Here is a 63,809-nt window from a genome sequence, read left to right as displayed (position 1 = left end):
GAAGAGAAACATTAAAGAAAAGGGAACGTCACACTAGCTAGCGGCTTCCACCACATCCTCCTGAATAATAATATAATAATAATAATAATAATAATAATAATAATAATAATAATAATAATAATAATAAATAATAAAAACGATGTGAACAACTTTACGAATGTAATCATTTGTGTAATTGTTTGTCACTCTGAATGATGATGCGTGACAGCCTGCAGCGGCAGGCTACTGAGGCTCTGTAGTCTGAGGATGTAAGACAGAGATAGAGATTAAATATTAATAGCACAAACTGCCTCTCTTGTTTACGCCGTTATCCGTTTGAGCTTTGAGTATCCTATTGTACCCTTTGGACTTTGGATGGTGTGTGTGTCTGTGTGTGTGTGTGTTTGTGTGTGTGTGTGTTTGTGTGTGTGTGTGTGTGTGTTTTTGTGTGTGTGTGTGTGTGTGTTTTTGCGCGTGTAATCGTAGTTGTGTGTATTGGCGGCGGAATCAAAACCAGATCAACAACACATCCCATGATATTTCAATTTTGTTTCACTTTGGAAACTCCTCACTGCCTGGTGCCAATATGCAAATAACAGGCCGGCGGCATGTGGCTTTCCGTTGTCCCAGGCTGTCGCAGCTTTCATTCATTAGGGTTTAGTCCAATGGTTCGGCCTGTGGTCGGTTGAGTGACCACAGGCCGACCTCATATGCTCTTTGACCTGAGGTGTCATCAGGGGACAAACACAGGCGTCGCTTGTAACCACCTTGTATGTACGGGGGGGAAAGGGTAGCAGACTAAACCAGGGATGGATAGATAAGTCTGCTAGCCATACCCTGCTGCAGACAAGGCTGTGATTAGTGTTCCTGAACAGGGGCTGTTCTGGTATGGATGAAACAAGAGGGATTTGCAGCAGGGTTAATCACTGGTTCCCCGAACTGTGGTTTGAACATCCATGCATACCTAACGCCTACAGCTTGTCCACTTGATCCCGAAAAACTGGAAGATGGAAATCCCTTATTGAGGATCGGTATGCAAACCGATAGAGATACATGTACGGGCACAGATGAGTTTATTGATATCATTTGTTACAGCTGCTTAGCTCAAGACGGAAACATGAAAGTGAATAGAATAGAAAACCAAACTGGCAACATAACAATTTATAATAACAAAATACAGCATAAAAAGAACTATTCAAATTATTTATAAAATATGCATCTAAATCAACCGCAGAATGTCCTAAAAAATGCCTGTATACATATATAAAATAAACCCATATTTATAACTGGAGGGAAGTAGAAGTAAGTGACTCTAAAATGTGAATTACAGATATACATCCAGAGAATGTTCCTGTCTCACTCTTTGGATACGGTAACGCTACATATTTTGTGGGTCTGGGGCTTGAGATGGCTGCTCAAAAATGTTTGGGAGCCCCTGAACTCACCCTCACCAGCTACAACAACAGATGTGCTCTCTGTACACCTGCTATGCAAAGCCAGGGTCAGGCGCGGGACAGCTGACGCAGCCCGGTGCACGTAGACACCTGAAATAATAAGCACCTGAACGGCCTCCACTAACAGGAATATACCATTTAGAGAGAGAGAGAGAGAGAGAGAGAGAGAGAGAGAGAGAGAGAGAGAGGGAGAGAGGTAGATAGAAACGGAGAGAGATGGAGAGAGAGATAGATACGAGAGGGATGGATGGAGAGAGGCAAGAGAGAGAGGGACAGAGACAGAGTAAAAGAGAGAGACCGATAGAGAGAGTTAGAGAGAGCGAGGGAGAGATGGAGGGACGCAAGAGAGAGAGAGAGAGAGGGAGAGCTGTAAAAGGGACAGTCGAGGGGGGTAAAGGTAAAATCAAAGTGAAGCGTCATTGCTATCTAATTTTAGCCTAGGGTCGATAGCCCCTAGCTGACTGACGGACGGACAGCCACAGGACCGGGACACACTTTTTGTTTTTGTGTTGTTGGCCTTCACCAGTGCTCGACCCTGACGTCCCTGACTTGAACCCAACCCCTCCTCCATCTCCTCCTCACTTTGCATGAAGTGGTTCTGTTAAATAATTCTACAGAGTTTCTTGAAGACATCTGTCCAGGAAAAGCACAAATTTAAACAAGGTTTCATCTTGTTTCATGAAATTTGGGAGACTTGACCTATGACCTTGATCGGGGCAGCCTAACCCTTTTCTATTTTATTATTTATAATTTTTTATGCGTGTTGACATTTAAGGGAAATCAGCAACAAAAACAAAAACAGTTAAATATGTTTGACTTTACTCGATCAAATTTTTCCCCTTACTGTAGGACTATTCTCGCTCAAATATCTAACGCAAGCTGATGCATGCCAGGGAAGCTGTGACGTCAGTTGTTTACAGTTTTCCAGGTCGCCGCTTTTACAGCGCGCGCGGCCCCATTACATAACCGCCTTGCTGATCTGTGCGAACTCCGTGCACGCTGCCTTGGGAGGAGGAAAACACGGAGCTAGGATGGCTGGTGGGTGCATTGTTGGCCATTACTGACAGAGAGCGTTTACTGGTCCACTGCTGCAGAGGGGCTTACATGCTGACAACTGACTCTCGCGCGCTCATACCCACTTAGTTGGACGCGCGTGCGTGGTTATACATTTACGCCAAGGGAAACGTGCGTTGGTAGAGTAGGTGGCCGGTGACACCTTGATTTTAAAAAGCTCTGAATCAGCTGCTGTGGCACATAGTATGCGGCGGTGTTCGACAACAATGAACCTTCTCCATGACTGATTCGCCAGTCCGTCACCATAGGCCGACTACTCCATCCCCAGCCATGTGAAAAACAACGACGGCTGCAGCACGTCCTTGTGTCGGCGGACCTACGACGTCCCCTGTTGGTGGATGGGTGCAATTGCAGAGTACAAAATAGCCTCTATATATACATATATATATTATTCTTATTCTTATAAAGTTATTGCCTCTTTATCCAGAAAAAAAATGCAGCTTTCCCATTTACTTGTATTACTTTACAGGCCATTTCAATTGGCCTCTCCAATATGGCGGCGACGTTGACGTATCGCAGCAATGGGTCGAATCATAGATTTCCTATGTATGTCTACGGACGTCCCCTAGCGCCCTCTAGCGGAGCACTGGAGGCGGGCCGTCTGCTGCCCGGAACCTTAGTAGTCCGGCTCTTGTTTCTGATGGGAAGGTTTATTGTTGAATGTGTGCGCTCGATGAGTGATTACGAGTAAGTGCCATCGGAGTTAATCTGATATATGTGTTAATAAACTAAACGAAAGGCCTATGCATCAGTGGTTTACGTTAGTTATGAGGGTCGCTGTGTTTGTGTTGGTTTTGTGTTTGAGGAGAATGCTTCCGGGTTCAACAGAACCAAACTAAAACTGTCAGCTGGTTTTACAAAACAACATTAAACTGGACTGCATTGAACAGTTACGTTAGGCAAGTCATTCTTATTTAAATATGATATGAGTTTATATTAATAGTATGCATACACATATTTGACCGAGCACTGAAACATTATTTGAGCGTAGAAAGCATACAGACAATCAAATGGGTCGGTTGATATAGAAAGTTAATCTACATGTAATATAATATGATATCCACTGTGTTTAAGCAAAACAATACAAGCATGATTAGAGTGAACTTTACCTTTAAAAACGTTCGCTGTAACTGTGAGGTGTTAAAAGATAAGTGTTCAACTGATCCAATGGGATTTAACTATGTATTAAACAGAGGAAGAGGTTTCATAAACACGTCGTTGCGGATTGGCTATATCCAGAAATACATGAAATCTAAACGATTTCATTGAGTTATCTATATTACCCAATTATATATATGGTAAAGGTTGTGCTATATCCAATAATGTTGATAAATGATTTATGGTGTTTAAAAATGGGGTGAAAATATCACATCTTTTTGGCTATATCGTCTACTAGACGTAGCTGTATATTTTTGGTGGTTTTTAAAGAGTTTTTTCTACACAGGCCCCTATATATATATATATATATATAGTGTGCCACTCAGTATGTCAATCAATAGTCTGGTAGCTTTATTTGCATTCTGAAAATCCCTCATTTCACGCTCCCCAGGTGATCGCCATGGCGACGACCTCCTCCTCCAGCACCCCCGCGGCCGCCCCGCTCTCTGTGGCTGCCCAGGTGCCCTTCCTCCACCTGTGCACCACCTTGGAGAAGATCCAGAAATGCAAACTGCGCCCGGACAAGTCCAAGTTCCTCCGGGACTTCATGGATTCGTGGCGTAGGTTCCACGACGCCCTCCACAAGGGCCTGCCCACCACGGACTCCTTCTACCCGGCCATGCGCCTCCTGGTTCCCACCTTCGAGCGGGAGCGAGTGGCCTACGGCATCAAGGAGAACATGCTGGCCAAGCTCTTCATCGACGTGCTGGGCCTCCCCAAGAGCGGCCCGGAGGCCGACAAGCTGCTGAACTACCGCGCCCCCACCTCCGCCCAGGGCGAGGCCGGGGACTTCGCCAGCATGGCCTACTTCGTCCTGAAGAAGCGCTGCGCCGCTCAGCAGAGCCTGTCCGTCAAGGAGGTCAACGACTTCCTGGACTCGGTGGCGGCCAACAATGCCAGCAAGCAGAAGGAGCGCGTGCGGGGCAGCCTGCTGCACCTCATCACGCAGAGCTCGGCGCTGGAGCTGAAGTGGCTGATCCGCATGATCCTGAAGGACATGAAGCTGGGCGTCAGCAAGGAGACGGTGCTGCAGGCCTTCCACCCCGACGCCAGCGAGCTGTACAACGTCAGCGCCGACCTGGACAAGGTGTGCCGCACGCTGCACAGCCCCGAGGCGTCGCTCAGCGAGGCGTGCGTGGCCGTCTTCTCGGCTTTCAAGCCCATGCTGGCGACGGTGGCCGACGTGCGGCAGATCGAGCGGCGCATGCGCCACGGCGTGTTCTTCCTCGAGACCAAGCTGGACGGCGAGCGCATGCAGCTGCACAAGGACGGCGACGTGTACAAGTACTTCACGCGCAACGCCTTCGAGTACACGCAGCAGTTCGGCGCCTCGCCGCGGGAGGGCTCGCTGACGCCGCACGTGCACGGGGCGTTCGCGCCGCACGTGGTCAGCTGCATCCTGGACGGCGAGATGATGGCGTACCACCCGACCACGGAGGCCTTCATGCAGAAGGGCAGCAAGTTCGACATCAAGCGGCTGGCGGAGGGCTCGGAGCTGCAGACGTGCTACTGCGTGTTCGACGTGCTGCTGGTGAACGGCCGCAAGCTCAGCAAGGAGACGCTGCGGACGCGGGACGAGGCGCTGCAGACGGTGTTCGAGCCCGTCAAGGGCCGGATCCACCTGGTGGCCAAGGCGGAGGCCCAGACCACGCAGGAGGTGGTCAACGCCCTCAACGACGCCATCGACAAGCGCGAGGAGGGCATCATGGTGAAGGACCCGCAGTCGCAGTACAAGCCCGACAAGCGCGGCGAGGGCTGGCTGAAGCTGAAGCCCGAGTACGTGGACGGCCTGATGGACGAGCTGGACCTGTTGATCGTGGGCGGCTACTGGGGCAAGGGGCGGCGCGGCGGCATGATGTCCCACTTCCTGTGCGCCGTGGCCCAGGCGCCCGCGCCCGGCGAGCAGCCCAGCGTCTTCCACACGCTCTGCCGCATCGGCTCGGGGTACACCATGCAGGAGCTGTACGAGCTGGGCCTCAAGCTGGCCAAGCACTGGAAGGTGAGGGGGCGGGGCTGGGAATCGGTAAGGTGCCTCGCGATGTGATCCCATTTATGTTGTGCGGTTAAACATGTGGGTTTAACGCTGAGGTTTGGGTTGTACAGCATGATCGTCGTCGGCTGTTTTTTATTATTATTATTTTGTGAACAGGGCCCAATAGAACAGAACATATTTGGTGTGAATTTACTATTCGGTGAATACACTATAGCGCCCTCTGTAGGCTTGCATGATTCATTTGCTCCCACTTAGATTCCGTTGCCCTACCTGGCTTGAGAAAAAACGCATATTTGAGTGAACCCAACAACCTGATAAAGTATCGCGGAGACAAAAAAAGCGCCAGATGTTTAACGCTAACACTGTCCTTCCCCGTCGCTGCCTGAAGGTGTACCGCAAGAACGACCCGCCCGCCTCCATCCTGTGCGGCACGGAGCGTCCCGAGGTCTACATCGAGCCGCGCCACTCGGTCATCGTGCAGGTGAAGGCGGCGGAGATCGTGGGCAGCGACATGTACAAGACCAACTGCACGCTGCGCTTCCCCCGCATCGAGAGGATCCGCGACGACAAGGAGTGGCACCAGTGCATGACGCTGTCGGAGCTGGACCGCTTCCGCCACCGCGCCTCGGGGAAGCTGGCGTCGCGGCACCTGCAGCTGGACGGGGACGGCGGGGACGGCGGCGTCGACGGGCAGCCGGACAACAAGAAGAAGAGGAAGGCGGCGGCGGCGGCGGCGGCGGCCAAGCCCCGCAGGGTGGGGGCGCTCGTCGACCACTTCAGGCCCCAGGACCTGTCGGCGGTCACCAAGGAGACGGATATGTTCGAGGAGGTGGAGTTCTGCGTGCTGAACGGCAGCGAGGAGGACCCCAAGGCCGAGCTGGAGAAGGGCGTGGCCAGGTGAAGCCTTTCACTTTGCACTACCTGTCATTTCGTGGAACCGTGTGAATGATCTAGAGCGTCTTATTATGTAAAGTGATCATATCATAGAGGAAAATAGGTAGTACCAAATCATTCTGGAGAACACCCATGCACGATGTCATGGGTGTTTTTGTCATAGCAACTAGGTGGCAGTAGCTCAGGAGGTAGAGCGGGTTGGCTGGTAACCTGAAGGTTGCTGGTTCGAGTGACGAGGTGTCCTTATGCAAGGCACCTAACCCTTACTGCTCCCGACGAGCTGGCTGTCGCCTTGCATGGCTGTCTCCACCGTGAATGTGTGCGTGAATGGTGAATGTGAGGCAATATTGTAAAGCGATTTGGGTGGCCAATGGTTAGAAAAGCGCTATATAAATGCAGTCCATTTACATTTATAGCCGACCTCTTTCCACCTCCTATTGAACTACTCTCACAAGCGGGTTTCGTTTCACATTTGATACTATTTAGCCTGAAAAGCTTGTAGAAAGAGAGCGGATTACTTTCAGATTGGTCTTGTTTAAAATATTCAGCATTGGGCTAAATGTCTCACTCGTAGTTTGCTGAAAATAATGAACAACTCTCATATCAGAAATATTTGACGGTGACGTACAGCATTTGCTGTAGTGCATGTGGAATTTTATTAACCCTTTTTATTAAACTATGGCAACAGAACTGAGAGTGTCCACCTGGATGCATGATGGACGCTTCAGCCTACCAGTTGCTACAGTCCACTGGTTAGGCTGGTAGACTGATCCATCCAGCATACGTCAGGGTGGACATGCCCACTTGTGATGTCACTAAATCACAGGACATGGGCAGATATTCAAGCAGCTTGTAACGGCTAATCACATGCACACCTGGTGTTCAAACCGGAGACCCTTTAAGTGAAATGTGTACCCTTAAAGGTGAGATATTATACCACCAGGTGTGAGTGTGATTAGCTTTTACAAGACGTTTTGAAAATCTGCCACTTCTGACATCACAAGTGGGCGTGTCCAACTAGATGTGTGCTGGATAGATCAGTCCACCAGCCTACCCAGTGGGCTGTAGCGAACGTGTCTCATCTATCCGTCATATCACATCTATACATCAAAGTGGACACGCCCCCACTTGTGATGACAGAAGAGGCGGATTTTCAAACGGCTTGTAACGGCTGATCACACTCACACCTGGGGTTGTAATACGTCACCTTTAACCCTAACCTCTCATAACAACCCCCCCGCCCTGTTTCCTGGTGGTATAATACGTCACCTTTAACCCTAACCTCTCATAATGCCCCCCCCGCCCTGCTTCCAGGTGCGCCGGTGTGGTGGTGCAGAACCCGGGCCCCGACACCTACTGCGTGATCGCCGGCGTGGAGAACATGCGCGTGCGCAACCTGACGCTGGCCGACACCCACGACGTGGTGCGCGCCGCCTGGCTCCGCGCCTGCCTGGACGGCGGGCGCGTGGTGCCGTGGCAACCGCGGCACATGATCCACATGACGCCGGCCACGCGCGAACACTTCGCCAAGGAGTACGACGCGCACGGCGACAGCTACTTCGCCGACACGGACGAGCGGCAGCTGCGCGAGGTGTTCGCCCGCATCGGCGAGGGGGCGGAGCCCGTGGACCCAGGGCAGGTGGAGGAGCGCTACGGGTGGACGGACCTCCCCTCTAGCCTGTTCCGCCAGTGCCGGGTGTATGTGGACCGTCACGCCGACCTGGGACGGCCCGACCCAACGGCGGCGGCGGCGGTGACGGCGGCGGGCTTCTCGACGCTCTGCCTGGAGACCAGGGAGCTTGAGCTGCGTTACCACGGCGCCACGGTGGTGGGCGAGCTGGAGGAGGGCGTGTCCCATGTGGTGGTCGCCGAGGAGACCAGGCTGCTGGACCTCCGGACGCTGAGGCGGCTGTTCAAGAAGAAGTTTAAGATCGTGAGGGAGGCGTGGGTGAGGGAGTCGGTGGAGGCGGGCTTCCTGAAGGACGACGGGGAGTATCTGGTGTGATGGATGGGTCGTCGTCAGGGCGACACACTGGAAGAGGATGTCTTTGAGGACTGTTTTATAATGCTTGATGGATTGGGATTTTGCTAGGTAGCACTTAGCCATATGTTTATCTGTGTTGGTCTTGCACTTTGTGAGAATCAGCCTCACAAGTTTCTTCTGCTTGGACGGCTGACAGTATACAAGTTGAAGCTTGTAGGAAGGTCTTAAGAAATGAGATGAAAGTTGCAGTGCAGTCGAAGCGCTCGTTCACCGAATGAAAAAAACAATGTTTTCTGTTTTAAGGATAGCTTTTATATATCATCCATCATTAATGTCTTATCTTCGATTTCAAGTGCTTCTTTAAATGTGGCCATTGGGGATGTGGGTGTCCGTTGATAGTATTTAGAGTTGTTACTTCACCTTGACTTGTGTATTACCTCTTTGAAGGAGATGAATAGACACCAAACTAATGCCCAAAGCATGGAATTCACTGTCGAGGAAGGAAGGATTATTTTATTCAGCCCTTTTTATATAATAAGTCCTTTTAGTCAGCTGTAACAGGTTAGATGGCCATACACAACATGAATCATGTGTGAGTCAGACACAAATCACACCACGGTCTTCTATTGGTATCATATTTAATGTCTTGATTTTCTTGGTTTTAATGATATAAACGAATAAATGTAATTTTAAATATGATGAAAAATATTTTTCACATTCTTTTGGTGAAGTACCTCTTCCAAGTTGTTGTTTTTGCAAAATGTAATGCTGTTGAGGACAGTGAGTTACATTAAATGCTAAATAATTATTTACATGCAGGACTTGCATAGGGATTTGTTTAGATCCAATATTCAATGCTCAACAACATTGAATCTCTTTAACTTTCACGTTGGATTCGTGAGGGTGGACTTCAACACCAAACCTGAATGAGATGTCAAAAAGGGAGAGGGTTATAAGAAGACGACTTCAGGAAGAGGAGGAGGAAGGCTACAGGACAACATGGACTCCGGGCTCTCCCGGAGAATGTCACAGGTGTGTCTTGGGAGCCACAGAATGTGTTGGGCCTGTCATTATCCCGGCCCCGGGGGCCTGTATTCGGCGTCCTGGGCATTGTTTTGGGTAAATGTCACATGAATACATTGCGTAAGGGGAGAGGCCCAACAAGTTCCTTCCTCGTTTGTAATCTGGACGTAGTTGATGGTGTGGATATGGAGGCGAATGCAGGGTACGTCGCGTTTGTTGTGCCTTGTTTAGTTATCGTTTTGATTGCATTGATCACTTTGAGATTCGTTCACGTTTTGTAGATTTAAAGATGCTGTAGGTGAAATTGAAGAGCTGTTTTTTAGTGTTATTTGTTAGAAATAGCATAGCGATCCATCAGCTATTAATGAGTGGAATTCTCTGTGAGAATATTTGTTTATATTTGACTGCACTTGCCTCTGGATGAGACCATATGCTCGCGGATCATCTCTGACCTGTCGGGGCATCTCTTCCCTGATTGGTTCGGGCAATCCATCTGGCCTGTCACTCATAAATGTGTGAAATGCAACACTTCTCATTGGCGGAGAAGGGAAGGAGGGGACGTTTGGTTGTTTGTTTAGCGTCAAAATCTCCTGCTCTTTTATATTCTCTCTCTTTCCTACTACTCTCTAATCATATCTACAGCATATTTTAAAGAGATTAATTGACAGATGAGATTCATTGAATACAAAAAATAATAAACCAGAAACCCGTTGTGGGACAAGACTCTGAAATAAATCAAAGTGTATTGGAACATAGCCCTCGGCCTCCAGGGAGCGCTGCTGTAATCAGCCCTGTGGGGGCTGCCTGGAGGGACTTCCGGTGCTACAGCACAACACTACAGCTCTAAAACAGCCTCTGGAGCCTCTAGCCAAAATTAATTAGCTCCCCGCTGAGACAGAGGCTCTACTGTAGGCCCACGTAATGGAAGCCAATGAAGCCATTGTTCTGAGGCGGATTAGCGCACTTTAAACACAGTGTAGACAATGTACCCGAAAGATATCATCCCCTCACCTTTTTCGACTTTCCCCCTCCTGAAGTTAGCAATTGTTTATTCTAATGGTTCCCGCATTCAAACTCATGGTCCATATTTGTTGTTGTTTTGTTGAGGGGCAGAACAGGGTTGTATTCAAATAATCATCACACTTTATCAAAAAAAGAAATTGATGTAGGGCTATACTACTTTAATAAATTAAGCCAATAATCAATGTGTTACAATCAATTTACATAAACTAAGTGACCAGTTATTGCTGTTGCTTTTTACCGCGTTTCGTTATGTGTTGAACCAATGTTTCAACCCAGGCAATGCACGCCCAGAAGCGAGCGTGAGTAAAAAGGAAAAGTGCTGACCTTGCAAAAACGACCTCTAGGCTGCATGGGCGCCGAGCGGCTCTCGCGCAAGGAGAGCAGATTCAGCACCCCGGAGAGCTCCTCACACCGCCGGCTCCAGGCCCGCCGGGGGACGGCGTCTGAACCCTCAGTGGGACACGGAGACAAATGAAACAAGGGGCACAACACATGGTGGGGCAGGAAACACACACACACACACACACACACCAAAACAGTCTAGTATATATATATTTGTATTATTTACGTAGTGTACCCTATTTTGTATTTTTAGAATTCCGCAAACGATTTGGCGAACAAATTGGCCTGTTGTCTCATGTTACAACCCCAGATAAAACACGTTGTCATCCACCCCGCGTGCTTTGGAAACCTCGTGTGCTCGTGCGTGTGTGTGCGCATGTGTTTGTGAGTCTGTGTGTGTGTGTATGTAAGAGAGAGAGCGCGCACGCACGCACATGCGCGCGCTCGTGATCGTGTGCACGAGGATTCGAGAGAGAGGAGTGGGTGGCACAATGTAATCGGCCAAAGATAATCAGAAGCGGGCTGATACCTCCAGTCAATACGTCAATAAATAAGATAAACCTGTAAAGCTGAAAGCGGAGATTTGCAGCGCGCGCGCGTGTGTGTCAGTGTCAGCCTATTCGGCCGCGCATGGCTCACGTGCCGAGCGCGAGCGCATGCTCTCCGGATGCGTCAGGGATGGCGGGGCCGCGGCGCTGAAGATGTCTCGCGCGACGCAGCTCCTGCAAACATCGTCTCGGGGGCGAACATGGCGGCGAGCGACTTGACAACGGAGCGAAATGACGGTGTGGTGGAATGAAAAAGACAAGGTCCTAGGCCACTGAGCCACGCCAGGGAGCTAATTTCACCATGTCGAGCCAGGATATGAGCCCTTGTCCCTTCGCGGCGGGAGCCCGGGAAAATGTAAACGCGCGCGAGGTTTTATAAAGCGGCTTCGAAGGCTACGCAGAGGAAGTCGCGCGGCGAGGAGCACACGGTACAGGCGAGAGGAGGCGCCAAAGGGGCGAGACATGTTGCTAAAGAATAGCATCTTCACCGGAGAGCCGTGGAGAACGCGGCCCGTGGTCGCAGCGTCTGATTCCTCCGCCGGCGCGTCCGTTTAATGGGAATTACCGATAGTGCACGCGGAGGTAAGCCAGGACAACCGACCAGCCGGTGTTATTTAAGAGGAGAAAAACACAAAAGTGAACCCACGTCAATGACTGTTGTGGCAGAGGATCCCCCACGGTGGAGTCGGCCGGCGAAGCGCGTTCCCAAAATATGACCAGGGGTGCTTGGACGTGTTGGCAGCAAGACGACGGCTTCCAAATCTGGCTCGAGCCCCGCGAAAACGAAAAGCCATTCACCGACTCCGAGAGGGCGCAGAGATGGCGACTGTCCTTGGCGTCCCTCCTGTTCCTCACCATCCTGCTCTCCGATCACCTGTGGTTCTGCGCCGAGGCCAAACTGACCAGGACCCGCGATAAGTTTTCCGCCAACAAGGAAACGGGGGCCTACCCGTCCGGCCGCCCCGCGCCCCCCCGACCCCGCTCCGCACACAGCAGCCTCAGAGGAAGCGAAGACACTATTTTTATAGGAAATTCTACCAAACATTTGTTGCGACTCGAAACTTGCCCACAGGACAGTTTCTCCAAAGACTGCGTGACTTTCGGGGACGCCGACCATTTGTGCAAGGGTCTCTCGGAGGCCGACGGCGGCTCGTCGCCTGTAAATATGAGTGATTTGTATCTCTCCTTTTGTAACTCCTACTCGCTACTGGATTTGTTTTACGGGTCGACGAGTGCGGACCAGCTGAACTGCAGCCCGGACGCGCTGAGCGATGGCGACCTGACGCGGTGCAGCCTGTGCATCCAGGCGTACCAGCGCTACGACCAGCACGCCCAGGAGAAGTACGAGGACTTTGAGCTCATGACTCAGAAGTACGAGACGGACGCGTACTCGGTGAGGACGTGCATGGAACAGTGCAAGGTAGGCGAAACAAAAACAAACCCCTCCACCCAAACACCCCACAAAAACCCAACAACACAGGAATCCTCTACCCATCTGTTGATTTGGGCCAGATAGATGCAGCTACGGTCCTCACCCTCCTCCTCCTCCTCCTCCTCCTCCTCCTCCTCCTCCTTCTCCTCCTCCTCCCGCGGTCACCATGGAGACGGTATGACAGATTCAAGGAGACTCGGTTCTAGGCAAGGCCTCCGTGTTCATTCATTTCCAAATTATGTGTGCTTCGAGGCCCGCACCGGGCTCGCGTGGAAATACTGCAGGAGTACACGAGCGGCCGGCCGGTCGCCTCCTCCGTTCTGCACGGGCAGAGACGGGGGGGGCTTCCGCTGTTCAAAACCACATTCAATAGCTCTATATTTATTGGCTCTTTGTGCTTGTAGTCTTTGACATTGAAGGCTCACTCGCGGTCTTTAGTCCCTATTAGCTAATCGATAACCTATTGATCACCTAGATGTGTGGATCGGGATTATAATATGCCCCCATTAAACCAGAGGGGGTCGACCGACGTTTAAATGTGATGGTGTTAGCCCCCGGCCGAGGCAGTAGCCCCACGGCTTCATACTATCGTTTGCGAGCAACTTCCGAGCAGCGCTCCCACGTCATCCTGCCCGCGAGTGTTGAACGCGCGCCGCTGCCGCTGTCGCTGTCGCATACGCGCCAGGTGTTGATCGTCGCGAGCCTACTCCACGTCGAGTGCCGTTCATTAGGTTGAAGTGGTGGGTTCCCCCTGCCTAATGGGGCGGAAACGGTGTGTTTGCTTTTTCCTCGCTAGAGCACTACTTCCGCGGCAAGATGTTTACTAGGTCCATTAGGAAGCCATTTACAGTAGCCTAGCTAGGCCTGTGTATCCCAGTCTCCCCCCCAAGCCCCAAACCCCGTCTCATTTGACAAAAATACTCCACATCTGAAAGTGTGTTTGACTTTTCCCGCGTATGGCGGGGCTACGTGTGTTTCTAAGGGATTCTGAACGTCCGATTTTCTTCAGGGACAGTTCGGTTTCCCGAAGGAAGGGCGGCTCGTGCACGGGGCGCGCGTCGAGCGGCGCTACCCGGCGCTCCATTCACAGAAGCCTCGGCCAATCCCAGATGGTCTCCATTCACCAATCGCTGGCAAAGACGAGCCGATAGGTGTTAAAACATGATGCTAACCAGGCCATCTGTCGGATCATACATGATCGCTGCCGTTAAGAAGGGCTCGGAGACGTGCTGGGGGGGGGTTGATGCCACATTCTTATTGCTTGGTTTTAGAGGTCATAAACCGACTGCAGGAGCACTGCCTCGCGTGCTGCTGGTGTTATTCTGGATGTCCTGATGTTACTGCCAAAGGCCGAGCTCTTTGAGGCGAGATACACACATGTAGGCCCGACTTGTAACAACGCTCACCGTACCCACGTTATCGTTAACATAAGCAAGTACTACTCAGCATCGATACTACCCTATCGACTGCTTATCGATATGGGACTTCAACGGCACCCTTATCCGTTATTTTATAATACGAACAATTAAAATCAAGACAAACTGCTGCTACTTTCTTCTTCAGCAGCAGCAGCTAACAATATTTTGAATTGATATATAGTATAGACCTTCATATTGGGAAAATTGAATTGTATAACAAGGAAATTTTCATAAATATTATCAACAATGTACAGCCGGGGAGATGACAGTAGCATAGTGCAAAACGAATGGGGAAGCATGCAGTGGTGCTGCAAGAAGCCATAAAGTGTTAGGTTAGCAGTTATTCTGAAGGAAGATCAGTGTGTCTGCCCTTTTGTGGCGATCGGTCGTCCAGAATAGCGTGTGTAGTATGTGTTTTTTACTATGCAAGCTCTTGAATAGCGCTAGTAGCCTATAATAGCACGGTGCGATTTCAATGAAACTTTGCACAATGTAAAAACCCCAGCTGTAGTTCCGTGATCATTAAAAGCCTCCCCATACGTTCAAAGCTGTGTGTCCTAACTTGAACTTAAGTGGGTAGTGTTTGCAATGAGACCACACACGCCAGCGCTGCACACATGTGATCTATACCCTCGAGCCCTGCTCAAAACCTCTATCCATTACCAGCCATTATCTTAAACACAGAACAAGACCTGAGCCCCAATCCTCCGACGTGGGATAGCCTACGCATCTTATGGCTGTGTTTACTCTACTATCGTTAATGTTACTGCTCGTTACCCCTGGTACTAATTACTGGTCTGCTCCTTTATGCGCCAGGGCACCAGTAGTAGACTTTTCTTCGCTAGTGTAGTCTGCTACCCTGCGTACCAGTGCCGTCGTTAGCATAATGAGGTTCTCTGTGAAAAGGGTCTGGTTGTCCTAAAGGGACAGCCAGAGGCCTCAGACTGCACCAGCATGTGACCAGACAACATACTGGGAGGGTGAGGAGATGCTTGCCACATTTTAGCTGTGGCCTGCCTCTGGTCTTGGCGTCAGTGAGTCTAACTTCCCCTCCCAGTGACCCCTTCACTGTCCCTCCACCCCTCACAGGGCAGGCCCTCTGCTGGAAGGGGCAGGTTAAGGAGACTAAGTGGGACTCACCCCCCGTCTTGATCCCTCGTCTGGTTTATGGATGCCTGGAGAGAGAGACTCTGCAATGTTTGTGTGTACTCTGCACATAGTCGTCAGTGGGGTTGTACTGGGAGGACAGTGAATCTCTGTGTCCCTGGAGAGCGATGGATGTATACCTGGGATGGTCACAGTGCAGTTGAGGAAACCAAAGGCAAACCCCAACCATGCTGTGGTCCCCACGTATTGCACGGAACCAGGTTTGTTGGAGAAACACTGACATGTAACACTCAGTAGCAGGCAGGTGGAGCTGACCTCGTGCCCTGACGCAATTTCAGTTACATCTGTTTAGACATTTACTATTACATTTAGGGCATTTAGCAGATGCTAAATATCCAAAGCGACTTACAATAAGTGCATATATATCGCTCGTCGTTAAAGTAAGGATGTTCATAGAACAAGTGCCAAGCACTTACAATCGCTAGGTTAACCAAATCACGTATACAAGAAAGATAACTAGGATAAGATGCTAACACGATGCTAAGAAAAAAAAATAGTGCCGGTCTACACACGAGAGAGAGAGGGTGGGACCTTCAGTTATGCAGGTTTAGTGAAGAGAAATAGAGGGCGGGACTTTCACTCACATGGGTGTAGTGGAGAGAGAAGAGGCGGAACCTTCATCTACATGGGTGTAGTGGAGAGAAGGGGCGGGACCTTCATGTACATGGGTGAGTGTAGAGAGTGGGCGGGACCTTCATTTACATCGGTGTAGTGGAGAGAGAGAGGGCGGGACTTAGAGTTACATGGGTGTAGTGGAGAGAAGGGGCGGGACCTTCAGTTACATGGGTGTAGTGGAGAGAGGGGGGGCGGGACCTTCAGTTACATGGTTGTAGTGGAGAGAGAGAGGGGGCGGGACCTTCAGTTACATGGGTGTAGTGGAGAGAGGGGGCGGGACCTTCAGTTACATCGGTCTAGAGGAGAGAGAGAGGGCGGGATTTACTGTTACATGGGTTTAGTAGAGAGAGAGCAGGGGCGGGACATTAAGTAACATGGGTTTAGTAGAGAGAGAGAGTGGGCGGGACTTCCAATGGAACGATATGCCTTTCTGTTTCATGTTACTGTTACATGTCTTTGTTGTTCTTCTTAAAACCATGTTAGTATCCTTCTGGCTACGAGGACATTTAACTGGCGTACAGAGCTCATAGGAAGTAAGAGACAGGATAGGAAGATAGGCCCTGATAACGCTACAACCCCTGACCCTCTCCCTGCCCGCATCAGGTCCTGTGTGTCCTCTCTGTACAAACCCCTGACTGAGTCAGATCTTTGGCTCATCCCGCTCAGAGCTCAGAGCGGACCCAACAAGGGTCCGATTTTCAAAAGGAGAACGCCGTTGTTCGTCATTTGTTGGCGGGGTTAATCCCCTGTCCTCCCGAGGTGAGACATCACAGATGCCAGACAGAGAGTGGTAGGTGGTCGTCTTTTTGAAACTCTGCTTTGATCCCCCCCCCCGAAAGATCAAAAGCACCTCTCTCTCGCCCTCTCTCTCTCAGCCACGGAGCCAACCGTCTGTACGATTATATGGGCCAAACCTGATCCTTATCGGGAGAGAACTGCTCTCTGTGCCGTAAAAACAGACTGCCCATGTGCGAAATGTCTGTGGGAAAATAACTTCATACGAGGCTCGTCGTGGTTTGCGTCTGCTTGAAGGCTCAGTGGGATATTTTTGCATGTAGCTACTAGGGACATTGCATGTTGTACTCTGGTTGATGTGGTCATGCTAACCAAGCTCACGGCTAGCTAGCTTGGCTGCCCTAACAAAGATAGAGAAAGTATTTCATTACCATTTTGTCTGACTTAATACAATTATAGAGTAATCCTATCTGAACACAATACAGAATCCAACAAACTGAAGCAAAAAACATTTATTTGAAATATTTGGACATTAATATTTAAAATTGAGCAAAGGCCAACATTAAGGTATTTGCTTTATAAATTGCCCACTCGATACAATAAATACAAACATTAATAGTACAAAAGAAGTAGCACTTTTAAACATCCTTTTATTTATTAGTAGCTAATAGCTTGCCAAAAATGTTTGAGACAAATCTCAAAACCCCCTAAAAGCAACTTGCAAGCACAGTTACCGTTAGCAACCGTACCAAAAATGAAGACATTTGATCATAATCCATACCTTAATAATAAACCACTCCAGGGTGCCCAAAGTATCTCTCTTGGATTGACCTTCGTGTCCACATAGTGCCTCGTCCTGTCAGCACTTTTAAATAAGCTGCAGTTACCCCCACCCCCCGTGCAGCAATATCAATAAACACAGTCACACTTTACTATTTATCATTGCTACATAATGCAACCTTAAGGAGTCGGAGCCTTTAGAGATAAATGACTATTCAATGTGTGTGTGTGTGTGTGTGTGTGTGTGTGTGTGTGTGTGTGTGTGTGTGTGCGTGTGTGTATTTGTGTGTGTGTGTGTCCATGTGTGTGTGTGTCTTGGATATTAAAAGACCACAACAACATCATCAGCTACCAAATAGTGCTAGTAGTAGCGCAAGCTAGCAGACCGTTGAGCTGCTTCATTGAATCATAGTTTAGTTTAATCCCTTAAGGTACTTTAAAATGTTTTTTATATTATTATGTGGTAACTAATCAAATTTCTTTTGCATCCAATCAGCTTCATGTTGTACACGTAGAGTAGTTCTACTTAGGAAAATGATCACTGAATATGTCATATTTGGTTTGCATACATATGCAATCAATCCACCGCTATGCATTTCTAGTCCTTGCAGTGCTACCATTAATGAGCAGGCTAGCTGCTGTGTGAGCCTGAGAAGAGTGTTGGTTTAAATCGATGCTGACATATCTGAACATTGTTGAGAAGTGTGAACGAGATTTCCAAGGATTGTTAGCATATACCCCTGCCTGCTTGCGTTCTAATATAGTCTCTTGTGTCCATGTATATATATATATATATAGGCCTACTGTATGTATATATATATATATATATATATATATATATATATATATATATATATATATATATATATAAATAATATACACTATATCCCTTTGTCTACTTGCAAAGCTTTTAGACAGGAATTCTTTAATGGGAAATCTACATCTTTAAAGGCTAACTTGGATACATCATCATCCGTTGGTGTACGCACACTTAGCACAAGCCTCCCATGCTAGCCTACGCTAACCCTACCCTAGCGTGGCTGTGTGCGCATGCTAAATAGTAGGGCTGGGTATCTTGGCCAGTTCCCTAAATCGATTCGATTTCGATTCATAAGGTTCGATTCAATCTGCTCTTGAATAATGAAAATGGCTCAACTGTGTTACAAAACACAAATGTACTTTATTTTTTCTCTTCATCTTAAACAACAGGTTTTAAGTGCAAACTCGTAAATTGGACAGTTTAAACTTGAGCTGTAAACAAAACCGTCTCAAGTCTCACAAGTGCAATTCTGGAATTAGAAAGGATTTGCAAGTGAAAGTGTACTTGAACAAAAAAAAAAAGAAATTCGATCTCATGCCCTACGAATCGATATTGCAAAATTTAAATGAAATCGATCCAAAATCAAATAAATCAATCTTTTTACCCAGCCCAACTAACTAGCATGAAACGCTAGGCCCACCCCATCCCACAGCCGCCCACGTTGAACACGCTGAGCTCACGTGTGATTGAACGAGGTGAGCTTGACCTTCCCCCTCACCCCTCCTCCTCTTTGAATGGACAGCCCCCCAACCCCACCCCACCAATCCTCCTGGGCACCTGAACAGCATGCTAATGACGTAGGAAGTACTTGGGAAGGAAACAGCCAAGGAAGGGCGACCTATAGAGCTTACATACCCTGCTAGCACCATGAAGCAGCCAAACCAGCACGCCTGCCTTCTGTACCCACCAGTGTTAGCTAGAGCTAAGCCTCCTGCCTCAGTGTGACCGTAGGCAACACCCCTTCCCTCCACACCCCTCCACAGCCTCCTGCCTCAGTGTGACCGTAGGCCCCTCCCCTCCACAGCCTCCTGCCTCAGTGTGACCGTAGGCCCCTCCCTTCCACAGCCTCCTGCCTCAGTGTGACCGTAGGCCCCTCCCCTCCACAGCCTCCTGCCTCAGTGTGACCGTAGGCCCCTCCCTTCCACAGCCTCCTGCCTCAGTGTGACCGTAGGCCCCTCCCTTCCACAGCCTCCTGCCACAGTGTGACCGTAGGCCCCTCCCTTCCACAGCCTCCTGCCTCAGTGTGACCGTAGGCCCCTCCCCTCCCCACCCCTCCCCCCTCAGTGGGAGAGTAGGCTTCTCCCCTCCCCTCCCCCCTCAGTGGGACAGTAGGCCCCTCCCCTCCCCCCTCAGTGGGACAGTAGGCCCCTCCCCTCCACCCTCAGTGGGACAGTAGGCCCCTCCCCTCCCCTCCTCCCCCTCCCTGAGCAGGTGCTGCTCCAGGGCAAAGTGGTTGATTCCCGCTGCCTGCCAGTTTCAACCCACGCTGCACCGCTCTTACCGCACCTCAATCAGAACACGGCTGTCCTCCCTGAGTCTCTGATCTTCTCTATTTTGTTTTTGACCAAACCAGTGACGGTCTGGCAGCCTCTCTGTAACCGGCGTCTCACCTCCTAGAAAAAAGGAGTCCTCCCTCCCTCCCTCCCTCCCTCCCTCCTGCCCCTCGCGCCTGAGCACTCATTTGAATAATAATTATCCCCATCGTGACATACCTCCTCCGTATGCCACCCGTGGCGTCGGCGGTGCGTGCCAACGGGGGTCAAAGGTCACCGTGAGAGAAGGCCTGGCGTAATCTTCCACGCGCTGCCATTAGGATGATTGAGGATGATGTGAAGGTTCACTTGCCGTGGATGTATTGACGGTGTGGGGCAACAGCGTCCACCGTCCTAAAGGACATGTTTACCATCGTTTCAGCTCCGACCGCACGGCAGAGGAAAGGTGGCAGAAAGGGCTCTCGATGTGTCAGTGCGCACCGCATCCTGCAGCTAACTGTACTTATTAAGTTGTACTGGTAATAGAGGGGATAAACTGCAACGCGCTGTTCTGTGTTTAGATAATGATGTTAAGTCCTAATCACCAGTGCCGAAGCACATTATTTGCTGATAATGGCACAGCCCAAAGTTTTTTCTGCTTATACTCCAGTTACCATCAATGATTACTTATTAGTACTTTCATCTGTAATAGTATTATTCGTTTTGATCAATTTAATCAGCAAAAACATTTCATATTCTGAAGCGCTTTCAGCATGTTTTTTTTTGCGAACATGTTAATGTTGGATGTGTAGTGCATTGATTTGGAACTGTTATAAGGCAGAGATGGTTTCTCCGTATGGAAAATGAATGCAAACCCTTGGGACGGTATGAGAATCCGGTATTCAACTATTCTGTGGTACACAATTGTCAAGTACATTTCATAAACAGAATGGCATGGGTCTGCAATGAAAATGAATCACTCTATGGATTTCCACTTTCACGTATTACACTTTTATCCAAAGGAAGTCTATAGCACTGCAGGCCTAGTGATTTGAACCAAGAACCTTTGTGCTGGGAGTCAACCCGATAAGAAAATCATAATAACCCTCACCATTGGACTAAACTACTTCGACCACCCCAACTTGTGATGTCAGAAAGGGTTCAGTTTCTAAATGGATTTGTAACGGCCAATAAACACAGAACCTGGTGGTGAAGTAGGGAGCCTATAATACACCAGGGCCTTTGTATTTTAAAACCCAATCGCTTTTTGATCATTTGTAGCCTGACCAGGTAGCACAAATAGTTTTTCACACACAAAACATATTTTCCGGCAGAGGGGAAGACAATATTTTGTCCATTTCACACATACACACACATTAAATACTATTACTGGTGACATCATCCGTTATTACCGTACATTATGCAGGGAGGTTCATTGTCTGCTGTGTGATAAACCAGCAATAAGGTAACCGCATAATTATTTATTATTATTATTTTGGTCAACAGTGCGATTACATTACAGCTTAAGTTATGCCATTGAATTGCCTTTAATAGTCTCTCTTTTTAAAGATTTTATGGTAATATTTGAGGATTATATATTTATACATGATTGAACAATATAATATTAGCGGCGACAGCATAGAGTAGGCAGTGTGACTCTGCAGGGTGTAGCCATGTAATGTTATGTCATTTCTGGATCCCTATTAAGGACATGCAAAATTAACATCCATTCTATTTCGGTTCCGTTGAAAGCCATAGAAAAAAGTGACAACTAAATGACTGAAGAACAGAGAAGCCACCGATCCTGTTTCGTTTGAATAGAACCCCGCAGACTAAAGTGGTGGTTCATAATAATAATCCCTCAGGTCATCGCTCGTCAAAAGACAAGAGAGATCCTGGAACTCAAAAGGAAGTTCTGAAAGTGTGAATCAGTACAGTGGGTATGAATGCAGCGTTTGCATGCTCAAAGTGACTGTACAGCGGCCCACTGTATCGGATTGTACGGTAAATAAACATTGGATATGATGAATGCCCGTTCAAGCCACACTAATGGGTGGGGAGGCTTTAGCTACTCGATGCTAAGAGCTAGCTTGGCTGTTCTTCACTCGTCTGCCAAAGGGCCTGCTGATGTCAGTCTCTATCGAAACGTTTGACAGCGCAGTATTATTCCCTGGTGGTTTTGTGTTTCCTGATTGGCTGTCGACCACACTGTATTACCAGTTATATATGTATACAGTATATATATAGGAGGGTACTGCAGGACTACTATGAATGCCGTTTTCCGGGCAGACCAGTCGAATGCCTCTGTCCTTTGTGTTTGAAGAATAAAGTGTTGCTTCCCTGATAAAAATGTAAGCAGATGGACGGGGGGCTTTACAAGATTTGCCGCGTGCTGAAGTCTTTGTCACGAGAGTCGTATCCGCGATTCGATTTGGTCAAAGTGCAGTGTACCGGATCTCAGCGGTTCGGTGCGGATGGGTCCACGCGTCGTCCGGGCGATAGCCAATCACCGGGGACGTTGGCCACCACAACAAACAGCGGCTCATGGCAGTGGGGGGGTCACACCACTGAGGTTGATCAGACCCCCACCCCGGTCCCAAGCGATATGAATACATGAATACATGAACACATGCACACGTGAATACATGAAGGATTGAGTCATTGCTGTGGAAGAGGAGGGGCCAGAGGAGGCTTTGGCTGGCTGCTAAATATCAACACGGTTAACGATTAGCGGTTGGCGCTTCAACTCTAAGCCTAATCCTGAGCCCCTCATTTATTTGAAATCCATTTATCCCAGTTGATTTTTAACCCCCGGCTAATAATGTCATTCACGGCGCCGTTGAACGACCTGCTCCGCGAGTGCCGAGCGATAGCCCGGGGTCGTCAGGCCAAGGGGGCCCCCTGCCCTCCTCAACCTTGGGAGGAGTGAGGTGAGATGTTCCCCCAGACCCCCTGCCGGCTGCTGCCTCTTCTGCAGAGCCCTGGGCTGTGATTCGCTGCTACAGGCGGAGCCCTGCAGTGTGATTCGCTGCTCCAGGGCCTCTTCTGCAGAGCCCTGGGCTGTGATTCGCTGCTACAGGCGGAGCCCTGCAGTGTGATTCGCTGCTCCAGGGCCTCTTCTGCAGAGCCTTGCGTTGTGATTCACTGATACAGGGCCTCTTCTGCAGAGCTCTGCTTTGTGATTCGCTGATACAGGGCCTCTTCTGCAGAGCTCTGCTTTGTGATTCGCCGATACAGGGCCTCTTCTGCAGAGCTCTGCTTTGTGATTCACTGCTCCAGGGCCTCTTCTGCAGAGCTCTGCTTTGTGATTCGCCGATACAGGGCCTCTTCTGCAGAGCTCTGCGTTGTGATTCGCCGATACAGGGCCTCTTCTGCAGAGCCCTGGGCTGTGATTCGTCAGCAGCCAGTGCGTAACCTCCGTGCTCTCTAAATGCTGACGCTTTCCGAGTAGAGAGTGAATGTATATGTGTGTTGGTGTGTGTCTGTGTGTGTCTTTGTGCATCTGTGTGTGACTGTGTGTGTCTGTGTTTGACTGTGTGTGTCTGTGTGCGTCTGTGTTTGACTGTGTGTGTCTGTGTGCGTCTGTGTGTGTCTGTGTGTGTCTGTGTGTGTCTGTGTGTATGTGCATGCACATGATAATGTTCTCTGCTCTCGCTGTAGCAGGCACTAGCAGAGACGGGTGGCAATACAGCCCATGAACCCATTTTTACCAAGGTGTTATTCTGATTATATTATGATTTATGTCTTTTTTTTTTAAGGTAAAGGCCACCCTATTCCTCCTTTCACAGACAACATAACACGTATATAATTGAACTGTAAATACCTCACATGCACATGAACGTTTTCATGAGCTTGTTTTCTGCAGCAGTTTAAATATCTCTCTCTCTCTCTCGCTATATATATATATATATATATATATATATATACATACACACACACACATTCAGCAACAAAAAGATACACGCATACGAAAACAATAAAATGTTTTTGTATGCCGAGGTACATGACCCGTGAAGATGACATCATCATTGTTTGCCTTAAAGGTTGCCGCGACGCTAACTTGTTTACTCGCACAACACAGCACAACACAGTGCCTATAAGGCTCCCTGACGAGGCCACTTCCCTCTGTAATCCCAGTCCGGACCCAGGTTGCCAGCACCTGGGAGTCCTCCATTAGTGGGGTGAACCTATTCCTGGCCCTATGAGGACATGTCTGGGACCGGGGAGAGAGAGAGAGAGAGCAAGAGAGAGCGAGGTAGGGAGGGAGCGAGCGAGAGAGGGAGAGAGAGAGATGATGACTAAGATGAACGAGAATAGATCTTTATTTTTAAGGTGTTAAAACATGAATTGGTAAAAGAAGAAAGGAAAGGGCACGTTGTAGTTGCCAAGGGAGCCCTCCTTGCGCTCCATGTACAAATAAGGCAGAGAATAGCCCAGGTGAGCTAATGGCTCTAATAGGAGGGCTGCTGCTGCTTCTTCTTCTACGCAATAATGATGTAGGGATGTGTGTTGTGACTGTCCAATCCCTGTCTGGGATGTTTAACTGCAATCCTCTCCTTCTTTTAGTTTATCGTATACATTATGTGTGTATGTGTGTTAGGGCTGCTCGATTATGGAAAGAATCATAATCATGATTATTTTGCTCAATATTGAAATTTAGCGTTTGATTATTCAAACGATTCTTTTTGAGTTTCAAAACATGATGTATTTATTTAGTATGTCTGTCCCAATAAACACTTTGTAGCTGAGAACTTTGAGACACAGAACACAGGACACAGTCAGTCATCACCGTTCTTACCACTGTTCCTGCTCCTTACTGTTCAGGATATAAATGTCAACATCGAATATATCACACACATTCAAGTATGGTTTGCAATGCAACCCAACCTGGTGAACACGTCGGAGCCTGACTTCCCCGTTGACCCGACCCCTCAACACACTGGCCCACTGCACATCTCTGAACTATTACCCTCCCAACACCTTCCCCCTCTTTTGAAGTGGTGCGCGAGGCGTCCACGACAGAGCGAGGTCAAGGTCCAACCGATTCGGATGGGGGGGAGGGAAGACGCGAAGCCTTGCTTCATTTCATGGCAGGCCATGCAAAAATAGAGCCGTCTTCGGATCCTGCCCCGTGAGGGAGGTCCGGAGTCCTTCAGGGGTGACAGTTATGCATGGAGCTGTCTGCTCCGGTGCACGTTGGGGGTGGAGTGGTTTTTCAAATAGCTCTTGTTGACGGCCATATTGAACAGTTTCCCGTCAGCATTGTATCTGTTCTGCATTTACTAGTAGTATGCTGCTACTTGTGGTATGCTGTCTTTTTTTGGAAGGAACACCCCTACTTATAGCCGTACAACACTAGCAGCACTCTCGGTTCATATAATGGTTATAATTATTATAACCAGTCAACCCCCTGAGATGTAGGCATTACCAATCCAATATAATAATACATAAACCCTTGAATAGCAATACCCACATAGGTACCCACAGATACTCTGTGAATACCTAATGATGATAATGACATTGTAGTATTACAGTTACATATATTTTTCCAGTTATGGCGGTCATTACAGATATTATATTCCCAGATTCTGGACAAAAATTAATACACCACCTTTATCACACACAGCGGAGCGATGTCATCTGTTATTTGTAGTAAAACACAGGCTGGAACGCTTTTGGAGGCAGTGTTTTGTTTCAGGGATTAATGGGCGTAGTCGAGTGTCTGGTGGCGTGTTTAATTCCCAGCCAGAAGGTTCTGGGTTCAATCCCCGTCCTCCCACAGTAAGATGGCTTTCCTAGACGCCTGCTACCTTGGACACACACAGCCACCCCCTCTGTGTGTGTTCGCCCCGACTCACTTTGGGCGTAGGAAACATTTAATGGCGTTTAAAAAAACGTCTTCAAGGTATTCAGGGAAGTTGTTGTGTTTGGTTGTTTTTGCTGTGGAGCCACATCTGTCTCATCCTGTCCTTGTGGAAACAGCTGTGTGTGTGCGTGAGTGTGTGTGTTTGTGTGTGTGTGTGTGTGTGTGTGTGTGTGTGTGTGTGTGTGTGTGTGTGTGTGTGTGTGTGTGTGTGTGTGTGTGTGTGTGTGTGTGTGTGTGTGCGTTTGTGCATGCCTGTGTGCGCGTGTGTGTGCCACACGGACCGCGTTTCAAACGTTGTCATTTTTTTCCCTATGGGGAGAGTTTAAAGGAGGAGAAAAAGAAACGATATAGACGATAAAATCCCTTGATAATGTAACTGAGGACATAAAGAAGCAAGTCAGCGAACAGCCAGTCAAAAGCCAGCCAACACCAAGTCAACAGTCAGTCAGCCAATAGCCAACCTACAGTCAGCCAACAGCCAGTCAACAGTCAGCCAATAGTCAGCCAACAGCCAGTCAACAGTCAGCTAACAGTCAGCCAACAGCCAGCCAACAGCCAGTCAACAGTCAGCTAACAGTCAGCCAACAGCCAGCCAACAGTCAGCCAACAGCCAGCCTACAGTCAGCCAACAGCCAGTCAACAGTCAGCTAACAGTCAGCCAACAGCCAGCCTACAGTCAGCCTACAGTCAGCCAACAGCCAGTCAACAATCAGCTAACAGTCAGCCAACAGCCAGCCTACAGTCAGCCAACAGCCAGTCAACAGTCAGCCAACAGCCAGCCTACAGTCAGCCAACAGCCAGTCAACAGTCAGCCATAAGTCAGCCAACAGCCAGCTAACAGTACGCCAGCCTACAGTCAGCTAACAGTCAGCCAACAGCCAGCTAACAGTCAGCCAGCAGCCAGTGTGCAGAGCGTTGTGTCCCCAGCCCTGCGCAGGCTGCCGGTATTGTTTGAAGTGGCCTAAGTGTCATGGTGATGGAGGTTTTTCTTGGTTTCCAGTGATCACACATTATGCTGATCAAATCAGACTGCAGGTCTGCTTCCTGGCTAACTCAATCTGCTCTCATGCCGTCCCCTCACCTCGCGGGCGCGCCTGCACGTGCACTGACACACACACAGGCCTGTTTGCGTGCACACACATGTTCCTCCATTTCCACTAGGATTAATCAAGTATCTATTTCACACACACATGCACACACATGCATAAATACAGTCACATTCACACCCACACACTGTATATGTGCACGCACAACACCGGACACATGCAGATGAACGACGCATGAAGAGACAAACACACTGACACACACACGCACTCACACCAATATGCACCGACGAAGAGAGAGAGAGGGAGAGAGAGAGATAGAGAGAGAGAGGGAGAGAGAGCGATGGAGAGAGCAAGGGAGAGAGAGAGAGAGATGGAGAGAGAGCGCGAAGGAGCGAGAGAGCGAGAGAGAGAGCGATGGAGAGCGAGCAAGGGAGAGAGAGAGAGAGATGGAGAGAGAGCGCGAAGGAGCGAGAGAGAGAGCAAGGGAGAGAGAGAGAAAGAGAGGCGAGGGGTAGAGAGAGAGAGAGAAAAGTAGCCTACCCATTGAGCTCTAATGAAAAGCAGAAAAAGCTGTTACCTTGGCAACTGCCAAGCACACACGCGAACACACACAGATCTTCAGGCGGACCCAGATTTCCTGTCTGGGCTGACTGGGATTGTCTCCGGTTCCCCTCTGAAGGCCGAGGCTTCCCTCACCGATTACCTCACCCCTGGCAACACTTTTATTACAAATCACTGCCAATCAAACAGCACTCCATGTATTTGTCCACATCACTCACTCACACACACACACACACACACACACACACACATGAACAGACTAGGCCACACACACACACACATACACACACAGGTTAGGCCACACACACAAACAGGTTAGGCCACATACACACACACACACACACACACAGGCTAGGCCACACACACACACACACACACACACACACAAACACACACACAGGCTAGGCTAGGCCACACACACAAACAGGTTAGGCCACATACACACACACACACACACAGGCTAGGCCACACACACACACACACACACACACACACACACACAAACACACACACAGGCTAGGCTAGGCCACACACACACACACACTGGCGCTGAAAGTCTCAGCCTGAACATATCAGTTGGTTGTAAGGCATAGTGGTTCTGTCGTTTCCTTGATATAATGCGAGCACGCCACGTGCCATATCGCGATAAACAAAATGGTGGAATTGTTTTTTAGGTCAATATTAATGCTATTTACAGCAAGCTCTCCTTTTTTGTTGTGGTTGAAGATGGCAATCATTTCTTGGTTTGGTAAAGCATCGGGGCAAAGCATGTTAGGAGGGCTGTGATTGGATCATCGAGGGTTTGATTGGATAGTGGGTCCCTACTGCCAGCTGCTCATTTAGATAAACCTCCATGATGTGTTGTTATTGTATGGACAGTACGTCACTCGCGATAGCTGCTGCACTCGCAAAAGCTCTACTGTGGAAGGAGAAGTGTTGCTTTGTTTCAGTTATACTGATATCACCTGATCGAAATGTGATTTTAAAAACCATTCCACAATATAAACTGTTTGGCTGTGAGCTCCTTGCCCCTACCTACGTACGTACACGTTGCATTGCTGTCTCCTCATGTGGATCTCATTTAAGGCTTGGTTATGGTTCCATGTTGACGCAACTGCAAGGGACCCATTACGTCCTTGCGACCCTCTTTGCGTCCAACGCAAGGGCCTGACGTGTTCCCCCCAAAAAGTGTAACCTTGCGTCGAGGCGACGCAGCAGCAAGGGCTGTGATTGGTCCGCTACCGTAAGCCCGACGTAAACCAGACGCAGAACCAAGACAGGTTCACGACCGCGTCGAAGCGTCTGCTCGGCCATTGTGTTGCGTCTACGTGGAACCATAGCGAAGCCTTTAGACACTATCGGCCGCTCAGTGGACGCTTCTACGCAAAGCCAGTTACAGGCACGAACGTGTCGTCATAGGGCATGTGCTCAGTATGTGGGCGTCGAACGCGGTACTGGGAGGCTCTAGGCTGGGAGTCGGGACGCTTTAACCACGATACTGCCGCACTGTCCTGTCCCCCGAGGGAGCTGCTAGCGTGTTAGCTGGAAGAGCCGGTCGAACGTGCATCCACGGGTGATGGATGGTGCGGCTGGATCCAGTACGACAGTGTTTCGACCTCAGCGCTCACCTTGTTCCTTGGTCCCTGAGCTCCACGCCCACAGCCGCACTCTCCCTGTTCCGGGGGGGGAGGGGCCTTTGAACAACACCAAAAACGACAATAAGCAGTTTCAGCTGAGATGCAACATGTAGATTGCGATACAAAATGCAGATCATTAATAGAAATGCGACTTTGCCTTGCCCACGGCCAACACACACACAGAGGGGTTGCACTGATGATTATGATTATGAATAAGGCTTTACCGCTACACAATAAGCTATGGTGCCACACAGTAAGTAGCAGTAACCCCTCCTGAAGTATGTTGTCGTCGTTCTGCATCAAAGTGCACCTGGGGAGCGCGGATCAGCACGACCCAGCTGCACCTAGGACTCAAACTATGAAGTGTGTCTGTGTGGGTTTCTGCATAGTCGTGCACAACTTAAAGTCAGTTTGACTGCACAGCTAAACATCTGGAGGCAGCCAGCCGGCCCAGAGAGAGGAAGCCAAAATGGACCCGGGCCAATTACAGGACACTACTGTAGCAATGCAGAATTGTCGTGTAAACGTGTCGAAGGATAACCCTGCTCCGGTTGATTAAACGGTCGTAACTGCTTCTACTGGCCACACTGAAACATCCGTTACCAGCATCGTCTGTCAAAATGACTTCCTTGAACCGATTCTGCCAAAGGGCAGTTAGTGTGAGCGCGCCTGCCACGAATGTAAACAAAGGCTCCTTTCAATCGGGGCCTCTCTTCCCTGATTGGCTCGGGGAATCCCTCCAGTCCGTCAATCACAGGTGTGTGAACGCAACGCCTCTCAATGGTGGAGAAACGTAAGGAGGGAGGGAGGGGACGTTTCTTTGGGTTGTTTCGTTTCAAAAGTCGAGCTCTCTTTACAACGCTCGTAGCCTCACCTACAGAAGCTCCCGCCACAGACTCTTCCATCCCCGCCGTGGGCCTTGGACCCCCCCGCCCCCCCGTCCGTTGAGTCACGCAGTTCAGGCTGAAGGTTGTCTATTAACGGTGGACCGCGGGCGTTTGGGGCAGGAACGCAGGAGGCTTCCACTGGGAATCAAACACCTTAATCACTACACTATTACGCCCCCTCAAACTTCAGTTACAGCTATTTGCGCTTCAGTGAGCTTTAGTGCCTTTTTCGCAGTGCTGCAGTACGCTTTAATCCTACGACCTGGGATGTCGGCAGTGCGGCCAGGGATTGGTCGGAGTTTCATTTGTCAGACTCCTTCGTTTTTTTTTTTGGTCTTCGGTATATAAGTGGTGAGTTTGAGTTTGGGCTCGCTCTCAAGTGCGTCGTGTTTGTTGTTTTGGTCAGCTTCCTAGATCGGAAGCGGGATAGCTCTGTTCGTCGTCCGCGGCAACATGCTACCTGATCTTTCTCAGCTTCCCCCCCCCCCCCCCCCCCAGTCTTGTTCAGGTCGATGGTGTTCTTCCTTTCTGTGGCCTCCACGCCTCATCAATCTTTAAACTGAGGGGGGTTTCTGGGGATCAGTCGGGGTTCCATGGAGAAACAATGAGGGTTTTTCCAGATAGTTGATTCCCCTCTGGAACACGGGCGTTTCAGAAAACAAATACACTTTCAGCCTGCGGCTCAACCGAATGAAACAAGAATAAATGTAGCTTATTTTTTTTCTCATTTTTTGTAAACTTACTAAATAATTCTAACAGTAAGCTTGAAACCTTGATATGCAGTATTTTTGAGTCCTACTATAGCTTCTCACAAGCAATATGAGTGGGTCTGTTCTTTGCCCGCAAATTCTCATATGAGGGCCTTAAACTTGCAGTCTGCAAGTTTTCATATAAGCAGCTTCTAGAGGCTTGAGTTGTAGCTACCGCTATAGCTATATCTTTCTCTAGAGGCTTGGGTTGTAGCTATCGGCATAGCTGTACCATTTTCTAGAGGCTTGTGTTGTAGCTACCGCTATAGCTGTATCGTTTTCTAGAGGCTTGTGTTGTAGCTACCGCTATAGCTGTATCATTTTCTAGAGGCTTGAGTTGTAGCTACCGCTATAGCTGTATCCTGATATTTTCTTAATGGAGTTAATAGCTGCATTTGAAAAGTTACATAGTGCAGGACAGGTTTAAGAGAACAGACAGCGATTAGAAGCTCCGTAATCTGGCCTTTTATCACTGCCGGGGGTAACCTGTCTATCCCAGTTTGAAATCGACCTACCTACCACAGATATATTTACAGTATATATATATATATATATATATAATTATAATGAATGCGTTTAAGAAATTGCAATGGGAGGTTAGTTAAACTACGTCGATCTGCGGGACAGGGACAAATGATGTGTGAATGTTTGACATAAAGTATCAGTGGACTGGTGGTGTGTGCGCGTGTGTGTCTGTGTGTGAGGACCAAGTGAGCCCTTTAAAGAGCATCTGTCAATAACAGGATTAGAAAATAATATTTTATTTTCTCTGAAATAGAACTCTTTAGGAACTCCTATCCTGCAACCTGTTCTCTCCTCCCCTCTCCTCATCTCTCTCCTCATCGCTCTCCTCTTTCCTTCCCTCTCCTCATCTCTCCTTCCCCCTCCTCATCTCATCTCTCCTAATCTCTCCTTCTCTCTCCTCATCTCTCCTCTCCTTCTCTCTCCTCATCTCTCCTCTCCTTCCCTCTCCTCATCTCTCCTTCCCCCTCCTCATCTCATCTCTCCTAATCTCTCCTTCTCTCTCCTCATCTCTCCTCTCCTTCCCTCTCCTCATCTCTCCTTCCCCCTCCTCATCTCATCTCTCCTCTCCTAATCTCTCCTTCTCTCTCCTCATCTCTCCTCTCCTTCCCTCTCCTCATCTCTCCTCTCCTTCTCTCTCCTCATCTCTCCCTCCTTCCCTCTCCTCATCTCTCCTTCCCTCTCCTCATCTCTCCTTCCCTCTCCACATCTCTCCTTCCCCCTGCTCATCTCTCCTCTCCTCACCTCTCCCCCCTCACCCCACCTCTTACCCCTCTCTCCCACCCACCCCTCACCCCTAACCCCTCTCTACCCCCCTTGGTTCTCTCCCCCGTTCTCACCCCACCACCCTCACCCCTTCTCTTCCCTCTCCCCCTCCCAGGTGGCCTACAAGCCCTGGCTGTGTGCCCAGTACTTCCCCACCACGCAGGGCTCGTGTGCCCGTCGGGTCCCCTGCCACCAGTACTGCCTGGAGGTGCAGCAGAGCTGTCCCTTCATCCTGCCCGACAACGATGACCTCATCCACGGGGGCAGTCCCAGCTTCATCTGCACAGGTTGCACACGCTCACCCACTCGCACACGCACGCACACGCACACGCACACGCCCACAAACATGCACACAAACAAAACCACACAGCATATAGCCAATTATTAGCAAAGCAATATTCGCCCAGGCTGCTGCTAACTACGACTGCTACTTATTGCTAGTGTGTGTTTTTACAGTATGACCACTGTTACCCCTGCTGCTATAATGCTAATGCTACTGCTACCAAGCCCTACTAATACTACTACTGCTACTAGGACTAATTGTACTGCGTATACTAGGCCCTACAAATATTACTACTACTACTAGGCCCTACTAATATTACTAGTCCTACTAGGCCCTACTAATATTAATAATACTACTGCTACTATGCCCTGTTAATACTACTCCTACTGCTACGAGTACTACTGCTACTAGGCCCTACTGCTGCTAGGCCCTGTTAGTACTGCTACTACTACTACTGCTACGAGTACTACTGCTACTAGGCCATACTACTACTGCTACGAGCCTCTGTTCATACTACTAGTACTGCTATAAGTACTACTATTACTAGGCGCTACGACTACTACTACTAATACTACTGCTAAAAGTTCTAAAAGTACTGTTACTGCTCTAGGCCTACTCACTCTACTACTGTTACTGCTCTAGGCCTACTCACTCTACTACTGTTACTGCTCTAGGCCTACTCACTCTACTACTGTTACTGCTCTAGGCCTACTCTCTCTACTACTGTTACTGCTCTAGGCCTACTCACTCTACTACTGTTACTGCTCTAGGCCTACTCACTCTACTACTGTTACTGCTCTAGGCCTACTCACGCTACTACTGTTACTGCTCTAGGCCTACTAACACTACTACTGTTACTGCTCTAGGCCTACTCACTCTACTACTGTTACTGCTCTAGGCCTACTCACTCTACTACTGTTACTGCTCTAGGCCTACTCACTCTACTGCTGTTACTGCTCTAGGCCTACTCACTCTACTACTGTTACTGCTCTAGGCCTACTCACACTACTACTGTTACTGTTACTGTTACTCGTGCAACTGCTTCTCACGATGATCACTAGGAATTGAAATTGGTCGGAAGCCGATCTGTCTTCATTTAAAATTTTAAATGTGCAACATGATAACAAGTATGCAACACAATAGCCATTGCAACATAGGAACTAATATTTTATTTAGAAATTATGCTAATTCATGCAAATGTAGAGTGCAGTAGCGGAAGTCCTGACAAGCAGCGGAAGTACAACAAATATTAACAATATTGGTGCCTGACGTTACAGCTAGAGATATACGAAGAATGAGGCTAGACTTCTCACTACTGTGTGCTTTTAAAATGTATTATTATCATTATTTGAACGCAAATATATGGCTTGGAAATAGTGCTGAAATGCTATGATGTATCGCTAATATTTTTCATAGTGATTTTTCCCTCACTTTGCCCTGTCATTATTCGATTTCTTCCCGGTATGTTCCTATCTTTACATCCTGACGACATCTAGTGGTCAGTTTGGGGAACAGGTGAGAGTAGGCAGAAATACATTGTCAAAACTAATCGAAATGTGATTCCCCACATACCGAAAGGCACAGAGCAATCTGAGTTCATCCACATTACAATTCCATAACTATAGAAGAAAATTAACAAAGGATACAGAGAGGAGTACATTCACCGTATAGTGTGTTGAAAAAATTTAAAACACTGCAAAACAGAACTGATTATATTCTCTCTATTCTTAATCAAATAATTTCTTAAGTTAACTTGAGAAATGTGACCTAACCAAAAGTGTCATCAAATCAAGTTATTTTGTCCTTGTTTGTCTTCCTGATATTGATGTGAACAGGGTTGATGCTTCACTGTCAGGACAGACCTGCCACATCACCTCTGAAACCTCACAGATGAAGATTTTCCGATGTGATAATCGAGGAGATTTTACACAATATCGATGTTACACCTCCCAATAAGAGCTTTATTGGCTGAAATGTTATTGTGAAGATATGGAGAATTTGTACACAATATCATTGTTGCAATATGCTACATCTCATAATAGGAGAAAAGCTTATATTTTAGTCATGTCAAAATTCAATGAGATGCGGAAACCTGGGTATCATCCAGAAGATGTCGACAACTTCATTTTAATATTATCCAAAAGAGATAAGCGTCCATGTCTAATTAATATCCTAAAATTGACTTCCTTCCTGACCTTTTTTGACAAATCTGCGGACAGAGATCTGTTAAGAAAATAATCTTACATTCACCATTCCATATCTAGACCAACAACAAACATTGTTGGAATAATTTGTAACCTTCAGATAGGAATGTCCCAATGTTCTGGACAATGAACTAGCCAGGCCACGTTTGTGATTTTGCTGTCCCCTGGTGGTCAAAACCTCCTGGACCCTTAGGTCTCGAATGCACGCCACTTCATCTAGTGAGGGCAGGGAGTATTTTAACCTCCGCGCCTCTGAGCCCCACCAACAGATCAATAACAGCAATCATTTGGCACCACATGAACCACAGGCTTGGGTAAACTAACATTTACGGAGCCAAAACCCCCAGACAAAATATACTCCATAAATGCACCAAGTACAGTTTTCCAAGACTTCTTCTAAGGCTTGCGATCCGGCCAGGTACTATTGCATTCTGGGTAGCCAGAGATCACCCCCCCCCCCCCCCCCCCCACACACCAGCCCAACACACACCAAACTCAAGTACAACGTCATTTCTACGTCTCCAACTTGATTCAATTATTTTTTGTATATGATCAGGAGCGCAATGGGTGCCATAATTGACATACATACATACAAAACATTCAGTGTGTATGTAGAAGTGACAGTCCACCTCTCAGGTCTCCTTACCTCCCCCCTCTGCGTGTGTTTTGCCACCCCCCCGGCAGGACTCCTGGGCGAACGTCCGTCGACGCCGGAGCGCGACGCCGAGTGCTGCGACGTCCGGTGGGACGCGCAGACGGACCGGCCGTCGGGCGGGACCCTAAAAAAAAGGACTGTCCCCTGCCAGCCGCCTCCCGGCGCCACCGCCGGCGCCACCAGCGCCGGCGCCGGCGACAGACTCTGCCACGGGCGCCAGCTGAAGATCTGCCTGCTGGCGCTGGTCCTTCTCCACACGGCCATCGCCATGTCCGTCTCCGACTGCACCTCCTGGGGCGCTTGGTCGGCCGCCGCGCCCGAAGAGACGGCCCCCAGCGAGGAGTGACCGGTGGAGGGGGGAGGAAGGGTGAATCAGATGAAAAGACTTGGGTGTGTCTCATGATGTCGTTTCACCGGGGAGCCACTCCCCTTTATGGCGTACCACGTTGTGTGTGTGTGTGTGTGGGGAGGGGGGGGGGTTGGCCCACGATGGACCCGATGGGTGTGGGAGGGACTCCCCCCTCCCCCACCCCCCACCCTCCTAAGGGGGTTCTCCCCCCCCAAAGGGCACCCAGGAGTATCCGCCCCCGGTAAAAGAAACTCTGGCCCTTGCTACTTTGGGGAGGGAGAAACAAAAAAACAAACAAACCTGCTCATAGTTTCTATTCTGCCTGAACGTTTTTTCTATCACATGTTGTTACTCATTCCCCACCTCCTCCTCCTCCCTCCTCCTCCTCCTCCTCCCTGAGTATCCTCCCTCTCCTCCCTCCATTGTTGTGTTGTTTAGTAATGTTCCTTAGGGGTGCGTATGGAAAAAGGAGTCGGAAACTTCAGCAAGTGAGGTCTTCTTCTCACACAAAGCGAAGACAGCGGCGAAGCCCACACTCAACTCAATACTCATGGACTGTTGGATGCCATTTTGGTTCTTATTCTCACTCTTATGATTTGATGATTGTCAAGGTGCCAGAACAGGTTGATGTGAGGTGGTGTGCTCCTGCTTCCTCGTCCACCGCGCCACGTGTGAGTCCTTTGCCGTGTCGTTTATTCCTTGAGGGCCGAGCCACAAATGACCCATGACCCCCACAAGGTCCGATGTCCCGCCCCACAGAGAAAACAAAAGAGTATTTGATTCTTCTCCAACTTAATCTCGAGCTTGTGGTTTTTTTCTGTCAACATCCAGAACCCCACCCCGCCCTGATTTCAGCCCCCCCAAAAAACACATTCCAAGTGCTCAGAAACGAGTGAGTCTTGTAGGTGGGAAGAATGAAAAGTCGGGAGTAGGAACTTCTGGAAGGACAAGTGTAGTCAGAACAGCCAGACAACCTCTCTCTCTCTGAGAAAGGTCAAAGGTTGGACCCGACTAGAAATGGCCTTCAATAGAACAGCGCAAAAAAATGGGTTTAGCCTATATGTGTGTGTGTTTTGTTTTGGGTTTTGCCTGTGTGTGGATTGGGCCCCGACCCAGTACCAGAATAAGGGGTTAGTTACCACCAACCCCCCAACTTCACCGCCTCCTTCATGTCACGTCCAGGAGCTGAGACGGCCAGCGTTGCCCAGGGTTACACCAATGGTAGGGTTACACCTGTCGGAGTAGTCCCAACAGTCGCCATGACACCTGGAGGCGTAAGGTCTTCAAGTGCCTCTGCGCTGGTGAAAGCCAGTGAGACGAACACATCGATACATACACACACAAACACAATGGCTCTTGCTGTGCTATGCTGTCACTAATTTCGGCCGATTTTTACAGCCGACCGCAAAGCATCACAAGAAAACGATACTGCAGCCTTGGCCCACATGACCCGTGACACGTTTTGTTACCCTTGGTTACGTTCTAAACACATTCCTGTTGTACGGAAGGTACTCGCCAGAGTTTTAGCTCGATGCGTCCCAGAATAGGAAAAAGGGCTGTGTCAGCATTCACTCATCAGTTAGTTAGCTATTTTGTTAGTTAGTCGGTTAGCTTATTGGTTAGCCATAGTTAGTAAGATATAGTTAGATAGGTAGGTAGGTAGGTAGGTAGGTAGGGAGTTAGTCAGTTAGGTAGTGATAAAAATACGTTTTCAAGGGCTGATCCATCCATCTTTGATTACCGTTCTGCATGACTTGCTGCTGATATTGCACAGTGAAGTGCGCATGGGTCACGCGGTGAAATCATAAAAAAAAAACACAAATGCCCCCCGATACCTCGGCTCACACCTAGGACCAGACGCAGACACTGGGTTCAAAGTCGGCTTCCGATCGGTCAGCTCAAACTGAAATCTGAAATTGGGACAAATGTTAAACAAAATAAACCAAACTGTCATAATCTCCAGACTGAATGCACATGGAATGTACCAAGACTAATGTAACAGATTATCCATCAACTCATGTTTGTTTTGGCTTCTGCCCCTGAAGTGTGGGCACATCGGCATGTGCTAACCCTTTGAACCTTAGCCCATGGGAAAGCTAAAACACTTACAGCAAAACGCTTGATCTAGAATACCATCTCACAAATGTTCCTTAAACACAAAATACAACTGGACTTCAAGGTTTTGTTCTTAATGTCCACAATGTTTTTCATTTCTTTTACTTACTTTACTAAACAACCCCCCCCCCCACGTGGAGTGTTGTCTCTTGTTTTATAATTGTTTTAAGTTTTCGTCGTCTTCTTTTATTCCGTAGCATTGGCTCACCCCGATCATTGATTGACCCCCCCTCTCCCAACCCCATTAACCCCATCACCCCCCACCCCACCCCACCTGACCCCCGAAGACAGCAGTGGATGTATGTAGCCACCACCCAAAGGAGTGCTCTAAAAAAAGTAAACCATACAAACCCCACTCCAAAAAATGTATTCAACCAACACACACACACACACAGGTAAATTTGCATGTGAACCTGCGTATCGCGTATGTTTGCAATCGAAGCCCCTCAGATCTATGCAGATGACCCCCCCCCCCCCCCGCCAACAACAACATACCACCTATCCCCACTCCAATAACGGCAGAACTGCACTCATCTGTTGTAAATATGTCCGGCACAAATTCGTGGCTTTCTTTCTTAAAACACCCCCTAACTTCCCGCCCAAACGACACTCAGAATTCACGTGGGAAACCTGTGATGTCTGTTGTTTACCACCACTAACATATGGTTACTTTGATCGATTATTTATTTGATACTTTTTATTGTCATTTTCCCTTTTCTTTTGTCATTTAATTTTTTTCTTTCTGGGGGAAACTTGTTTTGCTGCATTTTTGGTTGTGTCTAAAGCCGTGGTGTGAGTTGATGAGTAGGGTTCAGTTGGATGTTAAACGACGAGAAGAACACGTCTTAAAAAATATATATATATATTAAAAAACAAAGCTTGAAATGAGAAAAGGGTTCAAACATAGAGAAAAAATATATATGATAAAGTTGTCATTTTGTCATAATAGAGATGCTTTAGTTTGCTATTTTTTTTTCTTTTTTTATACAAAAAGACTTGGATGAAGTTATTTATAAAAATGCGTCCCACAACCCATGATCCTTTTTGGACGTAAAACAAATACACATTTATTAACATTTTGTTCAAAAGAAAATAAATATAAATTATGTTAAACATGATTTGTGTTCTTTTTTTCTGTGTCAGTCACATGATTTGATCACGGGTTAAAGTATGTATTTTGTATCGACAGCTAGGAATACTATATCGATGTACATAAAGTTTATGTCATGTGTTTAAAGTACAGCGGTAGCAACCTTTTCGTTAGATGGCCGCTAGAGGGAGGTGTAGCACCATAATAAAATATCCCAATAAGGAAAAACCGCTTTATCGTTAAAGTAACTCCCTCCCTCCCCGGGTTTCTCCGCTGAAGTGGTGCGTTGATTGACAGGAAACATGGATTCCCCGAACCAACCAGGGCTACGCTGATCGTGTATAGCAAGTACGGTAGACACTTAGTTACACAGGAGGTGGCCGTACAGAGAATTCTCCCTGGTTTGTGGTCTGGATGGGATGTGTAAACCTATCCTTGCTTGAAGATACTCTTCCTCTGTGGAATAATGATACCATTTGTGTTGTCTGTTGAACCCTTTCACAACAGTGTCTCCTCACCAAAGTAATGGCTGTACCAAACTAGCATTGCAGGAGCATTCACCTGCATGTTTTGTGTAACACGTTTCTTCTCTCTGACTGCAGGTGAGCTACTGCAGCTGTCAAGCCAAGGACCTGGGAGTTAGGTGGGCAGTGTACAAGAAAACATTCCTATTAACACAGCTGATCCTAACATATCTCTTAACACATCTAATAATAATAATAATGGATCAGTTTTTTATAGTGCTTTTCAAAGTACTCAGACGCTTTACAAATAAGAAAGGAATACATACACAGTACAGACAATCAAACAAAAGGACTCTTCTGACCCTAACATCACAGCTGACCTTAACATTCCTCTTTACACAGCTGACACTAACATGTCTATTAACACAGCTGACACTAACATGTCTATTAACACAGCTGACACTAATATGTCTATTATCACAGCTGACCCTAACATGTCTCTTAACCCAGCTGACCCAACATGTCTTATCACAGCTGACCCTACAATGTCCATTATCACAGCTGACCCTTACATGCCCACTATCACAGCAGACCATAACATGTCTATTATCCCAGCTGACCCTAATATATCTCTTAACCCAGCTGACCCTAACATGTCTATTATCACAGCTGACCCTAACATGTCTATTAACCCAGCTGACCCTAACATGTCTATTATCACAGCTGACCCTAACATGTCTCTTAACCCAGCTGGCCTTAACATGTCTATTAACACAGCTGACCCTAACATGTCCATTATCACAGCTGACTATAACATGTCCATTATCACAGCCGACCATAACATGTCCATTATCACAGCTGACCCTAACATGTCTCTTAACCCAGCTGACTCTAACATGTCCATTATCACAGCTGACCCTAACATGCCTATTATCACAGCTGACCCTAACACAAGAAGGCAAGCCTTGGCCTACACCCAGCTTCCTCAAAATGAAAAAAAGGTTGTCATTAACTTCATCGTTATAGAGCTCAACAGAAATCACTGTCTTTTCGGGCAGCTCAGGTTCCAGAAGTGAATCTCTCATTCATCTCATCCATTCAGTCCATTTCTGAATGCAACGTCATAAACCTGCATGTAATTTGCACGTGGTTTCCTTGTTATTATTGTAAATAGGCATGCCTTACGGAGTACTAAATATGGGCGCAGGAAACAATAACAAACAGACCATATCAACCAAAAGGTACAGAAACAAGTTTTATATATCGTCTCATAGCTAATAAAGCACAGTGAAACAGCAGCATTTGGGGAGTAGAGTTAAGTTAGATATCCCATTTTGGCCAAATTATGATTTAGGCAACTATGCTATGAGGCTTACAGTTATGGATTATTCTTTCCATAATGATATACCATAATCTGAGGACGTACATTTTATTTGAAGGCGCATTTCTCTGCACTCAAGGACACGTACAAAGGTACAAAAAGTCATATGAAAGATAAGAAAGAGAAAAGGCACAGCTGAGTGCTCTGTGCCCCATGGTGGTGAGATGGTCAGAGTGGACAGACAGATGTTTGGAGGAAGAGGATCTGAGGGAGCGGGATGGAAGTGTTTAAAGGGAAGGACGAGGTCGGACAGATTGGGGGGGCGAGGTTGTGGATGGCCTTGAGTGTTAACCGGACTTTGAATTGGATACGGAACTGAACCGGGAGCTGTTGGAGGACAGGGCTGACGTGGTGGATGGAGGGGGTTCGTGTTATGATGCGGGCAGCTGAAATGGGGTATGTCCCATCTTCTCTGCAATTTGGTCCTTCATTTGTCTGTCACTGTGACCTGTCCTTCACAACTGCATGGTAATTTAAGTAACACAAACTTCCTACAGCAGTGGGGCACTTTTCATTGATTGTTGGCATGAGCTGGTGAATAGCAAAGGCTGCGTCAATGGCGTTAGCCCAACAGAAGAGTGAGAAGGCTAGCTAGCTCCACTCGATTCAGTTGGGTCCATGACAACCAAACAATATAAAAACAGCAAGCTATATAAATACACTAAAAAAAAATCACAAACATCCCAAAATACTTAACAACAACAACAACATAACAAATGCCAATTCCCTCAAACTGTGTGGCAAACAGGAAATGATAGTCCACTTTCAGCGTCGACCGTGTGTCGCAGCATACAGCCATGTGTCTGATCTTGGTTGGAAAATTGACAGATGATCCGGTGAGTGCTTGTTGAGAGCAACATGGAGTGGTCTGCAGTCCCATCAACGTGTTCCAGGTGTTGGACATTCAGAGGCGGCCTAGTAGATGCGTAGACGGCAACAATGTAGAAGCCACTTTGGGTGACTACTTATATTTTTTAATTTGAATTATTCAATGTTTTCATCTCCAAATCCTCAGCAACTGTGAAAGAAACAAAAACGCATGCAATTAACACTCAAAGCCATAGTACTTTTTAAAGTTGTTAGTTTATTTCCAAATTTGGATCTTTTTCTAGTTTGTTTCAGCTCGCCGTTGTAGTAGACGTGTTTTTCAGTTACGGTACGACCCGGGAGGATGAATGAGGTATGATAGTAAAACTATTTATTAAAGAAGGCAATCGAGTCTTGCGATAAAAAATACGCAATCCAGGGTGGTCTCAAGAAACCTCGAGATAAAGGAAATTCTATAGAATTGATGTATTGGTGGCCTGGGAAAGAAGTCACGTTTTATCTCACAGTTTAACGTCATGGTGTTGTTTTGATTACTCTGTATGAGCAAAAACTAGTCAGAATAGTCGCTAATACTGTGTCAGGTGCAATGAGGTTATAATGTGAGCTTTAACATGGACTAATTAGTTAATAGATTAATTGACATCAATGTGTAAGTTGATTGTTCTTAATATTACGGAGGGGCTTTCTCGTGATTCTCAGTTGAGTTTAGACAGCTATTTGGAACATATATATATATATATATATATATATATATACAGTGGGGCAAAAAAGTATTTAGTCAGCCACCAATTGTGCAAGTTCTCCCACTTAAAAAGACGAGAGAGGCCTGTAATTTTCATCATAGGTAAACCTCAGCTATGAGAGACAAAATGAAAAAAAAAAAATCCAGAAAATCACATTGTCTGATTTTTTAAGAATTTATTTGCAAATTATGGTGGAAAATAAGTATTTGGTCACCTACAAACCAGCAAGATTTCTGGCTGTCACAGACCTGTAACTTCTTCTTTAAGAGGCTCCTCTGTCCTCCACTCGTTACCTGTATTAATGGCACCTGTTTGAACTCCTTATCAGTATAAAAGACACCTGTCCACAACCTCAAACAGTCACACTCCAAACTCCAATATGGCCAAGACCAAAGAGCTGTCAAAGGACACCAGAAACAAAATTGTAGACCTGCACCACGCTGGGAAGTCTGAATCTGCGATAGGTAAGCAGCTTGGTGTGAAGAAATCAACTGTGGGAGCAATTATTAGGAAATGGAATACATACAAGACCACTGATAATCTCCCTCGATCTGGGGCTCCACGCAAGATCTCACCCTGTGGGGTCAAAATGATCACAAGAACGGTGAACAAAAATCCCAGAACCACACGGGGGGACCTAGTGAATGACCTCCAGAGAGCTGGGACCAAAGTAACAAAGGCTACCATCACTAACACACTACGCCGCCAGGGACTCAAATCCTGCAGTGCCAGACGTGTCCCCCTGCTAAAGCCAGTGCATGTCCGGGCCCGTTTGGAGTTTGCTAGAGAGCATTTGGATGATCCAGAACAGGATTGGGAGAATGTCATATGGTAAGATGAAACCAAAATAGAACTTTTTGGTAAAAACTCAACTCGTCGTGTTTGGAGGAGAAAGAATGCTGAGTTGCATCATGGACCAGGACGTCTGATCCGTGTGACCGAAAGAATGAATGGGGCCATGTATCGTGAGATTTTGAGTGAAAACCTCCTTCCATCAGCAAGGGCACTGAAGATGAAACGTGGCTGGGTCTTTCAGCATGACAATAACCCCAAACACACCGCCCGGGCAACGAAGGAGTGGCTTCGTAAGAAGCATTTCAAGGTCCTGGAGTGGCCTAGCCAGTCTCCAGATCTCAACCCCATAGAAAATCTTTGGAGGGAGTTGAAAGTCTGTGTTGCCCAGCGAAGGCCCAAAAAAATCACTGCTCTAGAGGAGATCTGCATGGAGGAATGGGCCAGCAGCAGTGTGTGAAAACCTTACAGAAAACGTTTGACCTCTGTCATTGCCAACAAAGGGCATGTAACAAAGTATTGAGATGACCTTTTGTTATTGACCAAATACTTATTTTCCACCATAATTTGCAAATAAATTCTTTAAAAATCAGACAATGTGATTTTCTAGATTTTTTTTAATTCATTTTGTCTCATAGCTGAGGTATTCCTATGATGAAAATTACAGGCCTCATCTTTTTAAGTGGGAGAACTTGCATAATTGGTGGCTGACTAAATACTTTTTTGCCCCACTGTATGTATATGTATATATATATATATATATATATATATATCTCATCTTTAGTGGATTATTGATGATATGGCAAAGGCATGGGTATGCATAGAAAATATATATATTTTAAAATAAATGAAGTACACCGAAAGCTACACTTTCCTGAGTGGGCTAGAGAAGCTGGTTTCGTATTGGTAATACAGATCACACGATTTCCGTTATTCGCTATGATATCGTTAATTGAATGTTGACTATTAAACTAACTTTGGCCTGGTCACCTCCGCTATGCTATACGCTATGCAATGAAAGTACACATTTTAAGTGAAAATATTACATTTTGGCAACAGTAAAATAATAATATAACAATATGTCGATTTTGTCTACAGTTTACAATCCTCTTTCAAGCATTTCGTTTTTTTTTCTTGGTAACTATGGTGACTGACCTGGGACTCCATTGGCTGGTTGGCCTTGATCAGCTGGTTGGCCTGGCTCAGCTGGTTGGCCTTGATCAGCTGGTTGGCCTGGATCAGCTGGTTGGCCTGGATCGGCTGGTTGGCCTGGATCGGCTGGTTGGCCTTGAACAGCTGGTTGGACAAGATCGGCTGATTAGTATTACTTGTTGAATTTGTTTAATGACCTTATTTATGTATGGACGGCCCATTTGGGTCGTGGGTGGCTTCTGTGCCAGCTACCAATAGGTCCACTCAGCCCTCGGCCTGGGTTGAGTGGCTAGAGTTTAATTGTGCCCCTTGCCATGGTAACAATTGTTTTTGGCCCGCCTCAGTATGCAAGCTAGCGCTACATGGTTTGTCATGGGCTTTTTTCAATACTATAGCAAGATGGATAGCAAGATACATGCTCTATTACGTAGAGAAAAATAATTTAAACAGTAGTTTAGTTGTTCTTGATTGTTTCTAATGACATGAGGCAGGAAACTCTTGCGTTCTGGAAACAAACATGGAAGAGCAAGAATAAGTTAATAAAATCTTTAGTGGATTACAGTTGCGATGGCAAAGGCTAAGGCACGCATAGCAAAATATATATATTTTTAATTAAATTAACTTAGGCACTTTTTCCCTCATTGAAATTCCTGAGCGGGCTAGTAAATCTGGTTTCGTATTGGGAATACGCATCACACGATTTCATTATTCTCTATCATATCGTCAATTGAATGTAGAATATTAAACTAATTTTAGCCTGGTCACCTCCGCTATGCCCTCTTTAATGAAAGAATACATTCAAATTGAAAAGTATTACACAGTAGAATGATATTTCAACAATATGTACCTTTTGTCTACAGCTTAAAATCAGTCATCTTTCAAGCATTTCACTTAATCATTGGTGTATAAATATTAACTATTGTGACTGACCTGCGTCTTCTTCGGCTGGATTTTCTGGATCATCTGGTGGGACTGGTTGACGGTTACCATCTGAGGAGAAACAACGGAACAAGAAGTCTTTATTTTACCCTGAAAGGGAAAAGAATGTACACCCTCACCGATATCTGACACATACAGCTGTCATAGAATGCCCCGTGTGGATGTTGAAAACCTCCACTTAAAAGGGATAATCTGACCTAGAACCAAAGGGTTAAACAGAGGCCCTTGGATGAACTGTATATCGCCAATGGGCGACTTTTTTTAACTAAAGGGATTCAGCCAGCATGTGTAGTTTAACATCAGTCTGATGCTGTACAGTTGGGGGTGCTCTATATCATATACATATTCTAAAGATATATATTTGGCCAAAAGAATACTCACGTATGCATTTCTTAGGACATTCGTACTGGAGGATTAACATAGAAAGTCGATTGCTCGGACCTGGATCAGGAATAAAGGCTAGGTCAACATTGGGGACACTAGGATTCCAGTTTGTGAAACCTGTCGTGTTCAAATATTCTAAGCCTATCCATTGAACAGCCATGCCGTCCCTCCATGTAGTTATTCTATTTTTGCTTTGTTTTCACCATATGTGTGTGTATATATATATATATATATATATATATATATATATATATATATATATATATATATATATATATATATATATATATATATTGAGACCTAGAGCTAGAGAGTGAGAGTAAAACGAGCAAAAAGGTGACTGAATGGATACTTACGGAACTTCACCAGAGCAATGACAGCAATTACAGCACCAATCAATAATATGAAAATACATGTTCCAAAAATAGCCCCACCAGTTAAACCTGCAAAGATAGAAAATGAAAATACACATAAAAGGTACCACCATGGCATCAACATGCTAACACACACAATGCTAATAATTTGTCTCAACCTGAGTGGTTTGGAACAACACACACATGGATAATTTCACTTGTTCCAGCCAACTGTCACAACTGACCGACCCAACCGGCAAACGAAAACGGATAATTAAAATCAAGACGAGGTTGGCGTTCATAATAGGGATGGGCAACGATAGTCGAATAGTCGAATAGTCAGAGTCACGTAGAATATCGAATAATGAATGTGACTATCGTTATTTATTACACGGCTCTTCTCAATGCTGTTGAACGCTCCGTTCACTTGCATGGGCCTTCACAACTTCCGGTGGTGAATAACCTTTTGATAATTCACCTTTGCTAAGCATATAATCAGTCCCTCCAGGATTTCGCGGGCCTTTTTTGAGATTGTTGCGGCCTAAAATGCCTGATGTTGCGTGAGCTTTTCCAAAAAGTTGCGATGAAGTTGGGGTGTTTTTTAGGTTTTGTTATTACTTACATACTGAAAAAAAGTTATTACTGAAAAAAAACAATCAAAGGGGACATATCATACCACCAGGTGTGAGTGTGATTAGCCATTACGAGCAGGTTTGAAAATGTGCAGCATTGTGACATCACAGGTGGGCATGTCCATCTAGATGTGTGCTGGATAGATAAGTCTACCAGCCTACCCAGTAGACTAGCAAACACTGCTCATCTATCCGTCACACATCTAGGTGGACACGCCCACCTGTGATGTCACAATGCTGCACATTTTGAAAACGGCTTGTAATGGCTAATCACACTCACACCTGGTGGTATGATATGTCCCCTTTAATTAAAAGAACAAAAACACTGAGAAATGGTCCTATGAATAATTGATTCTTGATTCTTTCCGCGCTGGCAATTGACTTGGATACAACAGCCTGTGTCATAGTGATCTGCCTCGTCGTCTGACGTCCTGCCCGCAGTTCTGCAGTTCTGTAGTTATGTTTCGCGGTGGCAAAATGCTTATCAATGGAAGATTTATGCTTATGTTACACCACAATGTTGCATGCAGTGCAAAATAATTTTCCCCCGCTTTCATGTAGAATACCAAGATACTGCTTTTCGCGATCTTTCGCAGTTATTTTGGTCGGCAAGTGGGAAACGTTGGACGCGCACATGCTGCATGAATAGAGGTGGTTCGGTCGCGAACTGATTCGTTCGAACGAACGAATCGTTAGAACGAACGATCCGAACTGGTTCTTCTCTCTCGTTCGCGTCGTTCGCGTCGGTCGTCTCGTTCGCGTCGGTCGTCTCGTTCGCGTCGTTCGTGACTCAGAATTGACTCCTCCCAGACCCACGACTCGCAGACAGTTCGTTCAGGAAGACGAGGGACCTAGGCGACTCACAGCACACACTGTTGCTTGCACTGCACCAGGAGCAGGTTATAGTTATAACTAGGCTTTACTTAGTTAGCTTCAACGATACATGAAGTAAACATACTTGGAACGTCCATGTAGGCCTACGCAGCAGCACTATGCGCAGGTGATGCCGCATGATATGCCGCAAGGCATATCATTATTAACTAACGCATTATCTCTGAGGTGAAGTAAAGCCTCAGGTGGTCCGTTACATTTTCTTGTCAAGTAGCCTGGTGTTTACATTTTAGGGTTAGGGTTTCACATTGTTCCTTTATCTCGGGTATTTTTTTAATATATAAAATTAACGATATTGACTCAACTTTCAGGATAAAGTGATTCGATTCGCCATTCGATTCACCGGAAACTCGACTGAACCAGTTCAGTCGAGTTTCCGGTAGCACTGAGTCTGACTGACTCAGCTGAGAACCATGCAATGGGTGCATTGCATGATGCGATTCACCGCTACCGGAAACGGAAACTGGACTGAACCGGAAACTGGGCTGAACGAACGAACGAACGATTCGCGAACGACTCATCTTGGCGAACTGACTGACGCGAACTGGTTCACGTAAACGAATCATTGAATCCACCTCTATGCATGAATGCTTGAATCGCTTGAACGTAGTAAACACGGAAGTAAGGCGGAAGGTAGTTTGTCGACGTCAGTTCAAGACGACGCCACTGATTGGTCAAATTTGCGGGAAAGTTGCAGTGGTTGGTTAAAATTGCGACACCGCCCTGAATTCGCGGCGATTGGTTGATGTTCCGTTGGAGTTGCAAATCGCAACATCGCGAAATCCTGGAGGGTCTGTATAATGACCGCTGTCATGGAAAGTGGATTATTTCTTTCCTATCGTATCACTCCGCAAGTAGTCGGGTAACTTATCAACCCCAGCGTCCTCGGTTGCTAAGCGACGTCAACGTCTTTGGCAGACTATTTCTCTGCTGATCAACACTACGAATGCTGGTAACAAATAAATTGTAAAAAGACACCGTGAAGTTATTTTTTTGTTTTGGCAAGTAGCCGTGTAATAAGCGGGATAATGTATAGAACGTTGCGATCTGTTTTCGGCGCATGTAGGCCTATCTGCCTAAGCCCACGTTGAAATTATTTTGATGTTGAATGTTGATAGCGCAGTTGTTGAAATAAACAGATTGATTTCAGATAAATCATAAAAGCCTCTCCCTGTGTCATTGTGTGTGCGTGTATCCGAAGTGCGTGTGTGCGTGCATGCGTGTGTGCGTGCATGCGTGTGTGCGTGCGTGGGGGGTTCTTGATTGACCCTGGGGTCGGCATGATGCTGGGCTCTCTGGTGACAGCGGCAGAAAGGAAAACATCCAACAAACTGCTGGCTATTCAGGATAATGTCCGCCATCCTCTGCACAATGTCATCAGCACCCAGAGGAGCTCGTTAAGCGACAGGATGCTCCTCCTCAAATGCAACACCAACAGACTGAAAGACTCCTTTGTCCCCCGAGAAATTAAACTGTACAACACCTCACTGGGAGGTCGGGGGAAGAGAACCAGGCCTGACCAACCACCCACTACATATCACAAACAACTCGGCTGTTTGATACACTGTTCTTGCACTGTTTAAGCACTCCCGCATGTGAATATTGGCTTGTATACTAATCTTCTTGTAAATTATTTCCCTGCGTATATATTTTTTATATTTTTAGCATTTTGTACTTTTGCACATTTATACTTGTTGTTTTTTACCCTTATTCTATTTGTAGATACTGTTTGCTGCTGCTGGGAGTGCTATCTATCAATCAATCTATTTATCTTATTTGTTGCAAAAGTCAAGTTGTGCATATTCCACACTTTGACACGTGTCTGTGTGGATTTATTTTGCAATTCTACGTTTCAAAATACAAATTGAGAGTAAACTTTCAACTTCCCAAATCCTATTCTATAAGTTAAAGCCTTTTGCAACCCAATTAGCTTAATATGACCCTTCAGTGTTGACATACCTGTTGGTACTGGTTTATATAATGGATTGTCCATGGGGATGCTGTCTTCGCCGGTCCTCACACGGGTCTTCAGCCTGCAGAAGAACTTCTCAGGGGTGTCAGAACTGCTGATATTCTTCAGCTCGTCACCCTCGGTCCACTCTCCTTCGCCTTTCTTCCATTCGTAGGACACCGGTCCCAGATCCTGGGTGTCCGCGGTACACTTCAGAGAACAATTAAACTCACACACCAGCGGCTGGGTCTTTATACTGGGTGTCGGAGGGGGCCCTGGTCAGGTGAAAAGAACACAAGATGAGGTTTTCCCTTTGCTGTGTATCTACAGACCCCCCCCCCGCCCCCTTTTTTTCCGCCAGTGCAGAAATCTGTCTTTCTGTCTGCAGTCTAGACCCCTGTCACTTTTAATATATTTGCCTATGCGTAAATGCAAACCGATGGTAAAGGTTTGGTTACATTTCATCCAAATATCCCAGCAATGCCATGCAATCCAGTCGTAAGATATGGGCCCATTTGTTTTATTGTCCTAGTGCCCCAGGCCATTCGTTTAGCCAATTTCTTTAGGCTTTTACATTTTTTATCTTGACCATTTTTGATCTCTCAGGGGTGAGGACACTAGAGTTGACCATTTACCAATGAGTTTGTGGTATTTGCTCATTCAAATTAGATTATTTGGGCTCAGGTCAATATATGGACCACACACACACACACACACACACACACACACACTTACTGATGACTTTAACCTCATAAGTGTCGACTGGTCCAGCATTCGTCTCCGCGGAGAACTGTCCACCATCATTTAAGGTCAAACTATTGATGTCCAACTGCAGGGTTTTTGGATTCAACGTTGTGCGTTTTTTGAATGTCCCATAGTATTCCAGAATGTCGGAAACCCAATCCACCACCAAGTCGGAGCCGTGTTTCCACCTGATGCTTTCGATTAGTTTTGGAACAGTGGAAACGTTTGGCTTCAAGGTGATCGTTGTACCCAATTCAAAATATTTAGTTGCTGCTCCTTGGGGTAAAAAGAAAAAAGATTGAACTGTTATGCAATTTGCCATTAAAGTCTCTTTCTCTTTCATAGCTTTTAATTTTTCAAAGTGTTTCTGATGAGATTAAACGCTTCAAAGACTTCTTGACAGAATCTCAGACTTTTGTGAAACCATCCAGATACAAAGATGGGCCGAGCTGTCTGCAGAGGGGTCACATTGGTGAGTTAGCCACCATTTATTTCAAGCAGATAAGACTTATATTTTCATGAAAGGAGTGGAGTGAAGTACAAGGTTGCCGTTATGCGAATATCCTCCTGGTTGCTTCTTTTTTAACAGTAAGTAAGTAAATGTCCCATCCATTTTGATTAGGAGCAAACATTGATTAGGAGCAAAAAAGGCGAAGGTACAAGACTGTACAATATTTGTGCGATGAAACACCGTTTCACAATGGTATCGGGGTAAGTATACATTGGATGGTTCCGACATTATGGATAATCAATGCAGAATACGAACGGGATTTTCAGTTCCTGACTGTACAGTGTCGTAAGCAGGCTATAACAACGGTGCTTTACAGCGCCAGTCATTATACTCAACTCTCTCTATATCGTAACATTAACACTTAAACCTCGAACAATCTATACGATCACAGCCATACCGACATTAGATGGTGGCGTACATGTTTGAGTATGAAATCATAATCAGACGACGTGTGTGCGGAGAAAGGCGCGGTTCAGTGTGACATAAAACTACAACTTACCAGACAGGACTCTCAGGACGGCCGACAGCCAGAAGAACAGGGTACTGGAGAACCTCATGTTAACCAGGAGCAACACATTAAACACTTGAATAATACTAAACCATTATCAAGGTCAACCGATAGCATAAAGTTACCCCCGACTTTTTTGTCTTGTCATTTCCTTGATAAGCGAGAAGGCATCAGGTTGCAGTGTTGCCAACTCTCGCGAGACAAATAAGCAACTCTCACATTAAAAAAAAAGCCCAAAAGAAGCCCAATGCCTAAAAAGGCGCCCAAAGCCGCTGTAACCTGTCACAGTCTTAACAGCATAGCCTATTTGTATAATGAGTGAAATAATTACTTTTCCAAAGCCAAAACTTACTTTATTTTTCAAGTTTTACAAAAGAGAAATCTAAACATCATTGTACAAGACACACATTTGTGTGTGGAGAGAGAGAGATCCTCCTGTACTACTCAGAATCCAATATCCGTTAATCTTGATGAGAATGGTTTAGCATTCCTTCTATGCTTTTCTGTGCTAGCATGCTGCTTAAGGTCTGCATGGTGTGCTCGAATTTCTGCCTTACAGAACCTGCAAAGAGCCTTACTGTTATCCCCTGTAACGGGACGAATCCAATCCTTGAGCTCTCTCTCCCTCTCCCAGTCAGGATTGTATTTTTTTCCATACTTCGACCACTTTGTGGGCATTACGCCAATTCTCACTATGAACCACTATCGCTAAAACAAACTCCGTAACTTGCATGCAATGCCAGCCAGCTTGACTTTGTTTGTTGAGATTTACCCGCGTCACGTTAGGTATCATGCACGAGCGAGTTTGCGTGCGCAGTAACGCGCGAATGAGAACTGAATAGATGGATGGATGGATGGATAGATAGATAGATAGATAGATAGATACTTTATTGATCCCCAAGGGATTCAATCCTAATCTAATAAATATGCCTACTGTTCACCAGCCTACAAAAATGTGAAGCACCGAGTCGCGTATTATTTTTGGCTTTAAGCAACCAAGTTTCTAAAAATAAGCCCAAAATACCGCAACCCGCGACTCCACATTTTTCCAAGCGGCTTCTTGTAAATACAAGCCCAAAGTCGCGTATTATTAGCGGACTTGGCAACTATGTCAGGTTGATAGGCACGGAAGTAATAGGCTTCTTGCACAAGCACTTCCTGGTTCGTCGTAATACAGCTTCACAACTTCCGGTTCCAAGACGGCGACGTTCTGCACCCGGAGTTTACAAGAGCTGCCGACAATAAACATCCCTGATCTACATCGATTATGTAGGGAAACGAAAACTCTGACCAGCAAATTGGAGAAGGGGTTTAGGCTGTATGCTGCGACCTATGTTCACAGCTACGAAGGTAAGAAAACTACTTCCAACAGACGCTAGCTACTGTCAAAGGCTGGTCTGTCAGTTAACTGTCTTTCTAACGTGTATTACGATGCAGAAACAGCAAATTCTCACAAGATTTCTTAACCAGTGTTTTATATCAGCCTTGATGTTTTTGCCTTGTGTGTTGAGTAATATAAGTTTAATTTATAGCCACGGTTTTGCGTACATAAAAGTAAACTGTAGTAACATGTTATATATGTGATGATGCGAGTCACCCAGTACAATTGAAGCTTAATGTTTGTATGTGTTATTTCATTCGGTGTCCAATAAAGACAAGCTGACAGGGCAGGTCAGCGTGAGAGCCTTGTGCTACAGGTCGATGAGGAAGAGCGAGGCACCACACAGTTTGAGTGTAGGCAGGAAGCTATGTTCATCCCTGTTCAGTGGTGTTTGTTCGGTTAAGCAGCAGCTAAGTGTAGCCCTCAAGGGCCACCAACTTGAATGTTTTTCATGTCTCCCTTTTTTTCCCCAAACACAATTTAATTTAGTCAAGGTAATGAGTACAAGACTACAAGTTTTCAATATTCAAGATATTTATTGTCGTTTGCAAGGCAGAAGTACAGGTACATTAAAATAATTGTGTGATTCTTGGAGTCCGCTTTAAAAAACCCCACATATAACAGTAAGCATTCAGGATGGTAGGCTTTTTCTAGCACAGTTCAAGTACTTACCTTCATAAGAACCAAGTTGTTTTTTACCCCCATGATGCTGAGGTTATATTTCTAATGATTTACCTTTTTCTCTTACATCAAGCTTTGTGATTCATCCCCAGTGATGCTAAGTCACCACCGCTGCTCCTGTGTGGCTGGCACTGTTCTGTGCAACAATTTAGTAGCATTATTGTTTCAGACAGCACACTATTTGTCATTGAAGCTTCCTGTCGTGCCCCCTGTGCATAGCTGTACGGAGTCAGAGCAGCAATGGCACAAGCCGCGAACAATGGTAAGTTAAACTAAAGTTTAATTACATTTTTTTAATAGTCTCTTTTGATTTAAAGTGGCCCCTCCATTGAACATTTATTTTCTCTTAGGGAGTAAAGCCTGGACCAGTAAATACCGTGGTATTTACCAAACCTGTCCCAAATCGGATGGTCCAGACTGGAGTTAGGGGCATGGTTGGACCATTGCCAGATCCCTGCCTACTTCGCGTGTTTCTACAATGAACATGGGACCTGGCAAGCCCATGGTAGAAACAGCCTTTGGGTTAGTGCAGAAGGGTAGCCTGTTGTCATATCAGCAGCCTCCTGTTAAATCCCGCTTTATCACACCCCACCACAATACACCACCAACACCCCGTCTGCCTCTGGAAGGTTATGACATCTTACCATCCCAATGTCCATTTGTGTGCTCAGAAGAAGAGCTGCTAAACCTGCAAAGTCTGTCTGTCACCATGGCAATTGCCCACAAAATTGAGGAGGCTACACGTGAGCAAAGCTCCTGCTCTGAGTGGCACCTGCTCCGCCGACCCAGAGTGACCACCTCTAGGTTTCGTGAGGTGTGCCACGTCAGAGGCCAGCGCTCTGCAGAGGCATTAGCAGAGCGTATAATTAAGGGAACACGGCAGACAGCAGACATGAGGAGAGGTGCTGAGATGGAGCCTGCAGTAGCAGCTGAGTACAGTAAGCTGATGAACGTCAACTACTCACCCTGCGGTCTTTCCATTCACCCGTCTACCCCCTGGCTTGCTTCCTCCCTGGATGGAATTGTTTTTGACCCCAACGAATACCCCCAATTTGGCCTTGTTGAATTTAAATGCCCCAATGTCAACTACTTTGTGGACTGCAAATATTTGAAAATGGATGGTGGTTCGCCACAACTTAAGAAGAGCCACTCTTATTATTGGCAAGTCCAAGGCCAGCTGCTCATAACTGGTATGCAGTGGTGCGACTTTGTTGTGGAACACATTAGGAACGTTGGAGAACACATGCACGAACGCGCTGATGATTTATGATATAAGATATAGTTCATAAGCTGTTTGACCAAGTTCATAAATACTACCGTTCTTTGATTTTAGCCAACCCCAATATGGCTCCTCCAACCTCTATCTATATTCAGATAAATTCAAATAGCTTTATTGGCAAGGCCAAAAGCTAGCTCCAAACTGGACATTACTGATCTACTTTAGTTAAATCTACCGATCTTAGTTAGACTGCGCCAAAACTGGGATGTACGTTTGGAAGAGAGCAACAAAAATCATCCATTGACTGCAAATTGATAAACAGAATAGGCTACAGACAGGCTTTAGTGTATGTGTGTGTATGTGTGTGTGTGTGTGTGTGTGTGTGTGTGTGTGTGTATGTATATGAGACACTGGAGCTGAGAATCATGGCTTGAATGCCACATGTAGACTCAAAATGGCTACTTCCTGTTTTATAGAAGGCTGCTTCCTGTTTGAAAGCATGCTGCACTTCCATCACCACTAGGGGCCTTAACAAATATAAACCACACGGGGTCCAGAACACTCCCCGCCTGAGGTCAAGACTCCTGATCACTCCTACTAATCTAAAGAGTCATCCGGATCTGGTGCTGGCCTCCGTAGCCTGGAGCCGGAGCGTGCTGCTGGCCTCCGTAGCCTGGAGCCGGAGCGTGCTGCTGGCCTCCGTAGCCTGGAGCCGGAGCGTGCTGCTGGCCTCCGTAGCCCGGTGCTTGGGGGGGGCACCTGGTAGCAAGTCTGCTGCTGCTGCGGGTGGGTAGTCTGTAACTTGTAGACAGTCCCTAAAACAGATGGCAGCCGCAATGTAGATTAAAGAGATGTTCTTGCACAGATATCGATAGATATTTTTGCCTAAACTGGCCTCAACATACTACAGCTGTAATGTTGTGCAATTGTGTCGATGAATCCGATTTCAGGGTAAATTGAAACCAAATATCCGGCGAATATCAAACCTGCCGCGGCAATTTTGTCCCGCCCACGGACGCTCTGCGTCTACAGATACAAATCACTTTTGCTACACTTGTACCACCTAGACGTGGTGCAAAAGTATCTGCTAGAAAAACAACAGCTGAGACTCGTAGCAGCAGATTCAAGCAGTTGTATCGATGGACTTGTGCTCACCCATTAAAATGCTCAATGAACGGTCTATATAATTGTATTTGTGAGGAGGATTTCACAGATGTGCAACTTCTGATGCATTAGTTCACATTTGGGTTTACAAATGCACAAATTTTGTGCATGTTCTCCGATTATGAAACACGGGTGTGCGAATGTGTTTTGCACAAACTGTGCTGCAAAGATTGTAGCAAAAGTGTCAAGTGCATGACTCGTTGAAGTTCTGATGCCAAGGATAGGATTTGTGCACCTGTAACCAAGGATTGGTCAACTCGTAGCCCCTATTTTGTGTTTTGTATTGGTAGAAAAAATAATTAAGACTTCAAATTTACTGTTACACATTTGTGACGTTTGTGTACGCATGCAAAATGTGCTAAAGACCTTTGCTACAATAATACCTTCATAAACATCTGATTTAAATCAATACGACAAGGATGCATGCATGGATCGAAAGAGCTTGTTTTAGTCCATCTTCGGAAAATTGTAGTTTCACGCTAGAGACGTTAGAGGTCAGCAATAATCGCCGTCAAGCAATGACATAGTTTAGGAAAAGTGGAGTCTAATTCATTTTAAGGCACGTTCATGGTCCTGGTGATAACGGGACGGCTCGCCAGTGATAAGGCTCAAGCTTACGCGTGTTCCCGACAGCGACTGTTCATGTGCACTGCGTTGGGAAACTAAAAGTTCTTCACAGCAGGTCAAGAACTGTCTCCCGCCTGAGTCCCGCTGCCGGGCACCGGCGCCAGAGAACCACCACCGCCACGGGGCACCACCGCCACGGGGTTCCACCGCCATCGCCTGGCAGAGGGGCTCAGGCGGGAGACAATCCCGGGCAACAATCCCTTTCTCCTCCATGTCGTGGTTCAATCTGGACTTCAGGGAGTCAAAGCCAAAGTTCCTTTCCCCCAATTCCTAATCAACCATGGCCGAGATAACCCCCACTACGAGTCTGGTTGTCTCAGAGGTGAGGCTAAAAGCAAATGTCAGGCCAAGTCTCGACAATAAAATCCTATTCTACTCCATTCTAATGACTTTGTTGTTATGCCTGTCCTTCATATGAAACATTATTGGATAATTGTTATAATTGGCATTTCTCTGGGCCAATCGGAATCTCAGCACTTGCTTCAGAACCTTCAAGCACACAGCGCCAACTGAGCTCGCCTTTGGATGAGACGCCTGGCTACCGCGCGAGTCTGATGGAAACTCTTAACGTCAATTTGAAGTAGGGGCGTAGGCCTACAGTGTAAACGGTATAGAAAGTACACCAGTGTGAATTTGCGCTACGGTATGGATTTGGATGTTACCGTGTGACCGGTAGACAGTGTTGTGTGTAACGCGTAACAAATTAAGTAACCGATAATACAGTAACCTTACTCCTTTTTCATGTAAAAAGTAAAGTTACGCGCAACTACTGAAAATATGGTAACGAAACAAAGTTCCTTTTTCAATTCGGCACCACATTACTTTTCCCAGGGACAGATTTGACAGTGATACTGCCTTCTAAGGCAGTATGCTATTGCGCAAGCAGGCAGGCGCGCAGCAAGCGCTCCTGTGTGGTTGCGTAATAGTCTCATTCCACGCCGTACGAAACAGACGCTGGTAGCGTGAAACTGTCTCTGCAATCAGACATTGCTTCCGCAGGCATTTTGAAAGCCAGTCCTTATGACAAAATGCCAGCAGTGGCACTAGATGACAAACGCCGTCACTGTATACCTGTGTAAGGACATGGTTCCCTTTCAAAATGTCGATAGAAAGGGCTTTAAAGAGATGGTCAATACACTCGATCCCAGGTACTCGTTACCTGCCCGCACACACTTCAGCCAAATTGAGAGGCCAAAACTATACGGCAAGGTCCGCAAGCAAGTGGAGAAACAAATCCATACTATTAAACATTAGTGTTTTTCAGAGATGGAAGTAACTAACTTTTTTATGCAGTTTTGCTGCCATACCAGTATTTTACCCCTTCAGAGGCATTTATATCGAAATTAGAAGATAAAATTAACATACTGTGATATAATAACGCTACCGTCTATGCCTCAAATCATACCGTGATATACATTTTAGTCCATACCGTAGAGCCCTAATTTGAAGGAACTATCTTGTGTTAAATTCGAGGAAAGTCAAGCTTTTTGGAGCAAAAACAACAGCTATTTGTTTGCTTGATTCAACTAACGTTAGCTACCGTTTTTTCGATGTGATATAATTTACAATAATATTGTATTTTTAAGACCGAGTCAACGCTGAGTACTGCACGAACGTAGACGTTGCATAAAGTTAGTAAATTCTAACAGCATAGGGCTATTTAGATAAATAATCTGGTAAGGGTGTTGTCCTAGGCTAATACACCAACAGCAAATTTCTGTATAATAAAGGGCTACATTTTGCATCCAAGTCTGTCATTTGAAATCTTTCCATTGTATTGTGTGCTACAACCCCCCCCCCCCCCGACACTGTCACCTTTTTTACTCTGAGGAGTTTGCAGGTCTGCAAACGATTGATATCCAACCGCAGGGTTTGTGGGTCCAACGCTGTGCGTCTTCTGAATGACCCATAGTATACCAGGCCCTTGACGTCCGTGCCCCAATCCAGCACCAAGTTCTTGCCATGTTTCAACTTGATGCTGCAGACTGGTTGTTGAACAGTGGAAACGTCTGGCTCCAAGGTAAGTGTTGTACCCACATCAAAATATTGTGTAGTTTCCTCTTGAGCCACAAAAAAAAGAAGATTGAAATGTTATGCAATTTTCCATTACAGTCTCTTTCACAGCTTTCCCTTTTTGTGTGTTTCTGATGAGATTAAAAGCTTCAAAGACTTCTTGACAGAACTCAGACTTTTGTGAAACCATCCAGATCAATGACGGATTACCGCATGGGCAAAGTGGGCACATGTCCAGGGCCCTGGCCAATGGGGGGGGGGGGGGGGGGGGGGGCTTGATATATATATATATTTATTTATTTGTTTTTGTTTTTTATTAAAAAAAATTCAAATGGCCAAGACTTTGGTCATAAAAGGATTTGAATGTTTTTGATTTGCAAAATAAATACATCACATTTTTAAAAAAAAAAATATGTGACGTCAATGTCATAGTGATTGGTCAACGGTCAATTTCAAAGTGAAAATGGATAAACGTGTGCTAAGAGGGTCGGCAAAGCTAAACAAAATAAAGAAAAAGACACTAAGATACTGCCCTGGTAGGCCTACAACAAATACCGTCCATCTCAACATTTTTTAACAAAAAACAAGAACAAGGTGACATGCGGAATTCTTGATATTTTAAACTAACGAAATTCATTAAAGGAAGTCATTAGGTGCTTTTAAAGTCATGATATTAACCTGACAGATTCTATGTTCTGCCGTTAAGACGAGCGGCTGGCACTATGCACGCCCGCAGGCGCGGGGTAAGATAATCTCTCTCTCTCTCTCTCTCTCTCTGTTCATCTTAGTCTCTCTCTCTCTCACATGGGTGCTAATTTTCAGTTTAAAAAAACGCTGGCATTATTTTATCAGCTGAGGGCGTTTTCATTGCCATAACAACGTGAGCTAATCAACAAGTAGGCCTACAACATGTTCTAGACTAATACTATGAGACTCGCCCTGAAAACGCCCTCAGATAAAATAATGCCAGCGTTTTTTTTAAACTGAAAATTAGCACCCTTGTCAACTTTTTCTGCTCCTTGTGCTTTATCATGCCACGCAGCATTAGTCTAGTACAGGGGTCGGCAACCCACCTAAAAATTGTACCGGATCTGTCAGGTTTCCAATATGTGTCCCCCCCAATGTTAAACTCATTCCTACGCCCCTTATCATTACTACCGATTTTTTTTGCACTTTATTCTGTTTGGGGCATTTCCTCCCAGTGCAAATATGTTTAAATTAGTTACAGAAAGCAGTGTTCTGAAATTGGATCAATTAATAGTTTTTATGTTGTGAGTAATAGAGAAGAAATTATTTAAAATATTGTTGCAAGTGGCCTGTATGCATCGCCTTCACATGGTTTTGCAAAGCTGTACATGTCGTAAAGATATTGATGTGGATGGTTCCAACATTCTCATATTTTCTTGTTTTTTACATTTCTCACAGTGCAAATATGTTTTTGAATGAGTTTCTGAAAATGGTGTTTTAAGATGGGACAGATGTAATTATAATTTGTAAGCCCATGTTGCAAATATAACAACCAAAAAAACCTTTAAAATGTTGATGCATGATTCTGGACTATATGGAAATAATACAATTCCAGGTCTTCTGGAAATGTTTTTGGTCGCTGTGTCATAATTTAGCTTAATTTTGATTATATTGTTGCTTAAGGCACACTCATTAACAAGAAAATGTCAAACTGGCACAGCATGTTGAAAAGGTTGCTGACCCCTGGTCTAGTACATGCTGTACTTGTTGATTTTTTTGCATCACACGTTCTATAACAATGTATGGGTCCCTGAAAGTGAGGCGACGCTGTTTAGTGCTCCCAAAATAGTGGTTTGTTTCTCATAGAATTAGGCTAGTAAGCCCACATGTTGTACTTGTGGACTTTTTTGCATCACAAGTTTTATAAAAAATGTATGGGTCCCTGAAAGTGAGGCGACATAGTTTAGTGCTCCCGAAATAGTGGTCTGTTTCTCATAGTATTAATCTAGTACATGTTGTACTTGTTGATTTTCTTGCATCACAAGTCTTATAAAAATGTATGTTGATACAATATTCTGATATCAATGGAACGATATTTGTTTTGAAGTTCGCATTTTACTTTGTCTTCACAATTTTAGTATCCATTTTCCATATTTATCATGTATAGCGATTTAGTTTTTACCATAACACATGCCCCCATCGTTACAAGTTGATAGCGTTTTGGTAGAATCGGCTAAAAACAGCCAACTTAATAATACGTCTATACAAGCTTTTTTCCCAAACGAACATTCCAACTTAACCTTATACCGTCGAGCCACTGATATTCCTGAACTGCATGAAGCCTCATTCACACGGTGAAAATGTCTATTGATATGCAAACAACATCAAGAAAACTCCAAGCACACATTTCACAAGAGAATTAAGGGCTTTCTTAAAAGAGTACAGATCTGAACATTTTCACTGTTAATGGTATCCACCTAATGATAGTCGTGGTAGTTATGCAATAACAAAATGGTCATATAGGAAAAATGGGCTGACACTGTGGACTTTTGGCTTTTCTATGAAATTGTGCAAAAGTAAACATTTTAGAGCAGAAGACCAAGGTGAAAAAGATGCATCTGATTTAAGAGATTAATATGATGAAGATTTTTGAGTCCACGTCAATCTGGTAAGGAGAAATAAGGCTAGTTCATATTTTTTTTAAATAGCGCCACCTTTGGGTGCAGTACCACAATTTGTGTTTATGGGTAGTGGGGGGTATTGGTATCGACCTAATGATAGTCGTATGTTTTTTAATACAATAACAAAATGATCAGATAAGAAAAATGAGCTAACTGCTCCAAATTTATTGGCCAATATTTCTCAAATGCAACCAAATAAAAATAATTATATTTGATTTTTGTGAGGCTTTGTCTAAAGATTTTATGTGGCGACTTTGGTGAATTTTAGATAATTTTTGTAGCCTGTGAATCTTTTTATCATGTTTGGCTTTTCTATGAAATTGTGGGAAAACATTTTTAGGGCATATGGCCAGAAACATTTCGATGCATCTGATTCTAGAGCTTAATATGAAAGAATTTTGAGTCCAGGTCAATCTTGTCTGGAGAAATTCAAGATTTATTCATGATTTTTTTACAGTAGCACCACCTTTGGGTGCAGTACCACACATTTGGGTTTGTGGGTAGTGGGGGTTATTGGTAACCATACCTGAAGAGGAGGTTTTGGGAATGTCTAGTGCTGGCTTGAGACCAATAGGGGTGTCGTGAGAACACAGGGTTGTCCAGTCAGAATACCAAGTTTATAGGCTTTATTGTCCAAAGGTGGGAGCAGGGCTGTATGTGTGTCGGTATGTGTAGGTAAGATGATAATGTGTAGCTAGGTGTGTGGTTAAGGTAGGATGTGCGTGTGGCTAAGGTATGTGTGTGTGGCTAAGGTAGGATATGTGTGGTTTCTGGGAAGCAAACAAAATGTGCAACAATCAGCTCCACAATGCATTGCCACAAGTTCAGTTAAATATATCTTGCAAGCCTTATAAGGTTACATAACAAAATTCATTGACCACAAAACATACATTCTTAGTATACGCACACAAGGAGTTCAAGGTACAGCTCTCAAGGTGTTCAGTGTCTCTGAACAAAGGAAAAGGATGTGATCATAGGTGAGGCTTAAATAGTGTGTGGCAGGACAGGGAGTAATTAACTGATTGATATGGGCTAATTGGGAAAATGAAGGGGAAAATAAAGGGGCGTAGCTCTGGGTCTGTGAGGTGAGGAGGGAAGCAGAAAACTTCCAAACAATACCTGAAAATTTAGACTTACGGTATAGGCTTCAGTTAGCCTGGCTCCGCCCGCCTAAGTACTTCCGCTCAATTTGAATTTCCCTTCAGTACTAGGTCTGGGTCTGCGGTATGTTAGTGGGTTTTCTCTGTCTAAATTTTCTGCGTCCAATCAGCGAACAGAGGGAGTGGCTTAGAACAATGACGTTAAAGTCAGCTCTCGTTGACGGACATCTTCACGCACGGTGTTTGGTTTGTTTACAGCCTGCGCGAAACGTGAGTCCCAGCCAAACGTTAGCGATTGGTTATGGCAGATCCAGAGTGGCACTGGGCAGATCCAATAGTTTCAAACGACACCTGCCTTCAAGTTAGTTAACGTTTGTCAATTGAGTAGGTCCAGACTCTGTACAAATTAAATGAAGTACGAGAGTGGTAGGACCAGGCTAGGCTGCAGTATGACTTTTACAGAATTTTGGGGAAAAAATGAACGATACAAAAAACAATACGGGGCCAAGCAGATTCGCAGCTCGGACCCCTAATGACAGACATTTTTTTAAATATTAAGATTCTATGGCTCTCTATAAACTGTTTTAGCAGTCACTGGTAGGCCTAAAGGCTGCATGCATTTTAAAATCAACCTGTTGGTGGTGTTACAACTAGGAGTCTCTTTCAGCTGGAGGGAGGGAGGCAACTCTTGGTACAAAATTATTGTCTGGACTTTAAGTTGTCATGACTGACAAATTAAAAATTCGGTCCCGTCTTCTCTGCAATTGCATCCTTGATTTGTCGCCGTGTCCCAACTGCCCCTCACAACTGCGTGGTAATTCAATTAACACTAGGCTTCACAGAGCAATTAGTGGGGCACCGCCGCACTGTTCATTGATTGCTGACATGAACTGGTGAAGAGCAAAGCCTATACAGGCTAAAACAGTAGACAAAACAATATAAAAACAGAAAGCTATATAAATACATTTAAAAATCTGAAGCATCGCAAATACTTTGTAACAAATGCCATTGACCCCAACTGTGTGGAAAACAGGAAATCATTTGCCACTTTCATCTACAACCACACGTGTTTTGCAGCAGACATCCATATGTCTGATCTTTGGTTGGCTAATTTACAGATGATTCAGTGAATGCAGCGACCTCATTGCTCTTGTTGATGGAAACATGGAGTGGTCTGCAGTCCCATCAACAATCAACTAGTTCCACTTGTTGGACATTCAGAGGCGGCCTAGTAGATGCGTAGACAGCAACAATCCAGTGGCCACTCTGGGTGACCACGTATAGGTCTTCATTTGAATCTGGATTATTGAATGTTTCCATCTCCAAATCCCCAGTTACTGTGAAAGAAACAAAACCACATGCAATTACACTAAGCCAGAAGTTAAGTTGTTAGCTTGATTCCACAATGGATCTGTCGTTGAAAAACCCTTCCTTTTTTTCTTGTTTGTTGTATAAGTGTAATAGTGAAACTATTTATTAAAGAAGGCACTCAAATCATGCAATCGTGAGTCGGTTCAAGAAGCAAGTTCAGGACAAAGAAAACGATAGTGAATATTGGTAAAGAAGTCACACCTATAGGGACTGTTTTATCTCAGACAGTTCAAAGGTCATGGTGTTGTTTTGATCACTCTATGTGTGAGCAGAAACTTAAAATACAAGTCATTATAATCTAATACAGTATATCTAATACAGTGTCAGGTCCAATGAGGTAATAATGTGAGCTTTAATATGGTCTAATTAGTTAATAGATTAATTGATATCAATGTGTAGGTTGAGTGTTGAGTGAGCGGAGGGGCTTGGGTGATTCTCATTTGAGTTTAGACAGCTATTTGGAACCTGCTTTACTCAGATTGGTCCCTGAGAATTTTACTTAGAAAAAAAAGGTATATATATATATATATATATATATATATATATATATATATATACATTAACCTTACAGATTGCGTGGAGGAAACGTTTGGACTAAAAGTAAGAAAGAATGCATTTGATTCTATTATGGATATTTATCAATCATGGAATAAGATAACTCATGCTAAGCTGTTGGCCTAGCCCCTATTAGT

General features: G+C 45.9%; 3 protein-coding genes and 1 long non-coding RNA gene across 4 annotated transcripts; 3 read left to right on the top strand and 1 right to left on the bottom strand.

Moving 5' to 3' along the window:
* Positions 1–3,157: 3,157 nt before the first annotated feature.
* On the top strand, positions 3,158–9,162 carry lig4 (ligase IV, DNA, ATP-dependent). Its single transcript, XM_079734185.1, has 4 exons — positions 3,158–3,194; positions 4,057–5,664; positions 6,047–6,555; positions 7,867–9,162. Exons 2-4 carry the CDS (start codon positions 4,066–4,068, stop codon positions 8,555–8,557), a joined length of 2,799 nt encoding a protein of 932 aa, XP_079590311.1. The 5' UTR covers positions 3,158–3,194; positions 4,057–4,065; the 3' UTR covers positions 8,558–9,162.
* Positions 9,163–12,184: 3,022 nt separating this feature from the next.
* nalf1a (NALCN channel auxiliary factor 1a) lies at positions 12,185–35,432 on the top strand (the record flags this gene model as incomplete). Its single annotated transcript, XM_079734261.1, has 3 exons — positions 12,185–12,892; positions 32,060–32,231; positions 35,116–35,432. The coding sequence occupies 3 exons, from the start codon at positions 12,185–12,187 to the stop codon at positions 35,430–35,432; spliced, it is 1,197 nt and encodes a 398-aa protein (XP_079590387.1).
* A 4,914-nt stretch (positions 35,433–40,346) lies between these two features.
* LOC307074649 (uncharacterized protein) lies at positions 40,347–51,093 on the bottom strand. Its single transcript, XM_079734899.1, has 8 exons — positions 50,905–51,093; positions 49,886–50,170; positions 49,159–49,425; positions 45,680–45,766; positions 45,321–45,380; positions 44,931–44,990; positions 44,004–44,144; positions 40,347–41,503 (listed from the first exon to the last, which is right to left on the bottom strand). Exons 1-8 carry the CDS (start codon positions 50,960–50,962, stop codon positions 41,460–41,462), a joined length of 1,002 nt encoding a protein of 333 aa, XP_079591025.1. The 5' UTR covers positions 50,963–51,093; the 3' UTR covers positions 40,347–41,459.
* A 1,022-nt stretch (positions 51,094–52,115) lies between these two features.
* LOC307074890 lies at positions 52,116–57,729 on the top strand. The gene is made up of 3 exons (XR_013811820.1): positions 52,116–52,263; positions 53,049–53,237; positions 53,326–57,729. It is a non-coding gene; the product is annotated as an uncharacterized lncRNA (long non-coding RNA).
* Positions 57,730–63,809: the final 6,080 nt, after the last annotated feature.

The sequence above is a fragment of the Pollachius pollachius genome, assembly GCF_949987615.1.
Source record: "Pollachius pollachius genome assembly, chromosome: 4".
Lineage (NCBI taxonomy): Eukaryota > Metazoa > Chordata > Actinopteri > Gadiformes > Gadidae > Pollachius > Pollachius pollachius.
The sequence above is the reverse complement of the archived record's forward strand: the minus strand, read 5'-3'. Positions and strand labels throughout refer to the sequence as shown.

Excerpts from the sequence above, each read along its gene's own strand:
- lig4 (XM_079734185.1), top strand. The coding sequence starts at position 4,066 with ATGGCGACGACCTCCTCCTCCAGCACCCCCGCGGCCGCCCCGCTCTCT. Across the intron at positions 5,665-6,046 it reads AGCTGGCCAAGCACTGGAAG|GTGTACCGCAAGAACGACCC; the intron begins GTGAGGGGGCGG and ends CGCTGCCTGAAG. Across the intron at positions 6,556-7,866 it reads CTGGAGAAGGGCGTGGCCAG|GTGCGCCGGTGTGGTGGTGC; the intron begins GTGAAGCCTTTC and ends CCCTGCTTCCAG.
- LOC307074649 (XM_079734899.1), bottom strand. The coding sequence starts at position 50,962 with ATGAGGTTCTCCAGTACCCTGTTCTTCTGGCTGTCGGCCGTCCTGAGA. Across the intron at positions 49,426-49,885 it reads TTATGAGGTTAAAGTCATCA|GGCCCCCTCCGACACCCAGT; the intron begins GTAAGTGTGTGT and ends TCACCTGACCAG. Across the intron at positions 44,991-45,320 it reads ATGTCCTAAGAAATGCATAC|ATGGTAACCGTCAACCAGTC; the intron begins GTGAGTATTCTT and ends GTTTCTCCTCAG.